Source organism: Boleophthalmus pectinirostris, unplaced genomic scaffold (genome assembly GCF_026225935.1).
Source record: "Boleophthalmus pectinirostris isolate CB_2022bp ecotype Guang Dong unplaced genomic scaffold, ASM2622593v1 HiC_scaffold_15, whole genome shotgun sequence".
Classification (NCBI taxonomy): Eukaryota; Metazoa; Chordata; class Actinopteri; order Gobiiformes; family Gobiidae; genus Boleophthalmus; species Boleophthalmus pectinirostris.
Window position 1 is genome coordinate 35,273,277 of NW_026571070.1, and position 72,089 is coordinate 35,345,365.

The window sequence follows — 72,089 nt, forward strand, 5'->3', positions numbered from 1 at the left end:
AAAATCTCTGAAGATGATGGTGAAAATGGGAGAGACGGCAATCAAAATGTAAATACCGTTCGAGAACTTGAGGAGAACTTGAACAACAATATGGAAACAAGCAAGAAGGTCCCCAAAGACTTCTGTGTCATCCAGGAGACCAAGAGCGAGAACGTGAGTACGGAGCACGTGGATTTCCAGCTGGCTCGCAAACAATGGCGTGAGATGGAGGAGCAAACTAAGAACAGGGTTTACATCCCCAACACCAAACAAGCTCCTCTCCACAGCAGCCACAGCTTCATGTACACTCCAGTCCGTAACATCGAACGAACAAACAAGAAAGGACACAATCTGGAGAATTTGAATCTTTTCGGAGAGTACCCAAACACCCAGTTCAGCCCCTGCTCAGAAGATTCAGGCCTGGGCGACTCCAGCTACAGATCTCCATATGAAGATGTGGAAACACCAGTAGAGAAGGAGATCCGGATGTCCATGGAACGTGAGGAGAGCTTCAGGAGAGAGAGGGGACTGTCACGGATGGGTAAATCCACAGACTGCGCCCCGTCAAGAAGCATGCCCAGGTCTATCAGCACCCCTCTGACGCCTTCGTTCATCATCACGTCCTCGCCAACCAAAGAGCCACTCCAACGCGATGTCTCAGCACACAATGTCATCATAGTGGACCCTGCCAATGAGTCCAGCCAGAGACTGGGAAAAGATCTGGGGGCCTGTTCTGCAGAGTGGCGTTCAGAAGATACCAGCTCCAATCTCATCATCCTGGAGACGTCCAACCTGATCATCCGCAGTGCCTCTGAATACTCCCTCAACAAGGTGTGCGAGCAGCCAGAAGAGAAGATGTTTCTGAACAACCCGTTCTTCAAGCTGCGGTCCAGAAGCACCATCTCGCTGGTGGATGAGGAGATCAAGCAGGCCAAGCAGAGGGAGGAGGAACTGAGGAAGGAGAGGGAGGACAGGGCCGAGCTGTACAGCAAGGACCGCTTCTTATCCAATCACAAGGACACGCTGTCTTTTGACATCTCAGGTATGTTTGATGGTGTTCCATCTGCACTTTGTGTGACTGAGATGTACTGAACAGCCCAGTTTAGTGTTTGGTCTATGCTTGATAACTTTTAGTGAACTTAGAGTTTATACAATGTGAATGTACTTTTTAATGAACATAAAACTTATTAAGAATGGTCCAAGCTCATTAATACAACAACCCTAAAACTCCCAACTCCCTAATTAAAGGTGCAGTATGTAAATTTCTGGAGGTGACACTTCTCCTGCACAATTCCATGGAAACAGAAACTATGGAACTACTGTGGAACACAGAGATCAGTTTTATGGCATACTGTGGAATATTATAGCCAAAGAAACAACATTTCCATGGAAACAAGCAGGAAGAGGCTGTGAGAGCAATACACAACAAACATACCCAATATTCTTGGAGATAAAAAGTTACATACTGTGGCTTTAAGAGGTAACTACGACCCAATCATTCTTTATAAACTGTGTTCTTTGTGAAGATTGTTTTTGTTCATGCGTTCATTAATGTTAATGTAAAAAAAAACAACTAAAAACTAAAACATAGAAACAAATTACAGATAATGTCAAAATGCCCTGGTAAGTTCGTCATGGTTGCTGTCCAACTACTTGTATACAAGATTAATGAATGTGAGAGTATTATTGTCCTTGGACAGTAGTATAAGTCCACACACTTGGATTGGTCTCATGACCAGGCTCTCTCGTGTCTCCTGTGTCTCCTGACAGAGCCTGTCAAGTGCAAGTCGTCCCCATCATCTCCCATGAAGACGGCGTACAAGATGGACCGCTCCGTCCTGTCCTGTGACCACAGAGTAAGACTTTTACAAACCACACTGTATGCAGCACGCACTTCTTCCATTACAGTATGACAAGAATGCTTCTATATTTCAATTCAATAAAACTAAATAACAAGGCCACGATATAGTCGTCTTTAAATGCACTGTATCTGATTTTTACTGTTTAAATAATGAGAAAAAACAAACTTCACTTTAAATGGTTATAGTTTATGAGCTCTTAAGAGACCAGTGTGGAGTCCTGCACATGCATGCTGCCCTAATTATTGGACAGTAATAATTATATATCCTTTATACTTAGATGCCAGCAGTAGATGACAGACTTATTCTGACCTTAAGAGCTGCTGATACAATAGTCTATATTTGTACATGTTTCTCAAATACACGGGAAAAGGTACAGAGTCTTTATCCTGTGAGTCCTGACGGCTGTGTGTTGTTTGTTGTGTCTGTTGCAGTTCCCAGAGGCGTACACTGGGGTGCGCCGTAAGAGTGCCATGGCCCTGCGCTGGGAGGCCGGAGAATTCAACAAAGACTAGCACACTGTCGCCCCCTACAGGACATCATGTGACACTACACGTCTCCATGGGGTTTCTATGTTGTCGCTGCAGTTTCTTATTGTGAGTGACTCTGCCTTTGTGAAGCTTTCTCCATTCAGCCTGTGGCCACCAGTCCTACTCACACCGACATCATGTACAAGTACACATTACACATGAAAGTACTGCTCTTTATGTACAAGTACACACAACACATGAAAGTACTGCTCTTTATGTACAAGTGCACACAACACATGAAAGTACTGCTCTTTATGTACAAGTGCACACAACACATCAAGTTACAGCGCATATGTACAATTACACACTACAACTTTACAAGTACACAACACACATGAAAGCACTGCACTTATGAACAAGTACAATAAACACTACACTTCAGTGTACTACACTTATACATGTGCACAGGGTACATGAAAATACTGCTCTCATGTAGAAGTACACACAACACATGAAGGTACTGCACTTTATGTGCAGTTAAACACTACCTAAACAAGAAGGTACTGCTCTTACAATATGTACAAATACAAATACAAGTACACAATATACATGAAAGTACCACACTGATGTACAGTACATATGGGCCTACAGGGACAAGTTGCAGAACAGGTGGACTAAAATGTGCCAATGCATTTTGTATAAAAAGAAATATGAATGTTTCATTTTGTCTAGATTCTGTTTTAGACAGTAGTTTGTTTAGTGTGTTACATTTACTATTTTAGTAGTTACTCCATTATTATATAGTATTTTATTATAAATATTATAATGTCATTTTAAATACGTATTCTGATGATAATAAATGATACAATCCAAATATGATATAAACAGAGCATGAGACCAAGCACATATATGTCATGACAAACTCTGATCTGTCTGTGCTTCTGTATTCAAGCACGTGTCAATAGCAATAGACCTGAGCGCACACACACACACGCAGGATTTAGGGGCGAGGAAGACGTCTATATCGAATTTTATGTATTTTTATTTCAGTGACTATTTGTTTATGGAGAGGTGCATTTCTTTCTTGACCACAGTGGACCAAAAGAGGGCTTGACTTGTAATATTTGAGTTTACATGCAGTCCAGTGTAGTTTAGATGAGCTGTTGAGTGTGCGTCCGGAGAGTCTCTGCTCAGTGTTAGCCTCTGCTTCAGTGTGTGATGCGCATAAAATAAACATGTACATATATTTTTCTGTATCTGAAAATATGAGCCATAAAAACTGATGAAAAAATGCAACAATATAATGTCATGGCCATTTCCAGTTTTCTTCAATCATGTGCTGCTATGGAGTTTAAAAGAACTTATTTATTAGAGACACTTCTATTTAAAGTAGTATATTTACCAATGACTTGACTATTGCAATGAGAAATCCCTTTAGATAATAGAATTTCTATGTAAATGCATTTATGAATGTATTTAGTTTGTGCAATGTTTCTATATGTTCTTCTAATGCGGCTGTTTAACAGGTCGGGGGTCGACTTCACATTTCAATTCAGTGAAGGAAACTGCGGTTTCGAAGTTGCCTATAAATTATTTTGGATTTTAGAGTTATATTAGATTATAATAATATTAAAGGTGCATAGTGTAACTTTTCTGGTGGGTGTCCTCTACCTTCACCATCTCTATGAAAATGGTATTCCTCCTGGAATGTTCCACTGCACAACATTTGTTAGTTTGTTTAAAGTGAGGGTATTATGCTAAATCAAACATTTTAAAGCTTCCAATGCTCTTTAACGTTGACTGAACCAGAGGCAGTGTTAACAAAAACACCTCCGAGTGTCAAGAACAAAAGTGAAACTTATAAAATATGTCAATATGTTGTTTTGTGCGACTATAACATTTTCAAATCATTCAAGGTAAAATGATGATCTAATTATGTTTTGTGTTAGTAGTTTAAACCACAGAGGAATAAAAGACCTCCGCTTAAAAAAACACATAAACTACAACACTATTCCTTGATAAACGCGCTTCTTACAGTAAGAAGTCCCCCTTTTCCATAGATCAAACCTTACAAGATGAATGCCATACTGTGGAACATTCCAGGTAAGCAAGTAACGTCTCCCTGGAAACAAACAGAAAATTTACACCGAACATCTTTAATAAATATAGAAAAGTTGGTCAGTGATTTGCCAACAGCTGTTTTTGAGAAATTTCAATCACATATTTTGATTGTGAAAAATACTATATAATAATTTATTTGGGTAAAAAGTATTGTAGTCTTCTGACATTTTGTACCATTGGAAAGTCTTTGCACTCCTCACACTGTACACATGCTGACTTGGGCCTGTAGATGGCGCTCTAGTCCGTGTCATTGCTGTGAGCCTCATGTTCTTTGTCTGTTTTTGAGCCAGTGTTTTTATCGCATATGGAATTATGGACTATATTCATGTAACAATAAACTATGAATGTATATACTTTTGGCTTTGTGCTGTGGTCTTTGTTTCAGCTGTGCCTGAGTGAACAGGTCATATCATATCACACAAGGTCAGTGATGTCACACAGGCACTAGAATAATTTCATATTTTATATTATATCCTCATCTAGTCATTTTAACCTGCAGCACTTTTGAACAAAGCTCTTTTATTTGGAATTTTAGAACTTAGTTATAAGTGAGGGCAGAGGTTTGCACGTCGTGACTTGGACTCGAGTCAGGCTTGAGTCTCTGTTTGTAGGACTTAGGACTCGACTTAGATGTGAAGGTCAGTGACTTGGGACTTGACTCTGGCTTGAGGCCTGTCACTTAATGCTTCTCCTAAAAAAATAAATGATTTTAGAAAATACTTTTCTCTTTACAGTTGATACATGTGGGTGAATAATTTTACAGGAACAAACTAGAATATGTCCCTTCCACTTCTGTTTGGTACTTTAAATGAAAGTGAAGTAGTAGTAGAGATGGTATCCACAAATGTACTACAGTAATATACAGTACAGTACAGTTCAGTGCAGACTACATTACAAAATAACTTATTTCTGACCATAATGAGTCGCACTAAGATCTTTAACAGACATTTAGATTTTAAAAGACTTTTAAAAAGAAAAAACTGCATTTCTTCACCTCTTATATAAATACTCATATAAATCATATAAATATACCATGACTTTTTATGTACAATTTAGTTTAAAATTCATATAAACTGCAAAAATCTAAGATACTTTGGTTTAAAGACATGAAATGACTTGAAGCTCAAAGCAGATGACTTGATTTGGACTTATGGGCCAGTGGCTCAAGACTCGACTTGGACTTGCCTCTATTTGACTTGGGACTTGAGGTCAAATACTTAAACAAGGACTTGGTCCCACCTCTGACTGAGGGTGAAACAACTTCTGTCCTCTGATTTGTCCTGAAATTAGGACGTTCAGAAAAACACTGTGTTCCAGTGGCCAGAACTCCTACTCAGTAACTCTGGTCCCATTTCAGAACTCTGAGCTGCCTCCCAGTTAGAAAATTCAACATGGATGGATAAACTTTGATATGTGACAGTTAAAATATTGATAGTCCTTGCTTTAGTTTTCTGTTTCCCTCGTGTCCACCCGCTCCTGTGACCTGTGACCTGTGCAGCCTCTGAGCATCTGCAAATAAAGGCAGTTTTTCCAGTGAGTGACTCTCACCTTTTGGCTGAAAATCAAACTGGACCATGAACACTCATCACTCAATCACAGGCTCATGGAAATGTGCTCTTTAAATCCTTGTTGTATTGTTCTTCAGTGTGAGATTGTGACTTAGAGCTGCTGGTCTGATGGTTCGAGGAGGAGCCAAAGGAACAGATGGACTCACAGGTGCTCTACAAAACATGAGTCTGATTTTCTTCTCTATTATTTATGAAGTATCACTGTGACGGTTCTAAACACCAGGCTCCTGCTTTCCTACAAGTGGGCACATCCCACACGGATGTTAAAGCCACAGCGTGTCACTTTTTAGTCAAATCATAGACTCAAATAAAAGTCTGGTTGTTTTTATAGCAATAAAAAAAAAAACATTGAAATGCAGATGTCCTCACTGTGCTTGCATCACAAACCTGACTCTTATTTGGCCTGGAGGAGAGAAATGTTTCTCACTTGGTTATAATATTCCACAGTACAGTATAGCATTAACCTTATCTCCATGGGGAATGTTCCAAAATATGGTTTTAAATTTCTATTTCCATGGAATCATGCAGGTGACGTGGGACCTCCATAAAGTTACATACTGTAGTTTTAGCTCTTGTGTAACATGATCTCTGAGAGCTTCTGAGGGGCCTGGGCCTGGAGGGACTTGTAGATGAGGAGAAGAATCTTGTTCTGGATCTGGTGTTTCATGGGAAGCCAGTGCAAGTGGGCGAGAGTGGGGGTGATGTGCTGCCAGGGCTTGGTGTGAGGGAGAACCCTAGCAGCAGAGTTTTAGATATACTGAAGCCTGTCCAGAAGCTTTGGGGAAATCCAGGACAGGACTCCATGGCAATAGTCCAGGCGGGAGGTCATGATAATGGATGAGAGTTTGAGCAGCCAGGTCCAGGAGAGATGGATGGAGGCAGGATGTGTTGCAATAGTGGTAAATTTTGTGATTGATTTGATGTGGGGTTCAAAGGAGAGGGTTGAGTCCAGAATGATGCCCAGGTTGCAGACTGTTGGGGAGGGGAATTCTAAATGAAAAAACAAAACAAAAAACACCATGTCAAATCAAGTCATTATAACTCTATCAGGTGCTCTCATCACCAGTGGACTGTAGAGTTGTGGCGCCCTCGTGTGGCGTCTCTTCAGCATTACACCTGCTCCAGAGGCTGTGTTGTGCCTGTCTCCATGGAAACAGGCTGTGTTACCTGGAGCAGGTGAGGAGCACAAACAGACAGTGAGGACGGCAGCCATGACAGGGCTCTTCTCCAGGTAAAAGACTTTTATTTATTATCATCAGCACCTTTGACATTTGCACTTTTAGTTTTGTACCTTTGCACATTTCTCACATCATGCATAAGAGATGTTCAGCTGACATTATGAAATGACATGATGGCTTTTTTTGCAGTAGTGGCAGTGGCATTAGGAGTAGTTTTGTGGAGAAATAGTATGTAAAAGTAGTAGGTAACTGTATATTTGTATCTGTTTTAACACTTCTTTAGGTCAGTGAGGAGATTAAGAGGAAAACAGAAGGAACTGGATACAGATTATTCTGAGCTTTTACAGATTTTAAAAAAACTGCAAGAATCACAACTGAACTTGTGTCTCCAGAGCCTTAACCTGCAGACAGAGACACATCCAGGCCTCATGTGAAGTTCAGACCCTCCAGAATTCCCTCCCTGAGCACTGACTCATGAATAATGCTGGGGTTTAGATAAAAATCATTCAGATCAGAGAGAGGCATTTTAGGTTTAAAGTTCTTGTGAACCAAAGCACCAAATTATAAAATACCATTTGGCCGTCATCGCCAGCGTTTTTGTGATTAAGCATAAATCAGCATAACTACTGTTACCAGTCAAAATGATATTTAATTTGAACATGTTTGGAAGTTTATACAATTTTACATCAAAATCTTACATACAGTCCCTTAAAAATCTTTATTTGAATTGCCTGGCTTTCTCCCATGTTATAACACTGTTCCCTCATCAAAAACATGCATGACATGTTATCCAGGCTTGCTTGTAATGAAGGAATCTCTCCTCGGTTCTATTCAAACTCTCCTTATAGTTGCTGTAAGATTCTCTGCAAAGCTCCACCCACAAGTCTACATCACCCATGCTCCACCACGACAATTCTCCAAAAATATACAAAAACATACAAAACTGTATACAGCAGCTTGACAAACATGATATGCAGTAGTTTGCAGTAGTGAACCAGGGGGAAAACTCAAAGTGTTAAACATGAAAGTGAAATTTATCAAACATGTTCATATGGTGTTTTTGGCAAATATGTCCTTTTTAAAATAAAAGGTCTCCTGGTGGTCTATATATGTATATATGTTGTGTCAGCCGTTAATACCAGTAAAATACCTCGTCTTTAACACCCCTCCCCTCTGCTCGCTAAGGGACGTGCAGGTGAAGACCATGGAGCAGACAGTGTCTCACACAGAGAAGCTGTTGGGACAGCTGTGCTCTGTGCTGGCCGCCTACACCAGGAAGACAGCGGGTCTGAGGGACAAAGGGGACGCTCTGGTGGGACAACTGCAGGACCTGTCCCGCTCTGAGGACCCGGAGCTCCAGCTCGGCCTGAAGAACCTGGCCGAAGACCTGGCCATGGTACAGGACTACAGGCAGGCTCAGGTCAGGCTCAGGTCACACTCAGGTCAGGCTCAGGGCAGGCTCAGGTCAGGCTCAGGTCAGGCTAGACTCATTATGTGACCAGATGTTTTCAGATACTGTGAAAAGTACTAGGATCAGTGTTGTGCAAGTTCACAGTTTTCATGAACTAGTTCAAAGTTCAGTTCACACTTGTTCAAAGTGAATAGTTCACGTTCATAGTTCACAATTTTAATTTTGAACTAGTTCAAAGTTCAGTTCATTTTATATTTAGATGAGATCTGTAAATGAAAGGCTGCTTTTATTTTTCAAACTGACTTCTAGTTTACAACAACTTTACAAGATACACTGTTGGACAAGTGACTTTAAAACTGTAATGTGTTATTTATGACTTGTTACTGTCATTTCAAAGTCATTTGTTACATTACAATATTACTGTATTTAAAATGTAAAACATTACATGACTATTGCAGCACTTTTAATTTACTCTCACCAAAAGAACTGTTAAGATGCTGAACTTTTGCGCCGTATATGGACTGAACCAGGACTAAACCAGGACTAAACCAGGACTAAACCAGGTCTAAACCAGGTCTAAACCAGGTCTAAACCAGGACTGAACCAGAACTGAACCAGGTCTAAACCAGGACTAAACCAGAACTGAACCAGGTGTAAACCAGGACTAAACCAGGTCTATACCAGAACTGAACCAGGACTAAACCAGAACTAAACCAGAACTGAACCAGGTCTAAACCAGGACTAAACCAGGTCTAAACCAGAACTGAAGCAGGACTAAACCAGAACTGAACCAGGTCTAAACCAGGACTAAACCAGGTCTAAACCAGAACTGAACCAGGGCTAAACCAGAACTGAACCAGGACTGAACTAGGTCTAAACCAGGAATAAACCAAGACTAAACCAGGACCGAACCAGAATTGAACCAGGTCTAAACCAGGACTGAACCAGGACTAAACCAGAACTAAACCAGAACTGAACCAGGAATAAACCAGGTCTAAACCAGAACTGAACCAGGACTAAACCAAGACTAAACCAGGACCAAACCAGGACTAATCCTGGACTAGAACTTGGAATCTAGGACCGCCCCTGAGAGAACCCCGAGTGCGATCGAGCGTCAGCTGCGTTTAGTTCGGTGGAGCGCGGACTTCTGCGTCGGTCCTTTCGCTCAGGATCACGGTCTACGCGGGCGCACCTCCGGCGTTTCACCACTGCTGATATCGCGGTGATTTTAGCAAATTTGTATGAAGAAAAACGAAAAACCCACCATTTCAATCCAGGTTAAAAAAGCATTGTGACGCGCGTTACTGACATATGTACCAAGTAAAATAATACGCGCGCGGAGCAGCACGTCCTGTGCGTGTAGATTTCAGAAAATAGGATCCATCTTATTTTTTGACGCTCTACACGAGCGTAGGCGCGTATCCCCGTCAAAATACACAGAGAGCATGTATCTATTGTTGTATTTGTGCATTTACCATCAGCACATTGTGCTCCCTGGGCAGTTGTGTATCATGTGAAAGAGCCCAGATCCACATAGACTGTTAATTAGTGCTTTGAAATTTACTTTTGAAATCCTTGCGTTTGCCGTGGTCAGCCTGTACAGAAGGTAAATACAAGCAGCTAAACGCGCCCAGTCAAGTTTGATTGACTTCCCATTGAGAGACACAAGAGCCCGTACGTTCCACTAAAGCTGCTGGTGGAGTCGCCTTCACGTTGACACGCGGCTGTGGTTTCGTGAGGTGAAGTGCGAGCAGATCGTCACTCTTCAAATTCCGACGTTTAACTGAACTCCAACAGTGACGTACGTCGTTCATCACACATAATTTGAACAAATTCACGTTCAAGTTCTTGATTTACAAAAGTGTTGCGTTCAGTTCAAAGTTCACTGAAAAATGAACGTGTTCAATGAACGCGTTCTTTTGAACTCGTTCATGCACAACACTGACTAGGATACTACTAGTAGTAGTACTACTACTACTAGACTACTATTACTACTACTTGGCTAGATCTAAACTTTTTTTTAACAAGTGCACCTTTGCACTATTTACAATTTATTTTTTATTACTTATGAGATAGTGAGAAACACCATTTTGATTCTTTGTATGATTTTTGTATGAAAAATTGGCAATAAACTTATCATACTGACGTGTATATTGATGCAATCTCAGCAAAAACTAATGGTTTATTTGATATTTTAGTGATGATGGAGATCATGCTTTATTATATAAAGACATTATTGTATTGTTTTAATTGTTACACTAACTTAAGACTGAATTACGATTGTGTATTATTACAGTGTCATTACAGTTATTACATGTCCCTCCACATTCATGTTATACACATGTAAACATGTATTTAAACCTACATCTGGCTGCTGGCATACTCAATGTTCACTTTTATTCATTCCTTCATATTATTTGCAGTTGCCACCCTAGTGACAGTGTTGTGTGCAGGTGGAGAGGCTGGAGAGCAGGGTGGTGGCTCCTCTCAAAGCCTATGGAGACATCATCAAGAACAAGAGAGTCAGTATCACACACACCACCTTTGAGTGAGAGGAACGTGTCTCTGATTAAACATGGTCAACTGTCCGTGTGCTGCTCCTGTCCCTCAGGCTGAAGTGAAGAAGTTCAGTGCAGACCGGAGCAGAGAGATAAAGGAGATCCAGAAGCTGGAGAAGATCAGGCTGAAGAACCCTGCAGACCGCCAGAGCATTGTATCCTCTGAAAAGAAACAGCAGTTTGTACCTTCTGTGTCCTGTGGGGGCGCTGAAGTGCAAACAGGTGAGAGTAAAGTTTTATTCATCTCTCGTCAGTGTCTCTGGAGCTTGGGCTAAATGTTGGAGAGAGTTTCTCATCCAAATACACAGTAGAAGTTTTAGTAGTGGAGAATAAAACTACCACTCAGTGGGGCTGCAAGATTAATTGCAATATAATCAAATTTGCTAATTGAATGAACACAGTATACAGACATTTTCTGTCTTTCTATTATTTCCTCCACAAACCATAAAACCTCCAGTCTTATTTTGCACTGTTCCCTGGCGTTTAGATGGATATAAACCTGTTCTTAACTGTAACAGTGGGTACTGCTCGAGCCTCGGTTTAATTAACTCTCTGACAGGAACTAAGAGAAGATCTGCAGTCATCCCTCTGCTGTTGTGACATACACATACACCAATGCTCTGTAACAGTGGGAGCAGGTACATGGGTTTCCTTGACAAATGTTTTCAGTCTCAGGTAAGTGCACTGATGTACTTCAGCAGACTGACAGCAGGAGGCAGCAGACTGTGTCAGTGTATCTGTGTGTCTGTGTGTGTGTGTGTGTGTGTGTGTGTGCGTGTGCGTGTGCGTGTGTGTGTGTGTGTACGTGTGCGTGTGCGTGTGTGTGTGTGTGTACAGGCAGAGGTGAGCGCTCAGAAGGCCTCTAACAATGCCCAGAGGAGCACGAGGCTCATGGAGGAGGCCATCATGGACTTCCAGAAGAACAGGCTGGAGGACATCAAGGTCAGACTCACACATGTGCTCTTTGAAGCAGGACGTCTGTGTGTGCAGACAAATGAATAAACATGTCGTTCATGGATCATAAACTGAAGCACGTGCTTTTATGTAGTCCTCTGTTTACTCCAGTACTCATATACTGATACCAAAGGCAAAAACTGCAATTGTGTCCATAGGCAAGACACTTGATGCAGATTGCCTAGTATGAAAGTGGTGTGTGTGAGTGTTGGTGATCTGAGGGGCCAATGGTGCAGATTGGCAGCCTCATGTCTGTCCCAGGGCAGCTGTGGCTAAATTAGTATCTTACCACCATGGAGAATACTGTGTGCTGTCTAATTATGAAGCGCATAGTTAACATGTTAGTTGTTAGTTTTAGCGTCATGCCAAAACTTCACCCTGGTCTCTGAGAGTTGGGAAAATGATTACAAACTCATGACGCTCAGGGCGTTTATTTTGCACAGGGCCACACATCTGTGCTCTGATCCACTGTGTGTTGTGCAGACCATCTTCACAGATTTCATCACAGTGGAGATGCTGTTCCACGCCAAAGCTCTGGAGATCTACACCCACACCTTCCACAACCTGGAGTCCATGGACCTGAACAGGGACCTAGAGGTGAGGACACTGCTCTCTGCGTAAGTCCACAGTCTGGGCAGTGTGAACAGGGCTCGGGGGACTAATGTGGTCATGTCCAAAAGATCACGTCACACATTATGATCCTGATATACTCTAGCTGTGAGTTTCCCATAAACCCTTTGGTCTTTCCTCCTGCAGTTGTTCAGCGGGCGTGTGCGTGTCTCTGACTTCCTGACCACTCGTGTGGACAGTCCTGTGAGTGGACTCTCTCAGTACCACAGTCCCCTGCAGAGCCCCAGCACCCGAGGGACCCTCAGGGAGCAGCTGAGGCCACAGGCGGAGCCCATTCCCAGGGTGAGTGCAACAATATTTATTTCAATGTATCTTACCTTTCTGGCAGTATCATGCAGCACAACAGGTGGATGGACAAAGCGCTCAAACGTTTCACATTAAAGGTGGCAGGTCTGATGTTGAGGAGGGAACAACATTATAACATGACTCAAAGCTCACAGAGTCACTTTGGTGTAAGATACGACCTTTAATGACACAGAAAAGGAGCTGCTCCTGAGAAACATTACTATGATGCCATTAATATGATGATTTCCTGTTTGTCCAGCCCCGCAACACCTTAAGGCGACAGAGGCACTTGGAGGAGCTACAGAGAGAGGAGGAGGAGGAAGAGGAGGAAGAGGAGGAAGAGGAGTCAGACACTGAGGCTCCGCCCACCAGACGCTCATACGCAGCCCAATACGCTCAGGTGCGCCGGTGGAACAACTGACAGAGAGGAGGAGGGGCCACTGAATTAGGCCCCACCCATCAGAGAGCTTTGGGACGTCTTAGTGAATATGTGTAAAGTCAACTGCTAACAGAGTTGATGGAGCCAGAAGCTCCTCCATGAACACTTCCTATTTGCACCGCAGCGGCCAGCAGATTAACTATGTCCATGTATATCCACAGAGTATGGTGTAAATGTAAAGTACTAACAAAACTGTCCTTAGAAGTAATGAAAGTACATGTCATGTCCTGACATGACATGTATCTAAACTTAGAACTGAATGTGACTGTGTATGGAGATCATTTTATATAGGTGTCATTTTAGATTTTAGAATATTGTTTGACTCATTCAGATGTAAATATAATATTTTAAAAATAAAATTATGACAATGAAGTTGTTCTTGTGTTTCCACATGTGGAAGGTGACTGTGGCTGGATACAGTTGATATGACAGATCCAACACTGAAAAGAGCTACATGTTTGGTTTTCATAAATCTGAGCACACTGTGTTCCCAGATATGAGGTGAGCATGTCCAAATCAAATATCCATTTGACTGATAACAGTTCTAATGCTGATTTATTCTTAAATGCAAAAACACTGGACATGATTGCCCAGTTATTTATGTCACATTTTTTGGATCAAGATGATTATCCAATCAGAAAGTAGAATGAGCTTCACATGACTCTCATTTGGATTCCCAGTGTTGAAATCCAGTTGGTTCAGAGCTTTAATATGCAGCATATACACAACGAGAAACACTTGGATGTGTCCTGTGCAGGTCCAGGCTCCACTGACACAGGCTCAAGTGTGACTGGACAAACTGCTGTACACCACAGACACTCCTGCTCACCCACTGCACCAGACTATAGAGGGACAGATAATACTCCCTACAACTGTACAACAACTCACCCCTATGTAACAGATAATACTCCCTACAACTTATACAACAACTCACCCCTATGTAACAGATAATACTCCCTACAATTTTACAACAACTCACCCCTGTGTAACAGATAATACTCCCTACAACTGTACAACAACTCACCCCTATGTAACAGATAATACTCCCTACAACTTATACAACAACTCACCCCTATGTAACAGATAATACTCCCTACAATTTTACAACAACTCACCCCTATGTAACAGATAATACTCCCTACAACTTATACAACAACTCACCCCTATGTAACAGATAATACTCCCTACAACTTATACAACAACTCACCCCTATGTAACAGATAATACTCCCTACAACTTATACAACTACTCACCCCTATGTAACAGATAATACTCCCTACAACTTATACAACAACTCACCCCTATGTAACAGATAATACTCCCTACAACTTATACAACAACTCACCCCTATGTAACAGATAATACTCCCTACAACTTATACAACAACTCACCCCTATGTAACAGATAATACTCCCTACAACTTATACAACTACTCACCCCTATGTAACAGATAATACTCCCTACAATTTTACAACAACTCACCCCTATGTAACAGATAATACTCCCTACAACTTATACAACAACTCACCCCTATGTAACAGATAATACTCCCTACAACTTATACAACAACTCACCCCTATGTAACAGATAATACTCCCTACAACTTATACAACAACTCACCCCTATGTAACAGATAATACTCCCTACAACTTATACAACAACACTCACCCCTATGTAACAGATAATACTCCCTACAACTTATACAACTACTCACCCCTATGTAACAGATAATACTCCCTACAATTTTACAACAACTCACCCCTATGTAACAGATAATACTCCCTACAACTTATACAACAACTCACCCCTATGTAACAGATAATACTCCCTACAACTTATACAACAACTCACCCCTATGTAACAGATAATACTCCCTACAATTTTACAACTCACCCCTATGTAACAGATAATACTCCCTACAATTTTACAACAACTCACCCCTATGTAACAGATAATACTCCCTACAATTTTACAACAACTCACCCTTATGTAACAGATAATACTCCCAACAACTGTATAACAATTCCTACAACTGTATAACAATTCATCTTTATGTAACAGATAACCCTGTGTCCTGTCAATCATCATATTATTGTTGTTCACCGTTTCAATTTGATCTCTTTGTTATTATATTATATTGTGATGTGTGACTCCTGAGTCCAAATCATTTCCCTTGTAGATCAATAAAGTTTGTCTAAGTCTAAGATTGGACTGAGATCCTATGTATATATGTATGTTTTTTTTGTTTTGTTTTGTTTGATTCACACATGTTTAAGTAATTCTGCATTTATGTACATCTAAAAAACTCAAAATGCTCTGTTCCACCTTGTGATGTCATGAAGCGGTGGTTTTCTGCTCCTTTTACCTTTTGTTCAGTAGAGATTAGCAGTTCCAGATATAGAATTATCCAAATGATTCTAGTGAAGGAGTATGGAGTTTAAAAACACAGTAGAACACTTCCTGTATTACCACATGACATCACATGGTGGAACAGAGAACGCAGCCGAAATATGCAGGGTTTATATTGTAACGTGTAACTTTAGAGTGGAAGAGCTCAGATACATCGAGCTCCTTAAACACACATATGACAATAACACCGTCTCTTAGAAGTAGAGGAATGTTTAATATTCCATGAGCAGAAAAGTCCAGTATGAATGCACTTACAGAGGGGGAGGGGCCACACACCGCAGGAGTGCAGAGGTCAGGGGTCAAGGGTCAGGGTGTGTTTACACTTGGCTCCTTCACTTTCCTCACCCTCCTCATTGTCAGATATACACAAAACACCATAAATATATCTCTCTTTATGTATGTACATTACAATCTAACAGAACGGTAATACTAACCCATGCCCACCAGGAGGCGCTACATGTGGTGCAAGCCAAACTTAACCATTGTTCTTCTTCAGTGTAGGCAGGGCATGCTCTGTTTGTCTCAGTCAGCTCAGCAGCAAAACAATTCGCTCTAAAGTCTTAATAGTGTGAACTTTGTCATTAAAAGAGAAATAGTTTAGTAACATGCAAGTGCAGTGCGTCAAACAGGTACATAAAGTGTATTTCCATATTTGAAAAGTGTCACCAAACCAAATATATTCTAAATCTTTGAAAAATTATTACATGATTTTATCAAATAGCAACCAGAGGAGAAGAAAAGTGAAATCTGTCGCTGGACTAAAGTTTTGTAGTGAGAGGCTTCTTCAGTTCTGACAGAGTTCTGTAAGTCGCTGCCTTCTGCCTAAACGACAGGGAAGTGTTTACAACATTTGTTCTTAGCAGAGCATGATAGTACTCTGAGTGTGAACTGTCCCTGAGTCATATTTTAATGGGTAATCAGGCACCTATTAGCACACTCCAAATAAACAGCAAAAAGGGTTAAGGGTTAAAATTTTCAGGGTAAAATATTTCAAAGTTGTTTTTAACACAAAAAGTGTTATTGTTAACTATATGAAAGTTAAATGGGGGTTGGAGTTGGGGTTATTTTGTTAGTTGATATGGCTGAAGTTAATTCAACTTCCCTTTGAATTAATTTAGCACCTCCCACGCATCACTTCAAACTCCCACGAGAGAAGACAGTTTGAACCAGTTTTGTTCATAATTTCATCTTAAATTAACTAAAATAAAGTGTAAAAATAAAACACCTGTGTGTTGTTTAGCTAAATCAGGATAAGTGATAAAGTGTTATCTGTTTACTCTCAAAATATTAAAATAACTCTTGATTTTGGGGTTAAACAGGAACTTTGGTCCAGTGGGACTTAATGAACATTTTCAAAAATGTTAAATTAACTCTAGAACAGATTGGACTCAAATAAACCATGAGGAAAATGTTCAAATTGATCCTGTGAGTGAATTTTAACACTTCACTTTCTGCTGTGTATCCTTATTGTCTTTCTTTACAAATATTGCTCTTTTTGTTCATCAGTCCATCTGTGAACTCTTTAAAACTCTCTCCTCTATCATCAGAACAATCAAGAAAACAGGAGGGAGAATGCCACATGGGCCTTCACCAAACATACAAAATATAACTCAGGGACAGTTCACACCTTCGTGTATATCAATGGATTTTGCTAATAACAGCAGATATAGTTTACTGTAAATGACTAGGGTGTGTCCGTTTCAGTGTAGTCCGCTCCTCCCGTCAGACAGATAGAAGGCCGTGACTGACAAGCACCTGTCAGAACGGAACAATCCTCGTGGACAAACATAACACCCTGGACATCCAACTGTCCAGTGAAATCCAAAATAAGATGAATGAACACATTTTAGAAAACCTGTGTAATTCACATTTTATAACATCAAATAATGAGGCTTTCACTTTCACAGAGAGAACTCGGTGATGTCTGTCGCCCTCTGCTGGCTACAGCGGAGCATGGCGTTGATATGGTTAATAAGCATCATTAGCCATATGGTTGATCACAATCTTCAGTGCACCAATTTCCAACTGGAAAAGTGACAAAATCTGTTTCTAGCCTGATTTGCTCTGCTCCTGTTCTCAGTGTCCCAGCAGAGGTGTCCACTGTGGGGGGAGCATCACATCTGGAAAGTGAATCCAACATGGTCTCGTGTTGTTTTCAATGGCCTGAGCTCATTGGCATGAAATCCCCCCCAATATTTTTTTTCGTCTGCATTATTTCGTCAGTACGGGCTAGCACCTCCCACCGTTTGGCAACAGTTATTTGACGTTAGAAAATGTGAAAGACCAAAGCAGAGGTGCCAAAAGCCGTAATGGACAGTTCAGATCATTAAACTGAACCTTTAAAGTGCACATGACAGGTTTTCATGTGTTTCTCCTTCTGACTTGGTCTGGTGGACAGAACCTGTCGGCAGGTTTTACATCAGTTAAGTGGCAGTTTGTGAAAAAAGCTCAGAAGAAAAAGGCAAAAATGCAGGAGTTCTAAAACAGAATTCCTTTGCCTTTGCCATCAACATGGAAAACTCCATTCATTTAAAAAAAAAAAACCTTATCAGAACTATTGTGTAATTTGGACAAGTTTTGGCCTTTTTTACATTATGGTTATGGAATTACTTCTATTTTAAACTTCTCCAAATAACTAGAAAAAAGATTTGTTTTGTTAGCATATAGTAATGTTAACTATAATGTTTCAGTAAAATGTGTCATCTAGCCTGTCATATGCACTTTAAATAATATTTGCAATGTGCCTTTGACTCAAAAACTCACTCATTCTTGAAACAAACTTTCAAACATTAACTTCATAATTTCCAAAACATTCTCATTGACATGTACCATCTTCAGTCCGGCCTGCTCCTGGCACTGCCAAGTCTGAACACACCCACAGGACACTCCATATTTGGTATGCAGAGTTAAATCCACTATGACTTAGAAATGTTATAAATATGTTTGTTTTTTCTCAGAGAGGGGAGGGGCTGGTCCAAAGCCATGAGCGAGGCAGCGTGTGGAAAGCGTACATCTGCAGCTACATACTGTACAGCAAGGGGGAGCCAGTATCAAAAGTTCACAGTATGTTTGAGCACATCCATGCACGTCCACCAGGGGTCTCATCGCACAAGTCCAATGGCACTTAAAGAACACCAGAGAGGAGAGAGAGGGGTGCCAGCCACAAACTCAACACGCTGCAGAGGTCTAGAGATATGGAGTGTGATAAACTACGGAGACCATCTGTTCTGCAAAAATACTACATAAATACACAAGTACTGCAGTGATATACCTCATTTGTAGTAGGCAGAGATGGACAGTACTCATAGACTGTATATAGAAGACTAAGTGAGCGTGATGTCATAGCAACCAAAGAGCCAATCCAGAGCGATGCTGTTGAAAGTAAAGCCCCTTTCCGCTCACACCACTGTAGTTTATCTGGGAGTGGGTTCGTAGCAACACTAGGAGTCTGTTATTAATGTTCATATCTTTATCTAGGGACAAAATAGCTAAATAAAACCCCCAGCATCACTTAGAGTGAGTTAATACGAACATTTTAAGATCAAAATGACAAGTCTGACAGTAGCAGTTTTAGAGAGAGGGGCGACAGGATTTCAATACAAAGTGAACTTGAGCCAGAGCTGATGGAGCCGGAAGCATGCCCATGCTCACTTTCAATGTGAAATGCAGCGGCTAGCAGGTTAGTCACGTCCATTCATATACACAGTCTATGGTAGTACTTTTAAAATGTACTTCTCTGAGAAGTTTTCAGACCATACTCCTACTAGAGTTAAATATTTAACAATTTAACAATGTTCTCTTACACAACAGTGTTTTTACTTAAGTAAAAGTTGTGGTTACCCTTCCCACCCTGTGAGTATATCTACAAGTGACAAAGGCTATATCTTGACAATATGAAATGATTTGAACATTTGTGTTTCTTGCTTCTTCCTTCAGATATGATTTACTTTGTCAAATATTTGCATCTATTTAAAATACCAGATTTTGTGCAGAAGTTCACTCTAGTTACAGTGACTTCAAATTATAAGTCAAACATTACTTAGTAGCAGATTCCATAAAACTTCTTTCTTTCTTTGACCTTTTTAATATTAGTAACGATACTATTAACTGAGTACTTTTTGGCTGTTTTACCCACCTGTGGTAGTAGGTTAGCTAATAAACAATCAGAAGGTAGCCACTTCAGTTCATGGTCTGCTGGTTAAAATATTTCCCAAGCAATTTGTTGTGAAACGAAGGACATCTGACATAAAAAACAACCAAATAGAGCAGAACGGATGGTCTCAGAATGATGAAGCTACTCTGTCTCCTCTGGATCCCTTTTAGAAAAAACACAAAATTCAACCCAAGCGGCTGGCACACAGAGACATTGGCAAAAGGTAATGGAACTTCGATGGCAGCACAGTCAGGAGTCGGATCACTGGCAGCAGTAGTAGTAGTAGTAGTAATAGTAGTAATAGCAGTAGTGATAGTAGTAGTAGTGGCATAGGCCCATTGTCTGATTGCTCTCCACTATAAAGTGCTTTCACATAGTCCTCGCTCCTCTGTTCAGTTCATGAGTCTGGTGAAGAGGAGCGCTTCATTTCTTGAAGGGGGTGAGCCTGCCGATGTTGTGCCAGAAGGTGGAGGCAGACTTGCGTTTGGGCTCGGCCAGCATGAAGACCTGCTGCTGGGGCAGAGCCGTGGGGAGGGACGGGTGCTTCTGTCGGACCAGGAAGTCATAGTACGGCCGAGTGACTGCTGGAGATATACAACAAAAACAACAAGGAATGTTAGAGGAAAGAGGAGGAAAATGAGGCTCATACATAAACTGCGTGTAAAACAACCAACAGCCCAGATTTAAAGTTCCTTTCACATAAAACTGACTCTTAGCCTTTTATCTTTTGTTCAGTCAAAATTGATCATTCCAGATAATAAAAATGAAGGTAGATATACTTTAAAAAACTGAAACATGACAACATCTAGGTGGAACAGCCTAAATGTGCAGGGTTTGTGTGTTAAACATGTTTGAGTAAAACAAAACACAAGTCCAGGTCTGTTAGGTAGGTTTTGAATAGAGATAATTTACAAATAAATTATTATTATTATTGTTATTGTTATTATTATTATTATTATTATTATTAGCATTAGCATTAGCCTTGCACAGCAAGATGAATTCTCGTGAGTTTGTGAGTTCATGTGTTTTAGAATGTGTATAGTCCAGATAACTATGAGCAGTAAGTATTTCTGTTTCCAGTGGTGTGAGCTGCAGCCTGTGATGTGCATTAGTCCAGTGTACAGTTGTACCTTTGGGCTTCCCTGTGGGGTGGCTCTTGCAGGCGTTCAGCATGGCCTGCTTCTTCTGCACCTCGGTCAGAGAGAAACCTGCAGCACAAAAGCACTCATGTTAACATCTACACCTGAGCCAAAGTCCAGCACCTTCTCTGTGTCCACAGCTCATCAAATACACAGCACTTATTCACAACAACACCATGAAGAGGAACACAACAATACATTAGACATGTGGAATTCAACTACAGTGCTGTTTGTTTTAGAGCATAACAGTATATGTGTATTCTACGAAAATATGTTTAAGTCTTATTTTAATATTTCAGACTAAGATTTAGGTTTAAGTTAGACAAGTAGTGACTATGGTTAATGATATTATCAGTCTGCAGGAAATGAATGTGTGTCAGACTAATGTTCCCATGAAGAGTGAGTTTGTGTGTGTGTTTGTGTGTGTGTTTGTGTGTGTGTGCGTGTTCGAGTGTGTAGATGTGTGTGTGTTAACTAGTGTAGATGTAAGTGTGTGTGTTGACTAGTGTAGATGTGTGTGTGTTGACTAGTGTAGATGTGTGTGTATTGACGAGTGTAGATGTGTGTGTATTGACGAGTGTAGATGTGTGTGTATTGACGAGTGTAGATGTGTGTGTATTGACGAGTGTAGATGTGTGTGTGTTGACGAGTGTAGATGTGTGTATGTTGACTAGTGTCAATGTGTGCGCATTGATGAGTGTAGATGTGTGTGTTGATGAGTGCAGATGTGTGTATTGATGTGTGTGCATTGATGAGTGTAGATGTGTGTGTTGATGAGTCCAGATGTGTGTATTGACGAGTGTAGATGTGTGTGTGTTGACGAGTGTAGATGTGTGTGTGTTGACGAGTGTAGATGTGTGTGTGTTGACGAGTGTAGATGTGTGTGTGTTGACGAGTGTAGGTGTGTGTGTTGACGAGTGTAGGTGTGTGTGTGTTGACGAGTGTAGGTGTGTGTGTTGACGAGTGTAGATGTGTGTGTGTGTTGACGAGTGTAGATGTGTGTGTGTTGACGAGTGTAGATGTGTGTGTTGACTAGTGTAGATGTAAGTGTGTTGACTAGTGTAGATGTGTGTAGATGTGTGTGTTGACGAGTGCAGATGTGTGTGTTGACGAGTGTAGATGTGTGTGTTGACTAGTGTCAATGTGTGTGTGTTGACGAGTGTAGATGTGTGTGTATGTTGATGAGTGTAGATGTGTGTGTATGTTGACGAGTGTAGATGTGTGTGTTGACGAGTGTAGATGTGTGTGTGTTGACGAGTGCAGATGTGTGTGTGTTGACGAGTGCAGATGTGTGTGTGTTGACGAGTGCAGATGTGTGTGTGTTGACGAGTGCAGATGTGTGTGTGTTGACGAGTGCAGATGTGTGTGTGTTGACGAGTGCAGATGTGTGTGTGTTGACGAGTGCAGATGTGTGTGTGTTGACGAGTGTAGATGTGTGTGTGTTGACGAGTGTAGATGTGTGTCTGTTGACGAGTGTAGATGTGTGTGTTGACGAGTGTAGATGTGTGTGTGTTGACGAGTGTAGATGTGTGTGTGTTGACGAGTGTAGATGTGTGTGTGTTGACGAGTGTAGATGTGTGTGTTGACGAGTGTAGATGTGTGTGTTACCTGTCTCGCGGTCTGCCAGCACCTGTCTCCTCTCGTCTGAGAAGGCCCTGAGCCAGCGCTGTTTGTGCTCGGGCTTCTTGGCGCACAACAGGAGGAGGTGGTCTCCAGAGCGCGCCCGCAGCTTCACAGCATTCTTCACACTCACGTTAAAGTCCTTCTCCCTCCCATCCTCCACGTCCACAACCTCCATCTGGTCCATGTCCACCCGGCCCTTGTAGTATAATATGTCCCTGCGCAGGAGGTCCTGGACACACAGAGGGGAGGGGGAAGTCTTAAAACAGCCCTAAGCTTTGAATGTACAGAACAAGAGTACAGATGCAGTCTGCTGTTACTCCCCTCAGGACAGGCCTGCAGACTCACCACAGATGTCTCCTAACACACCCTTCACCTGTGCACCTCTCACCTTCTTGCAGAAGACCATCTGGTGGTCGAAGAGGAAGAACATCCTCTGTTGGCCCTTGGTTTGAGGAGGGGACAGTTTGGTCAGCTCTCCAGAGAAGATGAGTTCCGAGCTACGGCTCAGGATGTCCTCGCCCTGCACATATACAAGCACAAGGTTAGCTAGGTCTTATGGGTAATTGGAATCACAGTGGTGTATGTGACATAGATTTACAGATGATAGTATTAGGTGTGTTGGCATGTGTAAGGGAAGTATGCTTTGTCCTCTGTCCTCTCCTTTAAAGCACAATCTAGCTGATGTCCTTCATCTTGTATAAGCCTACAGTATATAGTGGTTAGGTGTGAGATGTTCCTCTGACCTCCCAATCCTCGATGGAGCTCTGCCACTGGGCAATCTTGTCAATGTTCTCTAGGCGTCTCTTCCTCTCATTGATGAGGCGAGCCACGTTCTTCATGGCGTCCAGCGCGGCCTCCACATCTTTGTAGTCTCTATAACACGAGAAGAGGAAACAGAACATGTCACTCCAATGTGCTGTTGTTAACAAATACAAAACAACACATACATCAAATGCATTTTGAGATCATAAATGATCTGAGTAAAATATACTGTATACTATATGTTATAGGTCTTGTCTATAAGCTTATATTTGAAAGTAGTATACATTCAATACTGGCATCTAAAAATAACAAAAAAATAAGTAAACAGTGTCTAAGGTGTCTAACCCTAACTCTACTTATTTTCATTTGAGAAAATATATATAAAAATATTTTGTATTATTGTTAAGATCTGACACTCTTGTACATTCTGATCATTGCAGTTAAAATAGCATTGTACAGAAATAACTGTATTTGTTTATATCTGTATTTTCATAGTCGTAGTATTAGCCTTCCTCACTTTTTAACATAATCAAACCCTTGAGACAGAATAAGACTCTTGGTGTCCACCTGTGCTGTGGGTTGGTGTACTTAAGCAGCTCGGCCAGTTGCAGAGGGTACTTGCAGATCTTCTGGACGGGCGTGAGGAGGAACCCATCCAGAGAGATGTGGATCATACGCTGCAGCAGACGGCATGCCTCAAAGAAGAACACGTATTTATTGAGCTTCACCAGCCTGGACAGCTGTGCACAAGCGTTTGGGTGGTTATTACAGTACTCTGAGTAGATCTGGAACTCTGTCTGCTGTAGAGGGACATATAAGTGCAAAGTGAGGAGTAGAAACAGCAACCCAGCACATCACAAGATATTCCAGTCAGGAGTAGAGGACTTACGTGCTGGAGGAAGCAGGCTCCCACCTCACTGGCGTGGGGCTGCTCTTTGTTGAACCTCTTCTCCAGAGCTTTGAGGAATCGTCTCTGGAAACGGTAGATCTCCTCGATGTTCCCAAAGATGGTCCTCAGCTGCTCCTCGGAGAACATATCCGTGCGCTTACGGCACTGCTTTATGTAGCCCTGAGGAGGACACATGTGTGAGGGACGTGTCTGTAGATACTACACAGAGAGAGCCTGGCACAGCCAAACTCACTGTACCTCGCAAATGTCCTTCAGGTGCTTGATGTAGTCTCTCTCGGTGCTCATGATCTCATTGATTACGTTGGATCTCATCTGCTCTTTGCAGGGCAGGCTGGGGCCCAGGTACAGGCCCAGGTGTGACGGGTCATCCTGCCCCGGCTCACCCTCCTCCAGGTGGGACAGGTAATCCTCCATGGGCTCGTCCTGGTTTACACGCAACTGCACAACATACACACAAGTATGAATGTGGTCACCTCTCCACAGATATGACTGGGTGCTCTCTCCAAGGAAATATTCTCACTTCAAGTGATTTTCACATGTGTAGTTCATTACAGTGTACAGGTCAGGTAAGGACATAATAATATTACAGATTAGTGTGAATAAGCTCTACTCCTAAAAGTGCAGTGTGGAGTGTGTACCTGTCAGGACCATGTGGGACTGCTGGAGCACATTAATCACAAACAGTAGCAGTGTACTGTGATGATGTGAGTACTGCAGTACTGTGAACGTGTCTCTGTGGGCGTGTTCCTGACATGTACCACCTCCTGACTGCTGTCTGTAGTTTGGACTGGAGATGCACTCAGCAGCTTATCCAGTGCCATACCCAAAATTTAACCTTTAACAATTTACCAACATGTGAAATTAACCAATACCAGCACAGAAACTGAAAGTATGCACTCACTTCACCAATATTTTTTACAAAATATGATTCCAAGATTGTATCTAATTTGTTAAGTATAAAATGATAATTGTACTGCGATAGGGTAATAGAAGCCGGGAAAATGGTCTTATCACATGAGTTGATCAAACTAAACTGAAAGTGATACCACTCCAAGGCATTTCTGTACTAGCGCTGAGTATCAGGTTCTTTCAGGTTCTCAAATGCATGGGATTCTTGTATACGTTCATTTTTCATATCTTCTCACAAATGTTATTGTCCTGGGTCCTGGTTGGGTTTAAATTGTGTGAAGTGAACTGCTCCTAAACTGAATACTGCAAATACATTTAAAATACTGTAATGTCTAAAATGCATGGCAGCTCTGGGCTGTGCTCTGACTCTCACCCGGACAAAGCTGGCGGGGAACCAGCCCTCACTGTCCTGGATGCGGCCCCACCACCACTCTTTGTTTGTGGCGTCCACCACCTCGATGACGTCACCCGCCTTAAAGCCCAGCTCCTGGTCATCCATGGTCACATGATCCCACAGGGCCTCCGCATACACCACACTGCCATCGCTGATCAGCTGCAAGACAGGACACAACGTAAAGTGTGACTGACAGGTGGATTAGCCAATCAAGGAGTCACAACAAAACAAATACAACCACTTACAAGGAAAAAACAGAAAAAATAAAATCACAGGCTGTGAATATCATGGAGAATTTCTGCAAAATCAGTGAGCGAAGCATTACTCTTCTACTGAGGGAAGAGAAATCTGACTTTGATCAGAATAAGGGTTGACCAGTGAACTCCTTTGTTTCATATGTTTCATTGAAATAAATGTGATTTGATGTTGCCATGTTTGAGACTGATATGCATCTTTATAAGTAAAATAATGTCATAAAATCAACACAAACAAATCAAACAAACCTATAAGGTGATGAAGTTAAGGGCCATGTATTTGAGCAAAATAATATCAGCTGCATGCTGAGAATCAGGAAGTGTGTGTTAGCATGCTATTGTCTGATGTTTAATATCATGTTTTAGTATATTTCTGATGCACTGCAAACACATTACCAGGACTCCTCACCTCAGGACTTGTTTTTTTTATGGATTACTAATCATTTTTCTAAGTCCTTCAGTCAGCAGTGCTTCGCTTGCACCAAACCTACAGCAGGGTCATTGAATGCATCAGTCTCTAAACTCACCACAGTGGCCCATATGCTGAGAGCAGGAGGCCGGGACAGTGAACGCCTCATCTGCTCCCCCCATGTGTGCTCTGTGTCTCTGTACAACTCTCATTTGTCATTCGACTGCGAGCTCACTGATCCAAGATGGCCGCCCGAGAATAGTCCTTGTGCGGTATCCAGGCAACACTCCCCCAGCCTGTCTGCACTCAGCACTTCTCAGAGGCACTGGAGGTATTTTTAACAGGGTTTGGTGGAGGTCCTTGAAGGTAGCACAGTGCAGAGGAGAGAGCCATCACGTCTACATGATACAAGAACACAAAGTCCTGTCCACCTCTGGCACTGCTGCTTGTTTAACAGAACAAAAGCAGCACACCTATCGCACTTCCTACTAAACCAGCTCTATAGGGTCAAATCTGAGGTTTTAAAATTATTATTATTAAGGCAGACCAGTGCCACCAGTACTATTACAAAATGGATGTCTTTTTGTTCCATTTTGATGCAAGTAACAAGTACATAGTTTTTGTTCTGGTTTTAGTATTGAGTAGAATCTGGGTATGGGACAGTGATTATTGTGTGACTAAACTGGACTGGCATGTATTTGTACAAACTGGAACCCTTTGAGCAATTTCTGTAATGAATCTTTAGTTTAAGAGATCTCTTTTATACAGGATGATGCATAACACCAGATAAGCTTGTATATGAAGTGTGTCGTGTAGGGAGGTGGCAAAAACAAAACCAGGTGACTGAATCGGCTGAATTCACCCTGTAGAATTTGATGATGTCATGATTTTAGATGATGTCAGGGGCCTGTGTAACTCTATAGTAGATGGACTGTTTTTATAAACCATAAAACAGGTCAACAAATCTGCATCTGACAGTTACACAGCAAACGCCACAAGAGGGATTCTAAAATATTGTGATGTCAGTTCCTGTTTGTATGAGATATCTTGATGACTTTGCCCACTGTAAAGGTGTAATATTTTGTTTTTAACCGTTAATTGCTATGGCAACTGTGATAGATATTCATAACTCTGAAACCCATGGATTTGTGGGCCGAGAATTCAAGATGCGTGATAGTTTAATGTCATACTGCTGAACATTCCAGGTAAAGCATTAATTAATCTCCATGGAGACATGCAGGTGGCGCACTCACCACCATAAAAACTGCACAGTGTAACTTTAACAGCAGAGGCAAAAAGGTTCACAGTTTGTATTGAAAAGTCTTACATTTTCTGATCTGTTCTAACGTAGTTTTCACAGACCTGCAGCTGTGTTTTGTTTCATTCACACAAACCCTGCAGATTCTCTCAAACACTGTGTTCCACCTTGTGATGTCATCAAGTGATAATACAGAAAGCACTCCTCTAAGTGCTGAATTTAGGGGGGCTCTCTAAAAACTCAGTATTTCATTTCAGGGCTGGAACTTAATGTTTAATTGCAACCATGGCACGCCACTTTTAAACTGTGTTTTTCTATTGACCTGAGTTTAAAAACTTTTGACAATACAAAGCAAATTTAGATCTAAAATTAGAACAAAAACACAACACGTTTTTCTTTGATTTACCATTGATGCGTCTGTGGCACCATCACCTTTCAGTGACATGTTGCTAAATTTGAATATTTGCTGTAATTACATCTGCTGATTATTAAATGAACTCATTGTCCTTGGAAAAAACAGCACGTAGCAGTTAGTGAGCTCTGACTGACATGGAACACTAAACCCTGCTTAAAGCTCACTTTTTCACAGACACATGAGTTTTGTCCAGTTTGACACTAAATGATACACCCACTTCTCAACCCTGAAACTGAAGAAAACCAATTCAACACAGTCAGAGTAAACATGCACACTCCACCTATACCTGTGTGCTGCGGCGGCCATATTGGACCCCCATGCGGCCTCCTGACCGGCCCCTCCTGACCGGCCCCTCCTGACCGGCCCTACTGCAGTCACACCAGACCAGCGGCAGAGTGGTTAGCTCTGTTACCTCGCCACGGCCTGAAGTCTCTTGATCTGGGTTCTATTGACAGGGAGGTTCATTGTCCGACTTAAGTCCCGCGTCTGAACTCTGGGTCCAGATTGTGGCTCAGATCTGTAGACGGGTCCTGACCCGTCGTTCAGCAGCTCAGAGGAGAACGTCAACTTGAGCTAATGTCAACTCTGGAAGGCAAAGTACTTATTGGAGCTGCCGTTTGGTTGGTAGAGAAAAGTGCCTTAATGATCTGTAGGTTGGTGGTTTGATCCCCACTACTAGCAATACACAATGCTGGTGTGTCCTTTGGCAAGGCACTTCACTTTCTCTGCCACATACATCTGCACATACGATTTGTATTTGAGTCCAATTATCTTATTATTTATCTTTCATGTAAAACACTGATGGTTTGATCTCCTCTGTGTGTCCTGCTGGAGTGTCCATGGGCAAGGCACTTTCACTTGCCTCTCTGACTATGACCTCACACACTGTAATTGGTTTACCCTTCATGTAAAAAAACACTTTGAGCATCCAATAGAGGTAGCATAACCCCTAAAGGCTGGTGGTTGTATCACCTCTACACATTCTGCTGCATGCTCCAACTCCATGGGCAAGGCACTTTACTTGCCTTGTCACTTACATCTGCATACATTGTTGGCATTTTCAATCAAGAAAGAGTTTTGACTGTCCAATAGAGGCTGATGGTTCAATCCCCTCTATGTATCCTGCTGTAGTGTCCATGGGCAAGGCACTTCACTTGCCTTGTGTGCATGCCCTGGAGAATACAGATAATTCCTCGGTGGTGCGTCTAAGTCTAGCCCATAGTCCATCGTCGAGCTCCCCCAGAGCCGCTCCTCTCCAGCTCTACTGAAAGGCCAGGAGGAACATGAGGACCACGTTGATGATGATGAGGAGCATCATGATGACGAAGACCACCACCTTCTGCGTGTCAGGGGGCAGGTTACACCTCAGCAGGGTGTTGAACAGTCCCATCCTGTGCCTGCCCCATCGGCCCGAGCCGGTGCCCCTCGCCATCAGCCCGTCCCGCTCGCCAGACACCGCCTCTGGCCCCTCCCCCTCCGGCGACTGGCTCCCCGCGCGGGCCCTGTCCCTCCGGTCCCTCAGACCTCCACACCACACCGCAGCGCTCTCCTCCACAGCGGCGCTCCTCCCTCTCTCCTCCGCCTCTCCTGCCACCTTGGCCTGCCCCAGGGAGAAGCTACAGGCCGGTTAGCATCGGGATGTGGCTACGTCCTGGGATACTATTTAGGAGCTTAGCATGCTCCTGCACCGCTTTTCCTCGTTCTCCTGCCCCTCCTGTTTTGACAAGAGGAACACAGGCTCAAACTGTAATTGAAGCTTGATTTATTTGTTATTATTTAACTTTTTTTTGGTTTGTTTTTTTTGCAACAGACTTTAAAGTTTCCCCAGTAGAAGTCTGTCTTAATTTAGTGGGCCTCCTCTGGTTCTCCTCCTCCTGCTACTTCTGCTTTGAAAACCCAGGCACCTCCCCTCGTAGCTTTGCCCACCGCAACATCAGCTGTTTGCAAAAGGTCCAACAAGATCCTCGGCTAGTCTAGTTAACTCAGAATTCGCACTATTTTTTTGTATTTTTTGTCTAGAAATCAGCACATTCAGAGTCAGTACTTGTGCATTTTGGTGGTCCTCCAAGTGTCTTACTGCAAACGCTAGCAAGAATACGCCGTGCAAATCCGAACGTGGTAGCCAAGTCCTCTTTGAATCGCAGACACCTCCCTTCTCCTCTTCTGTCTCCCACCAGCGTCCTCACAATGCAGCAGATCCAGATAAACACCGAGCTATTAGAAGATGGCCGGGCTAATTAACTCCACTAGCCTCTTTCCTTTGGGGCAATACGGTTTCACAATGCACAATCTGAGCCTTCATGTAGACGGCGTACTGCGGACAGGCTCTGAAGCTTAATTAATCAAATCCTGGTTGTCAAAATATTATGTTGGTTCCTACTTGGAGTTATTGTTGGCTGAGTTGAAGATATACCAGCACGGTCCGGTCTTCTCAGGTCTCACAGTTGTGTTCTTTCGTTTTATTTCCGTGCGTTTTGGGTCTCATATGGTCCGGAGCATCTCTCCTCAGCATCCCTGGACTCCCCCCGCTCCTCTGCTCCTCCTCTCTCTCTCCACACACAAGCCCCACCCCCCCCGGCCCTCCTCAGCCAATGGGGAGGCGGAGTGTCGTGTCTCCTGGATACCGCAGTTCTGTTGTGAGGAGGGGGAGGGGCCGGGAAGAGGGCCACGCAGGTCCCCGGGGAGACGTGGAGGTAGAGGCTAACGGCGCTGCGGCCTGATCCGAACATGAATGAAAAACATGTGTGAGGAGAGGGCGGGGGATCAAAGGACGAGGGGGACATTTTGGGACATTTTGTCTCATCCGATCGTGTGTAATCAGCAGCAGTATGACCACTGGCAAAGACAAATACTTTCACATGAATACAAAATAAAGCCATCTTTTCAGAGAACATGTCAAAGCCAAAATGTAAATGCATTTAAAGGCCCATATGAGTCTATTCTCCAGTAGTGTGTGGTGATTTTGATGTAGGCAAGCAGACATCAATATTTAGTCAATAACAATTCAATAGTTCCACTTTTTTTGCAAACTCCATTGCAAATGAGTATATTTATTTTTTACTCACATTAATTGCATGTGTACTGAGCCATTTTAGAGTCAAATTAGAAAGACCTAGACCATATAGTAGTGTGACGATATCCAAGTCTCACGATACGATATTGTCACGATATAAGCCTCCTGGTACAATATTTATTGCGATACTGTGGGAAAGCTCACGATTAGGGATGTAACAATATCCAAGTCTCTTGGTACTATATTTTCACGATATACATCTTACAGTACAATATTTATGCTGATATTTTCTGGAGGTTAAAAAAAACTGTTAATATTCTAATTTTTCCTCTTAAAATGCATTGACAAGATTTAATCCAAAGAACTAAGACTAAACTAAGTGCTTAAACTGTTATTTTTTCGTATAGTCTGCACTGAAATGGAGCAAAGGATCATGGTCTATGTAGTTCCCTCTGTCGTTTTTTATCTATTGTTGCACCATAACTCTTCATTTAAGGAAAGAGACTTGTGAGTCGATATATTGTGATGATCCACGATATTAGTGTGAGAACTTTGACGATACGGTATCACAATATTTCGGTTATTGTTGCATTCCTACCATATTATGTATTCATATTTGTATATATTGGACTGTAATTGACACCCTCTTTGGCTATTTGTTTCTACTCCTACATCATGTTTATGCAGCCTTCAGTTCTATTAAGTGTATTACTAAGTAAGTGTATTTACCTTGGTGACATGTTTCGGCTGCTGCAAGTCATCTTCAGAACTGTCACCGGTGTTGGTGGTGACGTGTCGTATATCAGCTGTTGTTACTTCCTGTAGGCGTGGTCAGCCTGATGGACCTGGCAGGTGGCTCAGACTGACCACGCCTCCTGTCGCCCGGTGTTCTCTGGAGGAGGGTGTCCCAGGTGTGTGAAAGGAGGAACGCTCCGTCATCACGGTTAATGCTATCCGTGCCTCGTTTCCTGATTTCACTGTCCTCCCTGATCTGAACTTGAACTTGTTGTTTTCTGATCCAATGACCCGAGCCCCGTCCCAATCCAGAATGTGGTTGTTCCTTTTACAGTGTCTGATATAGCGGATTTTAGGTTTTCCTGTTCTGCTTTATCTTTTTGTGTTCTGGTGAGTCTCCTTGACGTTTCCTTTTCACATTCCTTTTGGTGTTCCTTTTTTCGAATGTGAAATGCCCGGCCTGTTTCCCTTATGTGTGATTTATTGCATGATTTGCATTGGATTTCGTAGATGGCATTGCATTTTTGTTCTTGTGGGATTTTATCTTTGGGGTGTATGAGCTGTTGATGGAGTTTTGTGTCTGGTTTGACTCCAGTGCTTCTGTTGTGTTTTTTCATGGCTCTCTGGATGGTTCAGTTATTCCTCTAATGTATGGTAGTGTGATTGTGTTCTTATGGTCCTGCTGCCCTCTGTTGGTTTGTTCAGTTTTTTCCGGGGTTTGTTGGTTTTATTGATGGCATGTTCCTCCTTTCACACATCTGGGACACCCTCCTCCACAGAACATCGGGCGACGGGAGGCGTGGTCAGTCTGAGCGACATGCCTGGTCCACCAAGATGACCACGCCTACAGGAAGTAACAACAGCTGATATACGACACGTCACCACCAACACCGGTGACAGTTCTGAAGATGACTTGCAGCAGCAGCTGAAACATGTCAACAAGATAAACACACTTTACTGCATTGTCTTTAAAAAGAACCCAAGAAGTTAATGTATATAAGATGACAAAATGAACATCTTTGGCCTCCAGATTTAGGCTGTATTCTTCTCTCAAACACTCTGTTCCACCTAGTGATGTCATGTGGCAATACAGGAAGTGCTCTACTGTGTTTTTAACATCTATACACCACCATTAGAAGCATTTGGATGAATTCTGTTCTGGAATTGCCAATGCCTAATGAGCTAAAACTACCACTTCATGACATCACAAAGTGGAACAGAGCATTTTAAGTGTCGGAGATGAAGACAAACTAGACTCCAGGTGTGTTTGTGAAGAGGTAACATTCTAACATACTTTAAAGCTCACAAGAGTCAAACTGTGTAATAAAAGACCTTTAACTGTGAGTGGTGCTCAGAAAGCCCTGGACACACACACACATTTGAAAAGAGCTGCATGATAAAAGTGGCTGTTTATGTGTTTTGAATCTTTGACTAGGAAAATCTAACTGCCAGGAATTTAAATCTCACAAATTGCATTTGGCAACACAGACTTTAGTGCAGGTCATAAAAATAATTCAAACAGAGAATGATCTAAATCAGGGGTGTTCACACTATGTCCCTCCTGCTGCTGCTGTATTGGTCCAAATGGTTATAGGCAGTATTTTTACTCCAAATTTCCAATGATGGTCTAACAGTTATCGGTGATGTCACTGATGTCAGAGGATTTCTCCAGATCTCAGTATGAGGAGGATATTTGGCACCAGTCCTCTGACTGCACTGCTCCGGTCTGTGTGCCATGTGTCTGTTTGTCCTCAGTGCATCAGATGTCTCATGAGTGAAAATATGAATTTATATTCCAGATAAATACATGTTGTTGTTTTTTTTAATACGAGGTTATCCACAACAGCAAGACAAATATCAGCTCAATCCAGCACAATCAGCACAATATATCAGCTCAAAAAATCCATATTGGACCACCTCTAATTCTATCCTTCTAATTCTAACTATTGCATTGTGATACAGACCTCAGATTTATTTTCCAGGTTTTATTCGTCTCTGTTACAGTAGCTCTGTGTGTAAAATGCACATCTAAAAGACTCCCTGCACAGACCACTGCTCTGTGCTCCTCTGCTTCTAATATGTCTCAATATGTGGCCCTCTGCGAAGAAAGCTTGGGCAGCACTGATATAAAAGATTGATTGAAATGTGCATTTTCTTCTTGAGATTCTTCTGTGCCATATGACAGGGACTAACATAGTGCAACTGCAGACAGAGATATTTAAAAAAAAAGGTCTACAATATCTCATCTACACGTGCAAATGCATTCAGTGACTGCTGTTTTGCTGGCCTGTTTGCAGTACTGCCCTCAGATCCTGGTCAGATTTGGGTTTTAGGAGAAGGTCTGTATGGGGCCACCTTGGGTCACTGCAATATGTTATCTCACCATTCTGCACTAGAGACACAATACATGGAATTCTGTGATTAATTTGCTGTTCTCCTGTTTTGATGCCACCAAATGTGATGTAATGAACAAATATCTGCTGTCTATAGATATTTGAAAGAGCAGTAAAAAAGACAAGACCAGTGGCAGAATGTTAGCTCTGTCCCCTCACCACAGGAAGTGCTTTGATTTCTATTGACAGAGGTCTATTGTCTCCAGTCAGTCACCATAAAGTCAACTCAAGGTCAGGTTTTCCCCATTTCAACAAATGTGTCTTGTACAGTACAGAGCTCAGCTCTCAAGGTCAAAATAAGTCTGCTGTGTACTGCATGCCTTTGTTTATAAAGCATTATTTTGTTGGAGAAACAAGAAGTGCGTTTTAGCATGCTAGTTGTTGTTAGAATTACAGGAAGACAGAACTCCGCTCTGGTCTCTGAGAGTTGTGAAAAAATGTAGAAAACTCATCGTGGTGAATAATCATGATGGTCAGAATGCATAAAGTAAGTGAGGAATAAGTTTGGACCACTGAAACTGAAACTGTAATGGACTATGTTCTGTTTTTTATGGTATAAGACTGAAAAAATCAGGCACAGTGCAAGATATTAGAAAATGCATTAAGAACTGTAGCATTCAAAGCATTGGTAGGTCCAATCCCACATTTCTCAGATTGTTCTTCAGTCACTGGGCAATATACTTCACCCTTTTATGTGTACAAACTAGAGCCCGACCGATATATCGGTTGGCCGATATTTATACAGACAGATAAATGTCCTAATATGTGGCTCCACATCAGTATTTATCTGGCATTTGTGTGTGTGTCCGTACTGTCCCTGAACACACCCCCAGAGTCACGTCACTCACGTGTTTGTTTACACCCGCAGACACAGATCCAAACACTGAGATTATATTCTTTTTACGGTTTGAGTCTGGATTAAAAGGACGTGTATTAGTGCAGACTTGTGATGTGAGGAGGAGCCTGTGTGAGCGCTGAGTGTTGGAAATATGTCGATTTGTTATTGATTAGCTGCTGTAGCTCCCGCACATAAATAGGCTGTTTTCTATTGGTCAATTGTAAAGTGATTATATTGGCCATATATTAGTTACTGGACCTGCATTGGTATGTAAATGAGCTGTGAATAAATGTGTGAATTATGACATTTGCACATATCATTAATTACCGCGGCGCGCACGTATTTATGGCTAAAGGCTAATAGTGCTAGTTTCTTTACTAGCTAGTAGTTAAGGGTTAGTCGTGAACGAAGCGGCTCTTAGAGCCGGCTCTTTGATGGAAGCTGGCTCCATATTGGGAGCCATGTTTTCTCTTTCTCTCACTTTTTTTCTCTTCACGTCGCGTGCAGACTCGTGGGAGTTTGACAGTGGCAGCGGCTGTAAACAAAACTTTCAGAAATCTGCGTGTGCATAAGATTAAAAAAAAAAGTGCATGTTTCGCTGTAGTTCAGCATAAAATAAATAAACCAGGACTAATCTTGGGCTCGGGAGAGAGATACAGACCAAGTCCCGACACTCAGTCCTGGTTCAGTTCTGGTTTAGTCCTGCTTGCAACAAAACAACCTGTAGAGCCGCTTGGGAGCCGAAAGAGCTGCTGCTTTCAGTGAGCCAAGCCAAAAGAGCTGGTGCTCTAAAAAGAACTGAAATACCCATCACTAGTAGCTAGAATGTGATGCAAAAATGCCATTAGGCTGACCTACTGTCTGTAAATATGACGTAAAGAGTCAGAATAACAATAAATGTTGCCTAAATAAACCCAATTTAAAATCCACTAGAGCCAAACCTAAGTTTTTTTTAAACAATTCAAGATTTACAGTGAATTTTAACATCACTAAATATATTTCGAAAATATATTTCGGCAATATATCGGCTCGAACTCCCATTTTATCGGTTTCATATCGGCCACAACAAAAGCTATATTGGTCGGGCCCTAGTACAAACCTCAATAAACAGAAAGACGGTTCTATAAAACACAAATGCACATCATTTTTTTAGGAGAATATAATACACATGTTATACAGTACATGTTATAAAGTTGTTCTCTCCTCATAAACAGACCTGGAGTTGTGTTTTGTTTCATTCACATGTTTGTAGTCCTTTATTATTAGTCTGTCTACATCTCCAAAGCTCCAAATGCTCTGTTCCACTTTATGATGTCATGCAGTGGTAGATTTCACATTAGCAGCTCATTTTATCCTTAGTTCAGTAGAGATTGTAAATTCCAGAGCTAAAATGATCCAAATGACTCTAGTGAAACTGTGTGGAGTTTAAAAACACAGTGGAGCACTTCCTGCATTACCACATGACATCACAAGGTGGAACAGTGTTTTCTGTTTGAGAGAAGAACACAGGCTAAATGTGCAGGGTTTATGTGTTAAACATGTGAATGAAACAAAACACAACTCCAGGTGTGTTTGTGATGAGGAAGCAACATAATAACAGATCAGAAAAGAGTAGTACAGATCCTTCAAAGATATCATCTAGAGGGACACTACTAACTACTAATAAAGTAAGTGAGGAATAAGGTTGGACTCAGTCAATCACTCAATTAGTCAATCACTCAGTAACAACTATTTCTATTTCTATTGTAAATTGAGATTTTCAACACAAATTTTAACCAAGGTTGGGAAATGGTGACTGAAGACTTTTAAACAGAGAAGCCCAACCCCCATACTTCACAAGGAAAATAATTAGGATCTGCCTCCCCACTGAGTCCAGCAGGTACACGCACCTCATTGATGGCCAGCTGTTCTCCTCCGCCCCCTCCTGGCACTCCAAAGCGGTGCGAGGAGCTGCGGTAGTCCTCATAGAGCAGGTCCTCCTCACTGCCCCCCTCCTCTCCCAGAATGCACTTCTCTGGGCCATCCGGGACCACCACCGCTGTAAGAGACACACACACCTCCTGTTAGTACTATGTGTGTGTTTAATACACACAAGTAAAAGTCCCCTGGTCCAGGTCCACACTGCGCGGTGTTTGTGTGTTGGGAGGTGGGTCAAATGCAAAGGGTACATTACATTACTGTACTGTGTGTATGTGCCATGTGCTGATTTTGTAACACTCAGGGACTCAGCATACAGAAAAGAGCTCAGTCTGGATCTGTATATTGTTTTTAGTGGGCAAGAGACCAGCTTGTCCTGCTAAAGGTAGGAGAACCGATTTCAACTCAGACTAAGTTCTGCTGTTGAGTCTTTAGACAAGACATTGCCTCGTATGAATATGGTGTGCACGTGAGTGAACGATGGTGCAGACTGACAGCCTCACTTCCATCAGACCACCTCAGGGCAGCTGTGGCTGGAGTGAGTGAATAAGGACCACAGTGCAGAGCTTTGAGAGGCTTTGAGAGGCCTGTGAAGAGCATTAAAAGTGTGATTATTATTATACGACTTTGTCCAAGCGGGAACTGTACCTCTCACGGGTTGGTGGACAAATGATGTATTTAAATAAATCCATGCATACAAAACCATACAAACAAATCACAACTTCACAAGACACTTTACACCAAACTGAGAACGAGTGGCAAGACATCTGATACGCAAATACAAATATACAGCCACAGATACAAACACTAGTGATCCTTTGCAGCTGACGTCCTCAACATTCCCTGGGGGGTGATGTTAAGTTAGACTTTAATCTGAGTTTAGCACATTCTGACCAGAAAGACAGAAAGAACGTATGCTGTTGAACAAGTCCCTCTCAAATAAAATTACAATCTCGCATTAGCCAAGTTTTTCCGCTATTCCCTCTCACCAAACTCTGAAACAGGACCATGAATCACATCACTACAGGCTCCTGAAATGTGCTCTTTAAATCAAGTTTGTATTTTTCTTCAGTTTCTTGAGTAATACATAATCTTTTTTTAAATCTATTTTTCTTTTCTTTGTCAGAGTTTGTTAAGTGAGCATTGTGTTACCCTGGTAACTGCTGAACATTCCACCACAGAGATGCATGTAGAGCAGCCCCAATGTGATACTACTGCAAAGTATCAGCACCTCCTGTTGAAAGTGAGTGAATAAAATATACCATTTGTGGATTTAGGTGGTGTTCTGTATTTACACAAAATCAAATGTTCCCTGGCAACATCTTAAACATCTTAATGTAATTCATCAGAAACATTTGTACCTTTCCAGAGTAGTAAACAAAACAAAACCAGTTTCCACGCTGGATCCTAATACAGCCTACTGTCAGATGGAGCTTGAGCCAGTATCTGTATCTATAAAATCATCCAAAAGGAAGTAGGTTTGGCAGTGCAATTAGATTTGCCGATTTATGTTTCAATACTACTACAGTATACTTGTGTTCAAAGTTTACATTTTAAACATGGCCAGAAGAACCAACAAAAAGAATCTGAACTGACAAACTAAAACAAGAATCACATTTCAGAACATGTTTGTACAGATTTAAATTATAGGGTTAGTTTTCATGCAAAATAGAACAGGAGTTTGCAGATTTTGTAGTTTGTGGAGGAAACGATGGCACCAGTAGTAAAAATTGTACCTTTTGAGCATTTATTCAAATTCTGATTTCAGTTCGCAGCTCTAAATAATTTCAATTAGTGAAAAATATATATTATCCCACAATATTGAACCACACCCACATATATACACAGATGAACAATAGACATTTGGCATGCCCCCATCTCTGGCCTACAGAGCGCTGTCATGTCACCTCAAACATAAAAATACACCTTTTTTTTTTACAAATCAAAAACACAATCTTGCTGAGCCCTCCCCCATCCCCAGACACACACAGAGCCTTGTAGTCCATTTGAAGTAAACGTTCAGATACCTGGCACTGAGCTAAAAATACAGCTCTGTCACACCTCGTCAGACACCCGCAGCCTACAACAGATGCTCCACAAATCACCGTGGCAACAGAGGCGGGCCACGGACCAATCAGAGCGCTCAGAAGCAGGAACAGGGGCGAGACAATGTGGCGGTGTGACAGGAGACAGATGAGAGTGTGGAGCAGAGGGGGACACAGGGACCGGAGGTGTAGTGAAGGAGACGGCCACAGGGGGGCACTGTGAGTCATGACTGTGGGTATGTGCTGTCTTTTGTCTGTGGAGGATTCTGCCACTGTAGGACTGCAGGATTTTGTCTCATTCACTATTGCCTCCAAAAAATGAAATGACATTACAATTAAAAATAAATGAATGGTAATAGAGTCACTTCTCAGTACAGTGCACCGCCTGCTTGTCCTTATCATGGTCCCATTTTTATGCAGCGCTTTTCCACCTTCAAGGCTCAACGCAACAAGGAAGAAGTCACCCATTCACACACACTCACACACCAGTGTATGCAGACACAAGGGGCAAGGTGGGTTAAGTGTCTTGCTCAAGGACACAACGACAGCATTCATCTGTGGGAGCTGGAACCACACTAGCCATCCTGTGGGTCAGTGGATCTGACGCTCAACCAATGTTGTTTATGCTGAGAGCGGGATTCAAACAACCAACCTTCAGATCAGTGGACAAATGTTTGACCAACTGAGCTGAGCTATGTGTTTTGTTTCACAACCTTAAAGTCATTCTTACTGTGAGTGGGTTCACCAATGCACAGATCTAATTTATAACTTGGCCTGTCTTCATGGAGATAGTCATGTTTAATGCAGACTGATGGAAGTGAGGCTCAGAATCTGTGCTATCGGGCCCCTAATACCCATGCACTGTATATATAAATGGACAGAGCCAATGCACTTCAAACAGGAAGTGAGCATGGCAGCCCTTCCGACTCCATTGACTCTGGCTCGGTTTCACTTTGCACTGAAAACACGTTGCTCCTCTCTCTGTAAATGCTGCTGTCCGGCTTCTCACTCTGTTCTTAAAATGTTCATATTAACCCGCTCTACATGATCTTGGTGTTTTTATTTTGTTTTTTGTAAGTAAACAGTTCCTATTCCGAATATGGATCCTAGCTCCAAATTCACCCCTATAACGGCTGGTCTCATGAGCTTCATTTGACTGGAGCTGAATGCTGTGAGTGATATCACACTCCCTCAGTCCACTTCTTTATACAGTCTATGCTCCAACTTCTCATACAACATTTTCATACTAGGCAGCACGGGTACGCAAAGTTACCTATGAACAGAAATGGTGCCGCACTGAGACACATGGTACTCCCTCTGGTCTCCATCCAAGTACTAACAAGTACTAGCCAGGCCCAGGCCAGAGTCAGAGATCTGAGCAGTTCAAGCTTTGACAGGAGGTTTGACCAGGTTTCCGTGTTCACTGGTGCAATGACAGGCCATAATATGGATGTATAGAGTAAAAAGCCATGTAACAATGCCACAAAAGCTTTAATGTGTGCACTTTATGGCACTGCCCCCCACAGTATCCATAGTAACTGTTTGTGAGGAGTTTAAGAGTGATTGTGTAAAGTTAAAGTGCCTCATGCCTCAGGAGAGAGCACAGACTGGACAGGAAATGAGACAAGCAAGAGAGTCTGGATATGCAGACAGGAGCAGACAGGAGCAGAGCCAGAGGAGCAGACAGGAGCAGACAGGAGCAGACAGGAGCAGACAGGAGCAGACAGGAGCAGACAGGAGCAGTAGACAGGAGTAGACAGGAACAGAGCCAGAGGAGCAGGCAGGAGCAGACAGGAGCAGACAGGAGCAGAGCCAGAGGAGCAGACAGGAGCAGACAGGAGCAGACAGGAGCAGACAGGAGCAGAGCCACAGGAGCAGACAGGAGCAGAGCCAGAGGAGCATTTGAAAAGAGAATGATTTGTTGAGATCAATTTCAAACATTTCCTGTGGCTCTGATATGTTCTGTGTGTAAAGAGTGTACATATTTTTCTGGACACATCATTTGAAAAATGAATAGAGCCAGGTTTCCTCTGGGCTTTAATACCATTCTGTGAGCTAACTAAAAAAGGTCCCTGTATTTGCTTCTTGACCAAGTGTGTGCATGTGAGTGTGTGCACGTGAGTGTGTGCACATGGACAGGACGGAATGTGGGTTAGCCCGTTAGCCCGCTAGCCTGTTAGCCTATTAGCCCCAGTATCATGTCATCCAGGAGTCAGTGCTCAGTGAAGAGGAAGGGTTGGACTCTGCTGTGGCACGTGATCTCCCGAATCACACCACGGCCCTGAAGCACTGAGCAACCCTAAGTTTTGTTGGATACTGATGCCTAATGCTTGTCTCCATGGAGATGTGCAATGCAGCAATATGAACTGTAAATGTGTAAATGACTGAGACTGAAGGGGACTAGAGTTTTACTTGACTGGATGATTGAACGGATGAATAATTACATTAATATACGTTCTATTTGATTTTATTGGCATGTATATTATTTATGACATCAGCCTGTCCAGGGACTGAAGGTGGAAATGAGACATTTTGCTGTAACCCATTGTTTCCCAACGACTGGGGCACAACCCTCAGGTGGGTCACAAGAGATTTTTTGTTCTGTCGCCTTGTCACAATCTGCATGTATGTTTGGAATATACAGTTGTGACTCATGACACACAGAGCGAGTAAATATCCCGTCCTGAGTAGGGTGAGTGTTTCTATGCTTATTGCTTTCACTGTTAGATATTTGTGTGAATTGGGATTTTCTGTGCTCACAAAAATGAAGACAAAGCACAAAAACAGAGTGAATGCTGCTCCTGATCTGCTGCTGCAGCTCCTCCTGCAGCCGGACTGAACATGCTACAAAAACACAGACAGGCCCACCTATCTCACTAGAAATGTTCAAATGTTAAGACATTTTTTTTATAATTTTTCATTTTTTTGCAATTATTTTATTAACAATTTTGTTCCAGTATTACTGGTTCAGTTGAATGTTGAACAAAAAAAGAAATATTCTACATTTAATGTCAAAATATGCGACTTATGGATCCTTTTGCTGCTTCAATGTTTTTCATTGTTTAAAACTTAATACTAACTGTTCAGAGACAGTCAACAATAAAATATCCTCATTAATGTTCAATAATGCTCAAATCCACCTTTATTTTGTCATTTACGAATAATGTCTATGGACTTGGGTCATGAAAAGTTGTGACTTTTAAAATATGGGTCCCCAGAAAAAAAGTTTGTGAAACACTGTAACCTGCACAAACATATGACTTCTTTGTACAGCTCAATGTTTTTATGTAGAACAAATAAACTAAACCTGCAGGACAGTTTTTTCATTCAGCCATTAGAACAGAAATACAGGTATTTTGAAACTCGAAACAGTCAATAAAGATGTGATCCTGTCTGGGCCCTGGAGGCTTCACTACATCTGTCTGTGCTCCCACTGACTGTCCACACACACACACATGCACACACACGCATACACACACACGCACACGCAAGCACGCACACACACACACATTCACACACACACATACACTCACTAGAGATGCGCGGATGGGCTATTTTTTCATCCGCAACCGCGACACAAAACTCATCATCTGCCCGCTGTCCATTTTGCACCGAAGGTTTTCAAAACCGCACCCGCCCGCCATCCGCCGATTGATTTTAGATTTTAGAACAATCATACAGCAAACAAACTAAGGAGCCTCGATAAAAATGCAAACTATAGCTCATTCATTCCAAAATTCGCTCAGCGTGTATGTTCGCATTCTTAATTGTCAGAGTCGGCGTCAGAGCACATCTACTGGAGGGGCATGGGTCACCAGCAGGGGGGGCACTGCCCTTTGAGAAATATTTTAACGTGGTGGAGTCATACACAGCAGACATGCTATCAAACACGTTTTTCTTTAACAGTATTAATTATACTATACTAATTATGTGTTGTTATTATAATCATTATTATATTAAGATTATTATTATTATTAGCTGCAATAGTTGTTGAGGTTGTGTGGTAGACGATACGCACACAAGACAATAATAAAAGGTTGAGGTTTATTAAAAAACAATAAGTCCTGCCACTGGTTGTAAACATTAAACAACAGCCTCTCGTCAAAAACACCTCTGAACTAGAAATAACCACGCATCGGACAGCACCAGGGCTGTAGTGAACGTGGTACGCGAGTCACCGTCCAGTCCTGTCCTGTCCTATAGAGACCTGAAACTTGAGGGACTGGGACTAAACCAGGACTAAACCAGGACTAAACCAGGACTAAACCAGGACTAAACCAGGACCAGTGGCGGCTGATGGTATAATTTTTGGGAGGAGCACCAAGGGCAAAATTATAAATATATATTATGAATAATATATGTATTATATATATATATATAGGCTGTAGTATTATAACAAATACCAGAAACAGACATTTTGGTTAGTACTGGCTGAACAGTATCGATCAGAGCACAATGAACAGCCAAGCACAAACTTTATGCAACAACACAGCGTAACACACCGCTCACACCCAGACCCAACAACGTCAGTAAAACTACAAGAAGAGACATGAACACAGATGCCGCTCCTACAGCACACGACAGAACAACCAGAGCAGCTCCATCGCACCCACCAGCTCATTTACGCACTATTAACTATTAACACTATAACACTATTTAACTATTAACACTATAACACTATTTAACTATTAACACCATAACACTATTTACCTGTGAGGCTCCAAGTTCAGATTTGCCGCAAACTAATGAAAACCAGCCTCTTACCTTCTCCAGAGACTGAAGCAGAATGTTTCCTCTATCCACTGTCCCACTGGTTCTGTTTCCAAAAGTCTATTGTCCAATATGAAGAGATGAAACTGGTCCGTGACGCGAGGTCCGGGAGCCGAGTGCACAAGATGGTTGTAAAATTAGTCTTAATCCCACTTCCCACTTAAATCTGAAAGTTACGGTCAGTCCATATCAGCACCAGGACACCAGGTAGAATTATGCCTCTGCGCGCTATGCTCAGGTCAAACTTTTACACCCAGAAACGAGCGGGCAAAGGCGGATAGAGCAGCGAGCGACTGCCCTGGCCCCGGCGGCGGCAGCGAGAGTCCCAGCGGCGACTGCCCCGAGTCTCAGCGGCGACAGTCCCGGGTCCCAGCGGTGACAGTCCCGGGTCCCGGCGGCGGGTCTGTCCGTGTGTCTTTGGCTCTGTTCTCGCCATTTCCTGTGTGGAGCTTTAGGCTAAAGTAGCAGCTGCCGCTAATCGTGGAGCTGCTACGAGTTGACGCAGCAGGTTGACGTGACGTGACGTGAGTGACAGGACAGTTGTCCAATCACACTACACTAAATAAACAGAGACTGTGATGTCATTGATGTCACAGTAAAGTTTGTGCCCGAAGTGAAATGCGCCAAGCAAAATCATTTTAAAATAGTAATAATAACGGCCTGTTGCAAGAGGGGCACGGCCCTCAAATGCCCCACCTTGCCGCCGACACAGTTAATTGTCCGTAACAACCCCAAACTTACCTGGTTTTCTTGCGCAGCTAATTAACTGACAACGTTTTCCGACTAGGCTATTTTTGAACCTTTTGAGCCTTCGTGTTGGATGTTGTTACATTCTGAACATTCTGCCATTGCCCGATGTTATTTCAAAGTCATAGCCTCACTCCATCGGTCTTTCTTTAAGTTTTAAATCCCCCGAGTGGCAGTCTACGCTATAATGTCTGCGTGTTTTAAAATATAACTGATATCGAAACAAAACAAAAAAAGCATAACTAAATAAATATGGCCCTATAGCCACTTCCGTGTTGGCAAACAACTGAAATAAATTAGAAATAATAAAATAAACTGCATATAATATGTGCCTCGTAAACCTTAGGCTATCAGTAACCCGACACAACCTGAACCTTCAGAACATAAAAACGAGGTCAAATGGGCTAATTAAGGATATGACGTACACTTCATACTACAAGCATAGACAATGAGACTCGTCTTTTCAGATGTAGGTAACAATACTAACAATAACTTTTTTTTTTTTTTCTTTTTTTTTTTGTAGTTAAACCGCCACCCGCACGAATTTAATTAAAATATAATTTTTCGTCACGTCATCCGCCCGACCCGCGGATTAACCGCGGATACCGCGGTTGTAACCGCAATCCGCGCATCTCTAACACTCACACACACACAAGCACACACGCACACATACGCACACACGCACACGCATGCACGCACACACGCACACACACACGCACACACACACACACACAGCAGCTGTTATGGCAGGTGTTACGAAAGCACGGTCCGTCTTCTTTAGTGAAGACAATGATCTGACATGGAGGAAGCAGAATCAGATGAATCGCTACAGGACACGTTGATCAGGGAATCGTAATGACTCAGAGTGTAAAGATGAAGTATTTTGTACTGAACTCTTGTGTTGGAGTTTTCAGACGGGGACACTGTTGTTGTGAGGGATGGGAGCAGTGATCTGAGGAGGTCTGACAGCCCCATCCATGTTCTGAAGAAGACGAGGAGGTGATGGGGAAGAGGGTGAACGAGTGGAGAGGAGGAGAGGGTGAGGGGCAGACAGGAGCAGACAGGAGCAGACGTGCAGAAGGAGCAGATAGTGGCAGAGCAGAGAGGAGCAGGCAGGAGCAGACAGGAGCAGAGAGGAGTACACAGATGCAGACAGGCGCAGAGAGGAGCAGGCAGGAGCAGACAGGGCCAAGTTCATCATAACAACTCTTTAAAAGTACATGGGAAGACATCTGGTGTAAATCTGTCAAATGCAATTAATAAACTTTGGTTTGTTTTTCAAGAAACACCCCTCCAATGTCACAACCAAAAACATAAGTTTATCTCTAAATAGTGCACTGTTTCACTTTTCTGATGGAGGTTCTGATTGTCTCCATGGAGATTGTTGGAGTCATTGGTTTGCTTGGAATGTTCCACAAAATGGCTTTCAAGTTCTCTACCTGCAGAAGCCAAGTTACAGATCAGATAAGAGAGGTGTCCCCACTCACAGATGGAATGCATGTTTTATTTTATTTTATTCACCTGTAATTGAATAAATTAATTTCATACAGTTTCATACATTCCTGACTACGCAACAACAAGATGTTGAGCCCCTCTGCTATAAAAGTTACATAGTGCCTGTTTCAAGTTCCTTTGTGGATCAATGAAGTTTGCTTATGTCTAAGCACCTTTAAAAATGCCATGCTTATTACGTCACAGTTTGGCTGAGAACTCTGTGTCAGTCCTGAGTCCAGGTTTAGTCTAGTATCAGAGGCGTGTCCACACAGAACCACAGTATGAGAGCCTATCAGGACCTCTCCGAGCCTATGAGAGAGAGTGTGCTCAGACAGAGTCCAGGCCTGGTCTTATCTCACAGAGCTGCATTCCTCTTCTCTCCTCTCTCCTCTTTTGCTCTTACCAGAAACACTGAAAAACATCTCCACTGAGGGTCACAGAAGGTTATTGAAGGAGGAGATTCTGCTAACAGTGTTCACACTGACGTAGTGTTCCTCATAAAGGGCCTCATTCATGAAGCCTTCTTACAAGCAAATACAAACAAATACTGTACTCACCACACACTATCTGGAACTAAGTAATTGTTCCAAACATTAGAATTTGGGTTCCTTATCTTTATTGATTGACCTGATATAGATTGTGAGGGGACATGTCCAGCAGGATGTTCAATACATCACAGTGACTTGATGGAGTCAGGTGAGGACACTGATAATTTCGGTCATACTTCATGTACATATTTACACATATATAATGACACAAAGGTCACAAGGGGTCAGGAGCTCACTGGTCAGTGTCACCCAGTGTCCAACTGTAGAATGTACAGCCTCTCATACATAATACATGATACAGGAGCTGGTAATTACACTATTGACTTCTGGCTCAGTGGAATGGGAGCATCTGGGTCACCTCCGGTGTGTGCTCTGGGCTGGGGGCACGGAACAGTAAAAATAAATAATAATGTGAAAATAGCACTTCAGTTTCAGTGATTCCAGTGCACTAAGCTACAGGTCCAACAAGGATCTTCAGTTCTTTGCAGAGGACATTCTATGATCTAAAGTTCTTTAGATCATAGAATTTCCTAATGATCAGCTCAAACTGTGAATTAAGATTTGAATGTGATCTATGGTCCAGCCCTAAAGAAGACTGCAGTTAGTATACCTGAACACACCTCTCTCTCATCCACTTTATTGTCTGTTTGTTTGTTTGTTTGTTTGTTTGTTTGTTGTTTGTTTGTTTGTTTGTTTGTTTGTCTGTTAGCAACATAACTCAAAAAGTTATGGACCGATTTTGGTGAAATTTTCAGGATTTGTTGGAAATGTGAAAAGGAAGAACTGATTTCATTTTGGGGGTGATCCGGAAGAAATCCTGGATTCTGGATCACTTTGAAATTTTAGTTAACATTGTGGTAAATGGGGCCAAAAATTTTGTTTCTCAATATCTCAGTTAATTATTGACCAAACCCCATGAAATTTGACTCAGGGATGGACAATGGGATCCTCTTTCATATTCCAAAGGCTGATCCGGATCTGATCCAGAAGACGGATTTTATCGCAATTTATATAAAAAAATGGGGGTAGTCCTTGGCGGAGGTCTGCGCTCTCTGAGTGCTTTTCTAGTCTTATTAGCAACTTAGTAATTCTTAGTAATTCTTATGAGTAACTTATGACTAGTTATGTATTTGTGATGCACTGATGTGTTGTGTGGAACACTGCACACTTATATTTCCCATCCTCTGGGGGAAAATCTGTCTGTCTGTTTATCTGTCTATCTATAATAACAGCTTCACCATGGCAACCAGCATATATATACCACCCGCCATATTTGTGGATATGAGTCAGCAGTGGTCTGGGTCCTCTCCTTCATTTGTCTCATTAGCTTCTCCTTTTGATTGTCCAAAAATTCAAACTCAAATGTAGATGTGCTATTTCTGTAACAAAAACTCCATTCCTTTGTCTGAATTTCAGATGTGTTACGATTAATATCCACATAATCATATTATCTTCAGATTGTGTTTGAGAAGTAACTATAAGCATTTTCTTCTTCTGAGGGTTCATATTTCACTGTGATTGGCTTTTGCATTTTTATAAATATAAATACAATGTTTTACAATTAATTTTATAGTATTATGATGCTGATGATTATTCAGTGGAAAAAACTGTCTCTTTTATGTTAAATAAACATTTATAGTCACAGGGATCAGATTGCATGTAATGGAAGTTGTCAAGTTGCCCAGCTCTAGTTTGCAGATCTGTACAAGTGCGTACAGAGCAGTGGACAAATGTCGGTGGAGGTGAAACTGGGAATCAGCAAAATGGCATCTTGCTATTTCCAAATACACAAAATAACACACTGACAACCCAAAGTTGGTAAAACATGTAGTGTAGTTAATAAAGACAGCCCCCCAAAATCCAAGTGGCTAAAATCAGAATCAACTGAAAAGTGACTCACACTGACGTCTATTATTGTGTCCCTGGGCAAAACACTTCATCCAGCTATCTGAGTAAACATACAAGGTACTCTAGTCCCTGTCCTCTTTCCAAACCTGAACTTTTAAAGCAGTGTACTGAAGCGTTCTGGGGCCACTTCACTTGTACATCACCAGTCACTACTTTACTGAGCGATCTCTACACACCCACACACACACGCACACACGCACACACACACACACACGCACACACATACATACACACACACACGCACTCAAACACTCACACACACCCCTTCCCGCGCTCGGGGCTGACTGGACGTCCCACCGCGACCTAATTCCCGCTGAGGCCCGGGACTCCTCTTTGTGATGGATGCTTTCAGACACTATTCGCTTGTGTATGTGTGTGTGTGTGTGTGTGTGTGTGTGTGTTTGTGTGAGGAGGGAGACACGAGTCTGAAGCAGCACGTGAGGGCCTAGACTGTGACAGGACAATCATATCTTATCATAAGCACAGACAATTCTGATATAAGTGGAAAAAATAATAATTCATAAACTACTTTCCAGCTTTTCCACATTCTGTACACCCCTCACACTCTAAGAGAACATTGAACAGAGATGTACTCAAGACTCAAACTGGCCCCAAGGAGTTGGACTTATATCCAAACCCGAGCACTGTCCAACTCTGTATATGTGTATATTTATAAACCAAATGTAAAGGAGCACACAAGCCTCTTTTCTACTGGCACGGTTCGCTTGGGGCCTCAATGGCATGAGTCAGTTTGGTGCGGCTCTCTGCTCCAGCCTCTGGAACCAAATATGATGCATTATCTGTTCTTGAGTTCTTTTGCTTTGGAACTGTGTGATTTCGAACTTAAAACAATGCCTAATTAAAAGCAGACATAATTTCACAGCCACAGTGCTCTATCCTGATCTGGTGCAGCTTCATATCTACTGGCAATAGGGGGACTCACCAAAGTGAAAACTGCCTAAAGGGAACATGTTATTACCACACAGTAGTAATGAGCATGTCTGGATGACAGAAATGCTGAAAATAAATCTGGTGATTATTTATAGAATTGAACTATGACAGCACAATCCTGGGAAATTTCGAACAGAGTGTTTAGTGAGACTCAGAACCCTGTGTGAAATACAACTCCAGATCTGTTTGTAATGAGGGAAAAATATACTAACATGGTTAAAAGCTCGACAATGTCAACTTGGTGTTCTGTAAACAAATCTAATCTAAATCGTAGTTAAATATATTTCCAAGTTAGTGGCACTGTCAGACGAGGCTAAAGCTCGAGGAGGTATAAGCCCAGGTCCTCTTCAGTCCCTTCAAACAGTCTTGTACTTTTACTTCTGACAGCAGATTGTATTATTGTCCACATGTGCTATGGAGACGAGCCTTACGTAAGTTTAATGGGGGAGGGTCTGCCACCTGTTATTTAACACTAATATTATTACTTTGTCTGAAATGTTTCTCAGGGCACTTATCTCACTCTTTAGAATTAGAAGCAGTCAGCACACAGCTTAGACTATCTGGACTGGGGCAAGATTCATTTCCCTCCACTGCATGGACAGAAATCAAGTTCAGCCACTTAGAGTATTAAAGCAGACCTATAGTGCTTGTGTCTGCTCTGTAGTTACAGTCTATGACACCACGCGCACACACACACACACACACACACATACACACACACAACATATAGAACAACTCAACAATACTGATTTAAAATGACTTAATAATTGAAACAATGCTGTGCTGACTTCCAGATTTACTGCACATCACACTAACAAGTGGCTCTACACAACACAGCAGAATCCTACATGAATCACCAAATGAAAAAATAACATCACATATAACAACTATATAACTATGAGTAACAGTAACAAGGTATGGTTTTGCACAATAGCTCTCCTTTAACCAAAACAAAACAGAATAAAAAGAGGTAAATAAAAACATGGTGTCCTCCCTGTGTTTGTAACATGCAGCATAAGTAAGTCTTTGGTCTTTTAACTGACTCAGTGTGTGACTCCCACCAGAGGGAAGATGTAATTACACATCACATCACTATTCTCCCACTCCTCTGTTTGATAAGCTCTCTATGAATCAGAGCTGGACCCCCACACAGGCCCCGCACAGACCCCGCACAGGTCGGCTGGCTCCTGGTGCATAAGGAGGAGTTTATGAGTTTCAGGAGTAGGTTAGTCACTGAGAAAATGTATCTCACCCCAGTACAGATATATTCTATAAGAGGCTCTTGAGGACACTATAAATCCTCTGTGTGCTGTCTGCATTATAAAGCTTTTGTTGTCTGTTAATAAGGAAGTGCATGTTAGCATGCTAGTTTTTTGTAGCTCTAGTCTCTGAAAGTTGTGAAAAATGCTTATAAACTCCATCCCTCCATTTTCTTCCACTTAACTGGGGCCAGCTCACGGGGGCAGCAGTCTAAGCAGGGACTCCCACACTCCCTTCACCTCCAACACTTCCTCCAGCTCATCTGGGGAGACCCTGAGGGGTTTCCAGGCCAGTCGAGAGTGTCTCTCCAGTGTATCGTGGGTCTTCCCTGGGGCCTCCTTTGGTGGGACATTCCCAGAACACCTCCTGAGGGAGGCGCCCAGGAGGCATCAGAACAGATGCCTGAGCCACCTCAACTGGTTCCTCTCCAACATAGAGGAGCAGCGGCTCTAGTCCGAGTTCCTCCTGTGTGACTGAGCTCCTCCCGTATCTCTAAGGGAGTGCCCAGCCACCCTGGGGAGGAAACTCTTTTTCAGCTGCTTGTATCTGCGATCTTGTCCTTTCGGTCATTACCCAGAGCTCAAGACCATAGGTGTCATCTTATTTAGAACAACAGGATAACAGCTACATTTAGCTACTGCTGCTACTACTACTACTACTACTACTACTACTACTACTGCTGCTGCCGCTGCTACTACTACAGTTACTAGTACCAAAGTTATACGTTTTGTTGTGTTGAATCATATTTGTATTGTATGTGTGTAATCATGATGTGGACAGAACCATTCACTCAAAAGCCCACTTATTATAATACAATAAAAGACATGACAGCTGAATGACGAACTGGACACAATCATGATTTTATTTTCAAACTGCAGAGGGCCGTGAGTACCACCAGAGGAACACGCACCACAGTTTGTGAAACACTTTTGTGGCACAGTCCTGTCCTCTTGACCCAGTGTCTCAGACACAAGCCCCTGTGCTTATCCTCAGTCAGTGTGGGCTTAGCCCCTTTTAAATAAACAGTCTGTCTCTGTTACTGACACGTACCATCCAGTGTCTGCCTCAGCCGGACACAACCCAACCCAGCCATCTCACACTGATCCTGGGGAGAATCCTGTGTGCCTCTGCCTGACCCTCACACACTCTTACACTCACTGCATTTGCACACGTCAGGACAACTCTCTGGCCTAGTCCAGTTTAAAGTCGTTTATCAAAATGCACACAAACCCAGGAACTATGATTAAGGTGTTATGAATCAAATTTTAAAGACCCCAATAACACATCTGGAGAAGCTGGTACTCACTTGGAAACCTGCTGCATCACGAACAGCACAGTCTGTTTTACGTTAGGAGCTGACTGTATATACTAATTTCTTATACTCTATATGGACATAGCTAAGTTGCTAGCCTCCATGTTCCAGGAAGTGAGTATGGGCGTGCTTCTGGCTTGTACAGAAAAAACTGCTGCTGTAAGGTTGCTCACTTTGGTCTTAAAATGTTCATATTAACCTGTATTTTTATTTTGTTATTTTGTCTGTAAATCAATTCCTATTCCTAATCTGGACCTGGCTCCAAATACGCACCTAAAACAGCCTCAGTGAGCTTCATTTGACTGGAGCCAACTGCTATGGGTGACGTCACACTCCCTTAGTCCACTTCCTTACTGTCTAAGGCACAGACTGAGAGATGCATTCAACTGCACAAGGGAAGAAACAGCCAGTACATTATTAGACTTGATGTGTTTGGATGTTTAATCATTTGTTTTAGATCAGCAGCAACGATCAGCTCCAGCCCTTCCACCAAACATAGATTAGTTTCATAGTTTTGGAGTACTACATGTGTGAAAGTGAAAGAGAAAATGACTGAAGCTTTAACGAGTTTCTTTGTGCTGTAGAGAGCAGATAACTCGTGGGTAACACAGTTCCTCATGTCTGAAAAACAAATGCTCACATAGATGAGCTTTATGGGTGATGTGTCTTTTTTCTTTGCAGTTATAGCTGTGTTCGTTTTACAGCTCATTCTCTGTACATAGAAACATAGTGACTGATTCTGGGGAGTTTCCTGTTGGCACCTGCCTCAGCCTGACCCTGACCCAGGGCTCTCACACTGATCCAGGGGAGTGTCCCGTCTGCCCAGCCCCTCTGAGGAATGTGCCCCTACACCCTGCTCCCTCCTGCCCCCTCTGTACCCTCCTGTACCCTTCTGGCCCCTCCTGCACCCTTTAAACAAAAATAAATAAGACAAAACTGATCCATCATTATGTAGCTGTTATTTATCTCTCATTTAACCGCACAACAGTTTTGTTTTGTACTGCAGTGTTCCCTATCTCACTTTCCCAGAATTTATTTTGTGTCATTTATTCCACAATCGTGTGTGACCTCTGACCCCGGTAGCTGAGTCCATGCTGAGCGCATGCAGTAGCAGATGTGCTGCTGTCACCATGGCAACCACCTCCTCACATCACAACAATCTCATTCATCTGTGTCATCTTATTTAGAACAACAGGATAACAGCTAAATTTAGCTACTGCTGCTACTACTACTACTACTACTACTCCTGCTGCAAATACTACTACTACTACTATTACTACTACTACTACTACTAATAATAATAATAATACTGCTACTACTAGTGCTCCTGCTGCGAATACTGCTACTACTACTACTGTGACGACGACAACTGCTACTACTGCTACTGCTGCTATCCCTACTGTTACTTATGCCTCAAGTCTGGGTTTTGTTACACCAATTTAAATGTCCAACCAGCACATCGGCTGAACCGATATTTGGAAAACAATATCTGTTGCAACAAAATGTTCAGTATGTGTGCCAGTCCCAGTCTGGTAATGGTGCCTCCCTATTTTCAAATAACTTTTCCTATAACTGGATCCAGCCACAAGAAAAAAAAAAAAAAAAAAAAAAAAAAACTCAACATCTGTTTGTCCAAATAACTGAAGTAGAATTATACTGATAATATGTATTTAGTTTAGATTTCATATTCGAATCTAACACAGTTGAAGGTGCAAGAAGTAAACATACTGAAGAAGACTCCACTTACCAGTTAACACACTAAACGAGACTACATGACTCCAGCCTAAATGAATGATTCATTCACAGTTACAGTAAGTCCTTAAAAATGTACCATAGTGTTTTGTATGTAGTATGTGTCACATCTGCTGGTGCTGCACTCTGAGCTGGAAACTCCTGACAATATTCTCTGTACATTATTCACAAGTGTGGGAGTGGACTCCACTTGTGCATCTGAACGCCTGCATGGTCCTTCTGCTGTGAGCATGCTCATCCACCGAGCCCAGACATCTGAGCACCTGCATGGTTCTCCGACAGCAAAAACAGAGGAGGAGACAGGAGCACTGCACATAAGTCTGAGAGACGGGGGGTACTACCTGTTTCCTGAGAAATCCAACCACTGCAGTGCGTTATTGATACACTCTCTTTTCCCTCCTTCTTTCCTTGTTAACTACACCCTTTTCTTAATACCTACACCCATCCTCTGTCCCATCTCCACCACAGCAGCATGCTACAGCATGTTTTGGACTGATGGTCTCCAGGTCTAGGTCTCCAGGAAGAACAGCTTATAGCTAAGGTAATTGAAATAGAATCAATCAATTAAACTGCCCAGGGACTACAGGTGAAAATTAACACTGGTGCTACAACCTAGTATAATGCATCTCTCCTGTTAAGGTTAATGTAAATTGTGCACTGAATGTGTCTCATTAAATAAATGAACTAACTGCATCTTCAGCATGTCCCTCTCCTCTTCACCACTATTATTGTCTATCAGCCCCAGGCCTCACAGACAACATTAAAGAATCTATGTGTGTCAAGTTTTCAACTTTCTTTTCGCGACTAAAACAGCTGCAACGATGGCAAGGCATCTGAGTCTGACATTTAGAGCTTTATCAGTTTGAAACTTTTTTTAAGGTTTTAAATGTCCTCCATGCATGTTTGAATCATCTAGCAATCTCTTCCAGGCTCTATTCAAACCCTCCTTACGGTTAGCAGAATGAGGTACAAGGCTCCACCCACAAGCCTACATCACCCATGCTCCCATACTACAATTCTCTATAAATATACAAAAACATGATAGAAAACAGTACACAGTAACGTGACACATGGACAAACCATGAGTGACTTCATACAGAGAGCAAAGGGACGGGGGAAACGTGTCATCAGAAAAAAAAGTGAAACTTAAAAAACAATAAAAGGTAATATGGTGATGTAAAAATGTTACGCGTTAGCATTAAAACCTGATAGAAGTAAAATGTTTCCTGTTTAAGTACGAGACTGTGGGGGGAAAATGCATTTAGCGAAAAAAGATGTTGAATGAACAATGTCACAAAGAAATCCAAGGATGTAAGTGGATCAAATTAAATAATAAAACATATTTAGATCGGTTTACACGTGAAAACTAATAGATTTAGAGATGCAATAAAAAATAAAAATAAACATTTGTCAGTAGTGTCTGTCCTTACTTCTAACTGGAGGAAAACTATGCAAAATGCTTCTGGATCAGTCCTCCAGCCACAGTGAGTCATTTGTTCTGACAGTGCTGAATTTTCATTTGCCTTACAATGCAACGTATCTACAATCAAATACATTGTTCTAACTGAGCAGGCTTGCCTTTACATAGATCTGACCTGTAACTTGGCCTTGTGACATCACCTGTTAAATGCCATACTGTGGAATAGAAATAACATTTCCATGGAGACCAACCAGTGCTCCAGTAGAAAAGTTACACAGTGTACCAGCCGATTCCCCCCTGATAAACTCCATGTCCTCAGCTCGGTGTTGTGGTGTCTGCTGCAGTGGCCCACACACTCCAGCTGTACACATGTGTGCAGGGGGGCCCCGTACACACACATAACTCACTCATACCTGTGGTGGAGTGCAGGCTCTCCAGGCTCCAGTAGCGGGACAGGACGCCTCTCAGAGTTCCTCCCAGGCTCCCCCCTCCTCCTCCTCCACCACCGAGCCCTCCGCCCGAGCTGCCCCCCGTGTCCAGCCCCGTGGTCCCTCTGTGCGTGGGACTGCCCCCCATGTCCAGCCCCATGGTCCCTCTGTGCGTGGGACTGCCCCCCTCCGAGTCGGACCCGGGGGACAGGCCGGACGAGCCGCTGCCGATGCTGCCGTAGCTGCTCCCCGGCCCAGGCACGCCCCCCTGCGATCCCTGCTGCTGAGTCCGCATCACCACACTACCACCACCACCACCACGCACCACTACCCAGGCCAGCCACAGGCACTCCCCAGGCACAGGAGCAGGTACGGGAACTGGCAGGTGCGGTGACAGACAGGAGACGCTCGATCGTTGGCAGGTGAAGACAGAAGATCTCCGGGTAGTGTCTTCAGAGATGTTTGTAGGTCCTGGTTCTCCGTGGTACCTTTAGTCAGTCTCCTCCCAGTGCACATGCAGCAGAGACCGCTCCCCTCCCTCTCTCTCTCTCCCTCTCTCTCTTTCTCTCTTTGCTTCACTGCCCCTCGCTCGCTCGCTCCTTCTCGCTCCGTCTCCGGGCTGACATCAGTGGGGGTCCATGAGGGGGGCTCACGCTGCTCATTTTGCCGGCAGCGACAGTGCAGTGATGGTGGTGTATGCAGGCTGTGTGAGGGAGGAGAGAGACAGAGCCCCTCCTCCTCTCCCTCTCTCTCTCTCTCTCTCTCTCTCTCTCTCTCTCTCTCTCCATCCCTCCCTCCCTCCCGTCTCTCTCTCTCTCTCTGGTATGATGGTATCACTCTCGTACACAATGCACACTGTTTGACCGCAGCCAGCCACTGGGAAAACTAGTCTAGATATGGTACACACAACATTTTTTTGTGTGTGCATCTTTTGTAAACAACACACCCTGCAGTCATTAATCACCTCATTGTGCCTTGACATTCATGGAAAAATTTATAAATAAATAAATAGTTTTGATTGTTATCTGGACTATACACATAAAAAAATGCATTATTAAAGAGGGGAATTAACTTCCAAATAACATACTTAGATCACCATGTTACCATTTATCATTTTGAAAATGCTATATTTACTGAAAACGTACTCACATTTTTAATAAGTTTCACCTTGGTTTTTGCCACATCTATTTGCTCTCTGTGCTAAGTCACTTCTCCTTCCAAGCACTATCACACAATCAGTGTACTAATGAAACTACTGCACATCACATCAGGTTTGTCAAGTTGTTGTGTACAGTTCTGTATCATGTGTTTTATATCATATTTATGGAGAATTTTCATGTGGGATCATGAGTGACAGATAGTTTCTTACAGCTCACCATAAGGAGGGTTTGAATAAGACCCTGGAAAGATCAGTAAAATACTCAAACATACACAGATGACATCTAAAACCTCTTCAGGCATGTTTGGATAAGAGAACGTTAAAACATGGTCAAAAAAGTCAATTTTGTCACTACCTTTCAGCCCGTATTTTGTTGATAATGTATTTAAAAGTCTCGACATTAAGGAACAGACTTAAATACCAATACTCAATACCAATTCCAACACCACAATATAATAACAAAATACAGTCTTTCTTTAGACAATATACTGTGATTTTCCACATTAAATGGTAGTACTGTCTATGTCATGAGGTTTTGTTTTGTTTTTTTCAGACGAAGAGTTTGTTTTCATACCTGACAGTTTTGACTGCTCATTGGTGGTTTTCCTCAGAGTGGTCACGTGATGTTTTCTGAGTAAGACCACTAGTGGCCAGTCAAAACTGTCATGTATGAAAACAAACTCTTGGTCTGAAAAAAGAACCTAATAACATACAAGACCAAATAAACCTCATTGCACTGGTAGTATCTTTTCTATTCCCATTGTCTTATATGTGTGTAATCCTCAGTGGTGCAGTAAGTTCCATAGTGGACCATGTGTGTATACTAGCCTATGTGTACTTATACTTCTTTTATAGTTCTCAAATAGCTATTTTGATACTAGTTTTAATATCATTCACAAGTGTACCTGCAGTGGTCTCGATTGAGAGTCACTAGAGGAACATGGGTGGAGGTTCAGACTTTGTGGGTTTTCTGTTAATTATTGCAAAGTCCACAGAACAAATACAGTTAGACAAGAACATGGTAATTTCATACGAATTACCTCACTACTGCTCTAGTCTGTACACGAGTCCATTTGTAGCTATGGAAGTATGTAAATGGCGCCCTCTTCTGGACAAAGAATGAGGTACATGTAGGGACATAATTTTACTCAGCAGAAAATCAAATCTACACTGCCCATGCACAATCATATCCTTCAAAAGATTCATTATAACTCGTCAGGATCAACAGACTGACGACAATGAAGCAGAGGCACTCCAAAATGAAATGTAGTGTCCCACAGTGAAATGAGCTGTTCTTCAGTATTCAGAGGCTTTTGGAGATACAAAGCTGGGAACTGAGTTTGTCTCTTCCAGTCCCCAACTAAGCTGTCATTTCAAGGTCACATCTGAGGCAGAGAGCTGAAGTAAAATCCCCACTGAATGCAGTACAATAACAGAATGACTGCAGTAGACTACACATTTCAGTAAAACAGTCAAAACAGTTATATTACAGATTTTGCAGATTTTGTTTGACAATTTTTCTGTGCGTTTTTACTGACAGAGGATTAGCTGTAGACTTCAAATGTGATTAATACTACAGCCATAAATACAACTGCAAAACTAAATAAAAATGATATGCTACCAACAACAAGGCAACAAATGCTGTGTTCTCTACCTACTCACTGACAGTACTTACATACAGTACTCCACAATAAAGTATTTCTCTACCCACTCACTAACAGTACTTACATACAGTACTTCACAATAAAGTATTTCTCTACCCACTCACTGACAGTACTTACATACAGTACTTCACAATAAAGTATTTCTCTACCCACTCACTGACAGTACTTACATACAGTACTTCATAATAAAGTATTCTCAGAAAAGGAGCTTTCTTAAAAGTCTTGACTGATACTCCTGAAATAACATATGTGCACAGTAGGGATGCAATGAAATTGTGATCTTTCGATACTGGTCTCATGATTCGATACACGTGTTCGGTTGATACACAAGTGTCCCTCCATGCACTCTGTGTTGTTGTTTATTTTCAGTCACTTTTCATTTTATCTCGATAGAGCCAGGAATGACAAAGATATTCACTTTTAAATACTTTAGAATCACTTTTGGCTTTACATACTGTATTCACACCAGCAACACAACTCTCATTGTACGCAATCTTTTTCTAAGACTCTATCTCATAAGTTTTACTCAGAACACGGACACAGGCGTAAGCACACAGTCAGAAGATGTAGGAGGAAAAGAAATCATTAAATCATCATCAAAGAAGGAAAAGTCTGATAATGTAACTCCCCTACCACTCTGTATTAAGTGACCAGACAATATTATAAAATATAAAACAACCTGAGAAAGCTCTGTTCTTATTTTCAAAGAATAAAAATTCTGAGATGTAAATCACTGAACCAAATGAACTTTACTTCACATATAAAATATAACTTTATAGTAGTTGTACTGTTATGTAATGTATGTAGTATTGGTTCATTGATATCATAGTGTTATTATATTATACGCATTAGTAGAAAAACTTACATTTTTTTTTCATCTTAAAATATATCAAAATAAAATCAATATCGTGACCCATGTATAGAAATATGTATCGAACTGTAGGAAAAGTGTATGGTTGCATCTCATGTGCACAATATACAGCAAATAGAGCTGAGGACCGAGCTCTCACATTCCAAAGGATTTTCAGTAGCTAAAGAGTATTTATATTGACTTCATAAGTGAAGTGGATGAACCAGCCTGAACAGTATGTCTGTAAGTCTATAAAACATCAAACCAAAGTTACCAACTACATTACATCACCAAGGAGCTGGAATGAGTGAAGTAGGACTCACCGGAGCAGGAGAGCTGCCTCCTCCAGCCCAGGCAATCCAGGCCTGTGGGTGTGCTCTGGGACCAGCAGTGTGCCCGGAGAGAGGCCTCTCTGAAGGGCTCCATGTGCTCCAGGGGGGGTCCCAAAGGTGCCTGCTGGAGACAGGAGCAGGGTCAGGGTGAGGGTCATACCCACTCATGGCTGTGTCTGGATCACAGATAGAGATGTAACAGAGAAGTCCATGAAAGAACCAGGAAGAGAGGACGCAAAGAGAAGATCTAAGGAGACATTTGAAATATCATCTTGACTTCACCTTCAGTGTCTAGAATGAATGTGGTGTGTGTGAGTGTTAGTTGTGGTCAGAGATTGATTTATTGTGAATGCACCAGAACAAACACACTTGGTGCATTCACTCCAATAAAAACATGTGCAATGAGAAAAATAGAACAGGTTTAAATTTGACACAGAAGTGGAATCTGAAAGGAGCACCTTAAATAAAGTGCAAATAAAGATTATTGTTATTGGATACTATTGAGGAAAATAGGAATAATTGTATAGTGTGATTGTTTGTAGATAAAATGAGTGATAAGATGGATAAGTGTGAATCCAGTATTGTTAAAGGAACAGAAGTGGAGTCAGTAAAGAAAACCAGTGGTTACTCAAAATCTTTTGACAGAAGCTTTGTGTAAAGTGTCAGTGAGGAGACCCAAGTAAAGCAAGGAGACCCAGAGATTGAGATGATCCAGAGGAGCACACGGAGGTAAGAAAGGCCCGATCGAATCCTTACTTTGGCCAAATCCTGACACAACACAGAGCTGAAGTGGCACAGGCTCCCCCTGGTGGCCACAGACAGTTTGTGCTTGGATCTCTTCAGCTCTTGGATCCAGAGGTCATCCACACTCCTCCTCCTGGTCGGGTGCTGACTGGGGGTGGGTGGGGTGCTCTGTGTGGTGCCCTCCGAGGTGCTCTGTCTGCTGCCCCTCCCCACGCTCTCACCCCGCCTCTGGGTGCATCACAGGGGTTAGCGGTTAGACATGGTTAGCTTGGACTTAGTCAAAGGCAGCTCTGCAATTTCACTCAAATGTAACATTACACAGTGTTGGGAAGGTTACTTTAAAATGTATTCCCCTACAGATTACAGATTACAGATTACATACCCCAAAATGTAGTTTGTAACATAATCCATTAAATTACTTAACTTGAGTAATGTAATCTGAATACTTTGGATTACTTGATATTGTCATGCTTTTTAAAATTACATGAATGTAACAACCACATCCTGCAAATTCTTTTTTGTTCTCTTCAAATTGTCTGTTGAGCCCAAGTCTCCATGAACAGACATTTGTTTGCTGTAGAGAAGCAAAGACCAGGAAATCTTAACATGAGATGTTTTATGTGTTAAAAGAAAATAAAAAGTCCAGACTTTACTTAAGCAGATTAAAAATATTATTGATAGAGAAATTATTTCTATATGAGATCACTGCTGCCTTCAATTATGTCCACTCTACTGTTAAGTGTCATATTGTTTAGACCTGGTTTAGTCCTGGTTTGAAGGACTTTCACTTTCACAGTCTTTCACTTCAAGAAGTATAATTGCAAAATAAAACCTCTTGCATAGTCCAGTGAGGTTTATTTGGTTTTCGGATAATTTATATTACTTTTTTCAGACCGAATTTGTTTCATCCCTGACAGTTTGTTCTGCTCCCCACGTTCTTCCTCAGAGTCACGTGATGTTGCTGTGACAGCAGCACCATCTGCAGTCCATCTTCCTCACGACAGTATCCCAGGTGTGTGAGAGTAACATATGAACAGAGGACAACAAACATCATTACTGGATTAAACAGGCAATCGAAATTCGGAAACATGCCCACAGGACGATAAACTGGGACGAGGGGGCTTTTTTACTCTCATGTTCCTGGGATACTGTCCTGTCCGGTGGGAAGGCAGCACCAAAACCTGTTTAAATCAGCTGACTGGACACGTCACAGCAACACCACGTGACTCTGAGGAAGAGCACAGGGAGCAGAACAAACTGTCAGGGATGAAAACAAACTCTCTCTGAAAAATGAACCTAATAACATAAAACCTCTTGCAATTCAATTACCACAATGAAAACAAGCTGCTGTTAATAGACATTGTACAGTTGTTTCTTAAAGGTCCTATTACGCAATTCTTGGAAAACACAAAAATCCTACATACTTTGTTCCACCTTGTGACACCATCATGTGGTAAAACAGGAAGCTCCCTGCTCTGTTTTTCACTTCCACACTCACTAGAATCATTTCAGTCAAGATTTGAACTTTGAAGCTACAGTTGTTGAAATGACTTTGCTCCTATATCAGAAGATGTTGGACACTCAATGACAATCTCATCTAAACTAAATTTAAAACAATATTCTTGTTTTGTTTTTTTACAGCAACAACTTAATGTACTAGTGTTTTGCTGAGTAAATCAGTTCAAGGGGCATTCTGAACTTTGAAGATGCAGAAAGCCATATGTGGATGAAACAAAACACTCCATGGATGTTTTTGATGTGAAGTAACAACATTCTTAAAATAATTTAAAGCAGGAATAAATTTTGCATAATATAGGACCTTTAACATTATAGTGTATCTTCTGCACTTCTGAAGCCAACCTCATAAAAACAGGCTTACAAGGAACAGCAGCACAAATTTGTTTCAGTAACAGCAAACAGTACCTAGAGGGCGCCACTCCCAAACATCAGATTCTGAGGCACCGCAGAGGACAGGAAAGGACTGTGTGAGAGGAGTTTTGTTCAACTTTTGACTGTGATTTATAGTTTCACTTTCACTTATATATGTCAGGAGGTTTTAGGATGACTAACTGAACCTCTTTTGTCCTGCTCAGACATTCAGGCCCCTGTCCCTCGTCCCACTGACCCAGACCATGTCCCACTTTTATAATGATGCCGCAAGGTTTACAAAGAATACACAATAATATCATGTATTAAAGTATGTACTATTCCAGCCTCTGCGCGTTACGACTGCTCAAAACTATAATTCATATGGCGATGCAGTAATTATCTAAGAGCATACATTCTGTCTTTCCCTCCACCATATTCAACAACATGTCCCTCTGTCCTAGTTGAGGTGATCACCCTGCCCTTCTAGGTTTAATAGGTTACAACTCTCTCTGTTTTCCAGACTCTCTCCTTTGTTAAGGTTAAATCAGTTAACATTAGTCAAAGAAGTCATATAAGAATCAGCAGCAGTAGCAATATTAGTTGTGTCAGTTTGTTTCAGAGCTGGGTAATACTCAGCATACTTTTACTCTTGCCTGAGTGATATTTATTTGAAGTAAGAGTACTCTTACATGAGTAAAGGATTTGATTGCTCTTCCCACTTTGAGTAAGTCTACAAGTGACAAAAGCTTTGTGTTGACAACATGAAATAATCCTTCCAACATGATTTAGTTTGTCTCATTTTTGTGATATATCTTTTCAAAATACTAGATTGTGTGTTGTGTGTTGTGTTTTGTCCTTTGTCAGTTACATTAACTTTAAATTATAAATCAGATGTTAGACCCAGGCAGTACTTCATATGTTTTTGACCACTGCTCAAGTGGTCAAGGTTTACTTACGTCACTTGAGTAAAATTTCTGGCTACTCTACCACCTCTGGTCTGTTTTTGCACTACATAGTTTTTGCAGTTCCTGTAAACTGTCTTAATGGTTTTTGTGTAAATATTAGTTGTTCCACAGACCCTGAGAATCCAGGCATCCTTACCTCTAACTGGCCGGTGGAGCCGAGGGCGTACAGGCTGATGTGAGACTGGCTGTCCACGTCCAGAGCTCCGAGGTGGGCTCCCACAGGGCTGCTCGAGGGCTTCACGCTCTTAGGCCTCTCTGGAGCGTCCAACAGTCCATCTACACTGACCGCCTGCCCCAGCCCCCCAGAAGAGCCTGCCCGGGGGGAGCAGGGGGGGTACCGGAAGGCTCTGCGCTGGGCTGTGGGCCGGGGGCTGTTTGGTTTAGGGCTCATGGGCCGCACGGGGCTCTCTGTGGGGGCCTCTGGAGCAGCCGGATGCACTCTGCTCCACAAAGGCAAATGCTGATAGGTAGGAATGGAGTGTGAGGCCGGGCTGGTGGGCGTGGACTGGGGCCATGGTGACACCTCTGGTGTACCAGCCTGCACACACCTCCGCCTCTGCCCCTCCGACAGGCAACCCTGAGGGACCTCCGTGGCAGACGGCACCCCGCGTTTGGAGATGGGGTCCGTGTGGCAGACCCTCTCCAGCCCTGTGTTGGTCTGCTCCCCAGCACCACCAGTTTCCATAGTGGCACCGTTGGGCACAGACAGGGTCCTTTTGAGCCCCTCCGCCTTCTTCAGCCTCCTCCAGGGCTGTTTCACCTCCACTCCCTCCCCTTCCCCTGAGTCACTGCCCAGCTCCACGTTCTCCTTGTCACTGCTCCGTGCCTCGAACAGGCTGGAGAGGGAGCGGTGGGCTTGGGCAAACCGCATACGCAGGTTTAGGCTCTCGTTGACCTTTGACCTCTTACTGGGTTGTCCATTGGGCACCTGAGACCGCCTAAGCAGAGGAGAGCCATGGTTGTTTTCCAAGGCTGTTTGTAAAGATGAATCTATAGTTCCAGAATTCTCTTTGACACATTCTTTACCATTTTCACCAAAAACATCATCACTTGAATGGTCTGAAAGTTGAACCCCCTCAGAAGACTCCTCGTTGATGCTTCCTTTTGAGTTCTTGCCTTTTTTGAACGATGGAATCTTGGAGAAAACGGAAAACCGAGATTGGATTTTACTTTTCTTGTGATGTTTGTCGAGTCGGACGTCAAGATCATCACTGCTAGCCGAAAACACATCACAAACCGTCACAGGCCTACAGTGTTTTTGGCTGTAAGTCCGGAGTAGCGGTTGTGGTTCCTCGGTGAAGCTGGAATCTTGCTCGTGATCTTGGGTCTCTGCTGGCTGCATCGCTAACTCTTTTGCCAGGCTGCCCATAAGTTGCTCCGTTTCCAGAATAGGTTCCAGACTGGTGACGGCGAGGAGGCTTCCTTCGGGATGAGAAAACCGGAGAACCCTCAACTCTGGATGATCCGAGCACAACTTGACGCAATGCCCATTTTGGCACTCAGATTTCGGCCCCAATGGTACATCGTGACAGGTCAATCTGCATCCTGTGGACACTTTGCTATACTGGTTTTTGGACTCCAGTTTCAGAACTCCTGAGTTGTTGTTGTGTCTGAGATTGAAGCAGGTAAAGTTTGGGATGTTGTGGGCGTTAAGCTCGCATAACCATTTATTTGATTATCATTGCTGCAATTGGAGTTATGTTCTATAATATTAGCAGTTAGCTTGGATTTCTCAATATCGTTGCATGTTGTTGGGGTGCCAGTTTGTTTGATGTTTGGAATGACATTTGTGCTAATTTTGGGACTAGGAATCCTCTCTTGTGTTTCATTAAATATAGTAGCAGGTTTTAGCAAGTTACATGGGAAGTTGCCACTGCTGTTATGATGGATCACATCTGAATTCAAACTAGTAGGCAAAACAATAGTGTCTGCCTCTTGCTCTGAGTTTGTGAGTTCTAATACGTTCTCTTCTAACACATTCAAGTTTTCTTCTGTAGAACTGTTCAAGTCTGAAACCAAACTGCTGTTGGAAGTCAACTGAGTGTTAAAATCTTCCTCTACCTGTTGGCATCTTCTGAAATTCTCAAATTCAATAACATTTTCTGCATCTATCACAAAATTGTGGGTGTCTGAATTATAGATTTGATCACAACTAGTTGGACTTTCAATTTCTTGACCAAAATTCTCAAATTGTAATTCTGTATTGTGGTTTGTTAAATTGTTAAGAAATTCCACTTTGTGGTAATTTTCCAACAACTTTTCTGTGACACTGCTGCTACTGTTGCTCGGACTGTCCGACGCCTCCACCTCATTGTCTATAAGATAATCATTTAAAAGAGTGTCAACAATATTATTCTGTGGAAATTTCTCAGACTCTACCTGATCTGAACCGCTACGAGCTAGTCTCCCCTCCCTTGCCCTTGTGAATGAAATGCCCTGCGCAAACGTAATGGAAGAGGCGATCTCATTGACGGTCCCCGGTCTCTTGCTCCTCTCGGTTACACCCCCGCCATCCGACACCGGGGCCCCGTCCCGCAGTGGCTTTGTTCCAGGAGGACAGACCTGCGGGGGACTCTGTGACACCTGTCCGCAGGGGACTCCCTTCCTCTGAACTGGGGAGCGGTGAACATCCACTGTACGCCCTGATGCGCCAATGTCGAGATCAGGTTTCTTTGCTGGTGTTGTGTCATCTGCCTTAGAGACACTTGCAACAATGTTTTTGGAGTCAGTGCATTCTAGGCCAGCATCTTTTGCGTGTTTTGTATAGCTGGGATTTGGAAGTGCTAAAAGTGCTAAGCTATCTTCGTGCACTTCGTAGTTTGTTTTGAGGCAACTGGGCTGTGTCTCATCCTGGAAGAACTCAACGTCTATGGAGAATGCGTCTGGAGATTGAACTAGTGTAGCAGTGTTGGTTTTAGGATCAGTTTTGTCAGTGAAGTCAAAGCCTGGTGAACGTAAGCTGTTTCTGGTCTCTTGGAGGTGAACTGTGGATGGTTCTATCTCCACAGAGCAGAGATCAGCAGCTCTCAGGGACAGCTCAGGGTCCACATCCGGGGTTCGTCTCCTCTTGCAGCCGCTGTGCTCCGTCTCGCTGGCCTCTCGGCAGTGGAGGTAGTCCCTGGCGGTGACAGACTCCCTCTTGCGGGGTTTGTTCAAACAGGGGCTGTAGCTGAGGTAAGGCGGGGGGTCTATGGTGGCCAGGTGGGCCCCCTCGTCAGAGCCCCTCCTCCGGCCTCGCTCTGCACAGTCAGCCCCCAGGACCCCCGCCTCCACAGACAGGCTGGAACACAGGCGAACGGAGCCCTCCAGCGACTGCTGCGCCTGGGGACACAGAGGAGAGAGTTAATGCAAATGTTCACACTTTTTATTTTATTTAATTTTTTATTTTCAAATTTAATTTACTGTCATTTAACTGCCTCTCAAACAGAAAACACTCTATTCCACTTTGTGATGTCATATAATACAGGAATACAGGAAGTGCGCCATACACAAACTCCTTACACCTTTATTAGAATCATTTGGATAATTTCAGCCCTGGAATTCCTCAATCTCTACTGAACAAAAGGTAAAATGTAACTGTTAATTTGATAACTACCACTATGTGACATCACAAGGTGGAGCTATGAAAATATACTAGACTAATAATAATAAAGGGTTAATATGTGTGTGTAAAATCCCTCAGTCATCAATTTGTCAATGTGTTCAGTTCAGAACTGAAGAAGCAGCTTGGACGATCTGCAAAATGTATTCAATCAAATAAACTTTTGTCTAGCTGACAAATTGAATTTTGTCGTTAATAAGTGTGAACGAATCAAAACACAACTCCAGGTCTGGTTTTGATGAGGTAACAACATTCTAACATGACTTAAAGCTCACAAGAGTCCATTTGCACAGCCACACTCCTCATTGTGTTAACACAAAAACAGAATACACTGTTCCATGAATGATCAAGTGCAAAATATTTCCAAGTGTTTGCATGTGAGCAGTGATTACACAACAGTGCTCTATTATAGCAGCCAATGTAGTGTGTTATACCCATAGAATTACACTACTGTGAGGATTTCTACTGTACATACTTGTGCTCCAAACACTTCCTTTTATTCCACACTAATACTGGATGTAATGTAAAAAGTAAGACAGTGAATGCCCCGTTTCTATGTAAATGCTGCTGTTAACTTACCTATATGTTTCTTAACTCACAGCTAAATGTTTCTTCTTTAGCAACACAATTTAACAATATTTTTCATATAATGTCTTGATTTTAAAAAATCATTTAGTTCCAAAGTACATTGATTCCTCCATATTTCAGACTGGAATCAGAGGCTGCTTCATTACACAAGTCTGAAACTCTTCAAATGTCAGTGTAACATTATATCTCACTAGACAACTGACAATTTGTCACTATTCTAATTCATGGAAATGGCCAGTCTCTACAGAACTAAAAGTAAAAGGAGCTGTTAACATGGAAACTACTACAGCATGACATCACAAGGTGGAACAGAGCATTTTGAGCTTTGGAAATACAGATTCTCATAATAAAGGTAAACATGTGCGAATGAAGCAAAACACAAGTCCAGGTCTGTTTCTGAGGAGGGAACAGCAGTAGAACTTGGCTTCAAGCTCACGAGAGTCAATTTAACATAATGTAGTACTATTTAGCTTTGTGATGGTAATACTTCAACCCATATTACATAACTTGTTTTCATCCTCTCAGCAGAGTGCAGTCACTTCACCGAGTGGAGGGTAACAGTGATTCAGTTGTTTAGATCACTGTTACATACACTGAGGTAAGATATCTACGAGATGTTGAGATGTTGATACTGATATTTGTAAGTATAATGTGTATAATGACAAAGCCCCTTTACCAATCTGTAGTGTTTCATATGATAAAGAACATTCTGCTCCTCACATCTGAACTTGATCTTGTTCTGTAGTTACTTGAGGGATAATAAATAGTACCTAAACTACTCCCTAAATAGCTAAATAAAACCTTTGGAACAGTTTTTTTTTTTGTTTGTTTAAAGGAAATAAATGGTGTTTTCACTCTCTGCACTGCTATTGGCTGATATCGGATATCGGTAGATAGTAGTAGATTAGCATTGAAATCGGTATCAGAACTGAAAAAGCCAGCAGGTGCATGTTTATATACCTTATTTGTGTAGATGACAGTATTCCTCCACTGCTAAAGACTGAGACACACACACACTGGTGACTACTCACTCGGAGGTGGCTCCATGCTGCGGCAGCGTGCAGCAGCAGACTGTAGACCTGAGCTGACAGCCAGCTCAGCACGGCCCCCATGGTCACCCAGGGGCCCAGGCTCACAGGCATGCCCCTACACGCTGCTCCATCCTGGGCTACACTCCTCCAGCTCTCCCTGCTCTCCCCCTCCTCCTCCTCCTCACCTCCTCTCTGCTCCTGCCCATCTCTCCTCAAAAACGTTTACAGCCGACATAAAACAAGTGTCAATTAACTGTGCTGGCTAGTTGTGGGAGCATGTTAGCATCCCTGGTTCTAATCTAGGTTTAAAACAGCATGTCCTCACTGATCTCTGCTCCACAGGACCAGCACAGACTATAAATAACTCGGGCTGTCAGTGGCCAGCACAGGGCCATGACACTTAACCTGCAGTGTGATGGACAACACCTTGGCTGGGTCACTGCTCACTATGGGTTGTTTGGTTTTCCTTTTAGTTCAGTTATGTAAAGTTTTATACATTTATTTGTTTGTACTTCAAGCTATTATTGCTTTGCCTTGGCTGTTCCACAGTACGGCATTAAAGAAAAATAGAACTAGTTCATTTTAAACAGTTTGCAGTCCTCCAAACTTATTCCTCATGTACCTTATGCATTCAGAGCATCCTAATTTAGGGTGATCAGATTTTCATAATCAAAAACTGGGACATCTTTGGTTTGTGGTGGCTGATAATAATAAAAATTGTGAAACAAGTGTGTAATTAAGGAAAACTGTTATGCAGAGACCATTCATGACTAACATGTGTGTGTGTGTTTTAGTCCATTTTCAGCAGCTTTTCTGTCTCTTTTTTCCCTAAACAAACAGTTTATGCCTGTCTTTACTCTTGGCAGGTATTAAATTGGTCCAAAATAGGGACACCTAGGACATTTCTTGTATAAAACTGGGACAAATCACTGGTTTTCGATAAGTCCACTGGGACAGGGGGCACAGGGCTCAAAACTGGGACTGTCCCACATAAACAGGGACGTCTAGTTGTAGGGGTGGGTGATATCTCAATATTTTAATTATATCAAGATATTTTTTAAACACGATATTGATTCTGAAATATCATATATATCGATATAATGTTTATATATGCGCTCGCTCACCCACATTTGACATTATAATGTCAAACGGGCTGATGTAATGGATGTAGTTCTATAGTGGTTATGGTTAATATGCTGTAAAGTTTAGTAACATAAAGTTTATTTATGCAGAAAGTTTTGATTAATAATCTGTTGCAGTGTAGAACTTGTATTGGTATTTGGAATCGGGTTTGATCTGTAGTGGATTGTGGGATACCCCATGGCTCCTTACACTGATGAGGAACATGGATCTATTAAAATAAGGAACCTTCCGAGGTTCTTGACCTTGTGGAAAATATCATATTTGTTTTTGCAGTAGTTTTGGGGGGGATTATTTTTCTTGTACAAATATTGAGATATAGCTAAATATATTGCAATATATATTTTTGCTTCATATCGCCCAGCCCTATCTGGTCACCCTATCCTAATTGTTCACCATGATGAGTTTATAATTTGACAACTTTCAGACACCAGAGTATAGTTTTAATGCCATGGTAAAGCTAACAACATCTCACGCATTTCATGATTATTACACTGATAATTGGAGGAGCTAGCGCACTAGCCGCTGTGTTCCATATAGGACGTGATCTTGGATGCACTTCTTGTTCCATTTCTGCTGTCAGACTCGTCATTTTGGTCTTAAAATATTTTTATTAACCCACTGCACATGATCCTGATGTTTTTATTTCACTTAACAACAGACAAATCTGCATATACAATATATCTGAAGTGAGGGAGTTTGCTCACGGTAAAACGAGCCTTTAAACCTTTATATCTCACATTCAGTTACAGGTGGTAATAAATCATTAAATACATTGAAAAACCTGCATTCTTACTCTGAGTGGAGTGACCTCTCAATATACAGTATCTGACCTGGCCTGATGGAGTTATGTAATTTTAATCCAACTGTGGAACACTCCAGGCAAAGCATTAACATCTCCATGGAGACAAGACAAGCAGGTGGAGGACCTTCCATCGTTCAACTGTGCCTCTTTCATTCAGAGCGGATGATGCTGGAAATCTTCCTGTCATTGCACTGTGACTGGAGCAGGCAGCGCTGGTCAAGTGTTTTACTTTAAGGCACAATTGAGAGGTTCAGATTTAAACTGAGATCCATGTGGATGGAAGAAAATATTGAGCCACTGCAGCTTTTAAATACTAAAAATCCAATTGTCTGATGATGAACTAAGAATTATTTGTTTCCACATTTGATCAGTAAACATGCTTGTTCATTTTAAAACAGAAGACAAAATGATCCTTGCATTTGCACTGAACTCTTCTACCTCTAATGGTCTATAAAACATGAATGCCGGTACGATTCCGGGCCTGGCCAAAGAGCACTTCAGCAGAGTAAATAGGAAGAATGGTGTGGGCATGAGTCCAAGAGCCTGCCTTTGAATAGCTGCTGCCCGGAGCTGTGGCTGGAGCAAACATGTGCAGATCTCCAGATGAAGTGGACTCTGTTGTGTGTCTGTGGAGGCGCTGAGGAGCCTTTGTCACAGACATGTTAGCAACCACAGTTAGATACTCCAGCACATTAGCAAAGACAAAGCCCAGCCAAGAGAATGAGCTCAAGTGATCTCCTCTTCAGAACATGTCCAGCTCACATAAGTCTGCACTGTTCACAAGGTCTGCCAACTAGTGTCCATGGAGAGTTTAATGCTTTGCCTGGAATGTTCCACACTACAGCATTAAACTTATTGATCTTCATGGAGACAAGCAGGTGACACCACCAGGCCAAGTTACAGGTCAGAGCTGTGGAGAGGCGAGCATGCTAACAATAACAATAACATTTTTTTTTTGCCTTTTTATTTCAATAAAACATCAGTGATGAATAACATGCAGGACAGGTACAGTAAGGGCATCAAACCGTGGCACACAAAATTCCACTGTTATCAGTTGGAGTGCATAGGCCACACCAGTTTAAATACAGCTAAAAACATTAGAGTGGAGGAGTGCCTCAAGCGGAGGAGTTCAAGTATCTCAGGGTCTTGTTCACGAGTGAGGGGAGGATGCAGTGTGAGATTGACAGGTGGATCGGTGCAGTGTTGGCAGTGATCCAGTCGCTGTATCGGACCGCTGTGGTGAAGAAGCTCTCGATTTACCGGTCAGTCTTCTTTCCTTCCCTCACCTATGGTCATGAGCTCTGGGTAATGACCAAAAGGACGAGATCGTGGATACAAACAGTGGAATTGAGTTTCCTCCACAGGGTGGCTGGGCACTCCCTTAGAGATAGGGTGAGGAGCTCAGTCACACAGGAGGAGCTCTGAGTAGAGCCGCTGCTCCTCCACGTCAAGAGGAGCAGCTGAGGCTCGGGCATCTGTTCCAGATGCCTCCTGGACGCCTCCCACAGGAGGTGTTCCAGGCATGTCCCACCAGGAGGAGGCCCAAAGGAAAACCCAGGACATGCTGAAGGGATTATGTCTCTTGGCTGGCCAGAGAATGTCATGGGGTCCCCCCAGAGGAGCTGGAGGATGTGTCTGGGGTGAAGGAAGTCTGGGAGTTCTTGCTTAGACCCAATAAGTAGAAAATGGATGGATGGTATTAGTGGCGAGATAATCATAATAT

At 42.4% G+C, this 72,089-nt stretch overlaps 2 protein-coding genes across 3 annotated transcripts; one reads left to right on the forward strand and one right to left on the reverse strand.

The window, feature by feature from the left end:
• The first annotated feature begins 7,208 nt into the window (after positions 1 to 7,208).
• cibar2 (CBY1 interacting BAR domain containing 2) lies at positions 7,209 to 13,434 on the forward strand. Its single transcript, XM_055150844.1, has 9 exons — positions 7,209 to 7,228; positions 8,361 to 8,595; positions 11,040 to 11,108; positions 11,198 to 11,299; positions 11,814 to 11,819; positions 11,982 to 12,086; positions 12,582 to 12,715; positions 12,863 to 13,010; positions 13,273 to 13,434. Exons 1-9 carry the CDS (start codon positions 7,209 to 7,211, stop codon positions 13,432 to 13,434), a joined length of 981 nt encoding a protein of 326 aa, XP_055006819.1.
• A 6,783-nt stretch (positions 13,435 to 20,217) lies between these two features.
• LOC110174654 (Rho guanine nucleotide exchange factor (GEF) 4) lies at positions 20,218 to 55,913 on the reverse strand. 2 transcript variants are annotated; one of them, XM_020940758.2, is made up of 12 exons: positions 55,774 to 55,913; positions 55,604 to 55,713; positions 36,956 to 37,104; positions 25,731 to 25,910; positions 24,686 to 24,886; positions 24,428 to 24,607; positions 24,106 to 24,338; positions 23,520 to 23,649; positions 23,165 to 23,296; positions 22,762 to 23,005; positions 21,145 to 21,222; positions 20,218 to 20,598 (listed from the first exon to the last, which is right to left on the reverse strand). In XM_020940758.2, the coding sequence occupies exons 1-12, from the start codon at positions 55,911 to 55,913 to the stop codon at positions 20,438 to 20,440; spliced, it is 1,938 nt and encodes a 645-aa protein (XP_020796417.1). In that variant the 3' UTR covers positions 20,218 to 20,437. The 2 variants fall into 2 exon arrangements, with proteins under 2 accessions (XP_020796417.1, XP_055006976.1); XM_055151001.1 differs by having other exon boundaries at positions 55,604 to 55,913.
• Positions 55,914 to 72,089: the final 16,176 nt, after the last annotated feature.

What these genes read in the sequence shown, in the direction of transcription:
- cibar2 (XM_055150844.1), top strand. Translation starts at nt 7,209, where the DNA reads ATGACAGGGCTCTTCTCCAG. An exon ending in ATGACAGGGCTCTTCTCCAG is followed by an intron (nt 7,229 to 8,360) that starts GTAAAAGACTTT and finishes CTGCTCGCTAAG; the next exon opens with GGACGTGCAGGTGAAGACCA. An exon ending in AGGACTACAGGCAGGCTCAG is followed by an intron (nt 8,596 to 11,039) that starts GTCAGGCTCAGG and finishes TGTTGTGTGCAG; the next exon opens with GTGGAGAGGCTGGAGAGCAG.
- LOC110174654 (XM_055151001.1), bottom strand. Translation starts at nt 55,913, where the DNA reads ATGCGGACTCAGCAGCAGGGATCGCAGGGGGGCGTGCCTGGGCCGGGG. An exon ending in ACCTGAAGGACATTTGCGAG is followed by an intron (nt 24,608 to 24,685) that starts GTACAGTGAGTT and finishes TGTCCTCCTCAG; the next exon opens with GGCTACATAAAGCAGTGCCG. An exon ending in TACACCAACCCACAGCACAG is followed by an intron (nt 23,650 to 24,105) that starts GTGGACACCAAG and finishes CTCGTGTTATAG; the next exon opens with AGACTACAAAGATGTGGAGG.